The 72089-nt window shown below is 40.5% G+C and overlaps 2 long non-coding RNA genes across 2 annotated transcripts; both read right to left on the bottom strand.

Annotated features, from left to right (window-relative positions):
• Positions 1 to 27027: 27027 nt before the first annotated feature.
• On the bottom strand, positions 27028 to 40967 carry LOC123478170 (uncharacterized). The gene is made up of 3 exons (XR_006653307.3): positions 40871 to 40967; positions 40413 to 40576; positions 27028 to 27312 (listed from the first exon to the last, which is right to left on the bottom strand). It is a non-coding gene; the product is annotated as an uncharacterized lncRNA (long non-coding RNA).
• A 5178-nt stretch (positions 40968 to 46145) lies between these two features.
• On the bottom strand, positions 46146 to 48756 carry LOC123478177 (uncharacterized). The gene is made up of 3 exons (XR_006653312.2): positions 48660 to 48756; positions 47007 to 47212; positions 46146 to 46312 (listed from the first exon to the last, which is right to left on the bottom strand). It is a non-coding gene; the product is annotated as an uncharacterized lncRNA (long non-coding RNA).
• Between the last annotated feature and the right edge of the window lie 23333 nt (positions 48757 to 72089).

Below are 72089 nucleotides of genomic sequence, written 5' to 3'. Positions count from 1 at the left end.
TAACAAAATGCAAGATTTCTCTGTGGTAAACGAGAATGTGAGGAATAGATTTAGTGCTGTTTTCATAACAGGTAATTTCCCTTATGCCAATATGAGTAAATACACATACACAGGCAATATGCACATGCTTACATATATAGCATCTCCCATAGAAAATAAAGCCTATAAGATTTTAAGATACAAATTAGTGATTCTGTATGTTCACATCTTTTCAATACAATTACTTAATTCTGTAATACTTATCTACATATCAAATATCTTTGAAATTCATTTCAAATTAGAGAACATAAACTCACTTCAAAACTCAAGCCCAAAGACCAAACCATACAGCAAACTCAAAGCTTTTTCCTACATCCTCTAAAAGTGTTCCAAATATTATGAAAGCCCACCGAAATTTTCTTAAGTTAGTATGAAACTAATAAATGTGGAGCTTGGTTTAGCCAAGAGATGAGATATATATTACTATTTACTAAAGAGCAGCATAATTGACAAATGCACTTATTTGCAAAGAAATTTGCAAAAAGTCTGGAAGACAGAAGTGAAGCAGACACCATTACTTTCAATGAGCATGCCAGCCAGATACAGTGACAGAGGGAGAGACATCTAGAGATCTCCAGGTTCCTGCTGGTCTTCCTGACTCCTGGCCTGCCCATTGATGGGGGCCCCATGGCAACCACCAAATGCCTCACTGCAGTTTCATTGGAAGGGACAGCTTTCACAAACCTCTCCGTGAGCCACCCTTTTACAATTCCATTCCAGTGACCAGATACAGCTCTGGTCAATCAATCTACAAAATCAATCTTTGATATCTTCACCAAAGCCTCAGGTATGAAGTTCTACACTGTGTAAAAATTATTGAAGACCCCAGAGAGATTTAGTATACATGGATTATATCTATCAACATCATTCATTAAAACTGAGAAATTTTTTAAACAAAATACACACACACACTCTATCTCAATGTATGATTTCAAGTCATGTAACCTCTGAAATTCCCCCACTATACACTCATCAGAGATTAAAAAAGAAAAGGAAAATAAATCTTGATATTATTATTGAGACATTCTTGACCTTGTAGAATTCCTGTAAGGGCCTTTGAGATCTCTGAAAAGGTCCCAAGGACGCCGATGTGTGCCCAGACACTGCTTTAAGAACCCCTGTTCCCAGCTGTTGTAATCAGTGACTTTTTCTGATACTTTGACTCTTCTCTTCCATCCCCTCACTTCTGTGCCTACCTCACATATGTGTAAGTTCTAATTTCTGCAGAAAGCCTCTTGTTTCCTTGATACATTTATTAGTTTGCTATAGGCTTCCGTAACAAAATATCACAGACTGGGTGGCTTAAAAATGGAACATATTTGCTCCCAGTTCTGGAGTCTGGAAGTCCAAGATCAAGGGGCCAACAGGATTAGTTTCCTATGAGGCCTTTCTCCTTGACTGTAGATGACTATCTTGTTGTTGAGTCTTCACAAGGTATTTTCTCTGTGTGTGAGCATCTCTGGTGTATTGTCTGTGTGTCCAAATGTTCTCTTCTTACCAGGACATCAGTCATATTGGATTAGCACCCACCACAATGGCCTCATTTTAACCTAATCACCTCTTTAAAGGCCCCATCTCCAAATACAGTCACATTGCCAGGTACTAAGAATTAAGACTTTGACATATGAATTAGGGTGGGGCACAGTTCATCTCACAACACTACTTTTGGTCACTCCATTTCCTGACTACACCTGATTGTAGTCAGGAAAAATACTGTGAAAATAGTTGGCCATACTCCCAAACTATTTTATATAAACAGCTTAACAGTTTAGCCAGGCTGAATGAATGCCTCGAGTCAAGATCGGTGGCCTATAGTAAACATGTTATGGCTATAAAGGGGTTTTTCAATGAATGTGGAATGAATGTCGTAACTAGTCATTAGTAATGGTTCTTAATAAATCATATTTCCTCATATCTCTTTCCTTTTGTAATTCCCTTCCACATTAAAAATGGGCTGGCTCTGTGGCTCATTTTAACTTAAAAAAAAATAGTAGGATGTTATTGCCTTAAAAACATTAGGCAATTTCTACTTTTGTATTCTATAGGAGGCCTAAGCCACTAAGCCACATACAGAGCCCATATACAGAGACCACATGGAGCAGAAGAGATTCTGAGTCCATTTGGAGAAAGAGATGCCCAGTCATCCCGACATTCCAGCCGAGACCAGCCTTCCAGCCATCACCAGCAATCAAGGCCCCAGATGACTGCAGTTCCAGGCCAGATCACACAGAGCAGAAGAACCACTCATACATGCCCAGTAAATGTGCAGAGACAGTAAAATAGTTGTTGTTTTGTTTTACAGCAACACATAATCAAAGCAATAATGGACTCCTCCAAAAATCATCTCCAAATTTTAAAGGAATCTCTGACACTCATTGCAAAAATAACTGGTAACATTTTTATACCATTGACAGATGTAGCAATGCCAGGTGGCATTTTTGTGGACAGCTTTAAACAAAATCTATCAATCCACAAGTCTATAGTTGTACATTCATTCCATGTGGACATAGTGAACATATTCAGTAAAGGAAAGTAACTGAAGTATAGATATTTATCATTCCTTTTGATTTCACTATTTCACGGTATAAAAGAAGAATAGCTTTTTTTATTCTATTTGTTCAAATGTATTTCCATTATATAATGAGTCATTAGCTAGTGAAAGGGGTCATAACTTTCTGGTTAATTTCAGCTTATTCAGTTTCAATCTAACTACAGTATAATATTTAGTTTAGGGAAAAAAGGGAGTGATTTTAGTAAAATGTGGAAGCTAGCTTTATAGTATATTGAATTCCCATACCCAAGACCCAACACTCTCATTTGGTGAATCTCAGTTTTCTAAAAATTGCTCCCAAATTTACTTTTTATACCATGAATTCCCTTGTAAGATAGTGATTTCCAGACATAATAACTGAGGGAGAGTAACCAGGAGCCAACCCAGAACTCATTCTTTTCTCTCCACATACTAATTTCTTCTAAACCTTTTAAAATTCAAAAGGTGAAGTTATATGGAAACTATGATTGACTATCAAACCTGACACTTAAAAGAAATACTTTGATCATGTTATTAAATTGTGGGTTATTGTTTCTCTTCATATTTATTTACCAATAAACCAAAGGTTAATTCTCTCTGTCTGTAAATTAAATGGATTTGTAATTAGAGCCTCTGTTTAATTTACTTTAAAGATCATTCCTGTCTGTGTGTGGACCACAATTCCATTTTAAAATGTAATTGCTTCTAAATCCCAGAGGATGCTAATATAGATTTAGACCAATACATTTTAATACCATAATTATGATTGAGCATTAACAATGTAAATTTTTATAAAGAAAGCTAAGTGCAACTTTGTGGCTTCTTGGTTACATGTTGCTGAGAATTTAACCTCTAAGAAGCCTTAGGACACTGTATACACACCACAGCTTCTCCAGCCACAGCCATTGTGGAGAGTGGTATAGCATACACTTTTCAATAAATCAGTACTTCCCAAAGCAAACTCAGGAAGAGGAAAATAGACAATCCGTGCTGTACTAAATTTCACCTCTACATTAGAAACCTCCAAGAGGTCATCTCCAAAGTTGAGGTGGGACTTTAAATGCAGCCCACTTTATTTTATTTTATTAATTATATTTTACTGATTATGCTATTACAGTTGTCCCATTTTCTCTACCCCACTCCATCCAGTGTCCCACACTCCTCAAGCAATACCCGCACCATAGTTCATGTTCATGGTTCATGTCTATAAGTTCTTTGGCTACTCCATTTCGTACACTGTACTTTGCATCCACATGGCTATTCGGTAACTCCCTATTTGTACTTCTTAATCCCCTCACCTCTTCACCCATTCTCCAACAATCTCCTCCCATCTGGCAACCATCAAAATGCTCTCCCTATCCATGCTTCTGTCTCTGTTCTTCTTGTTTGCTTACTTTGTTTTTCAGATTCAATTGTTGATAAGTGTGTATTTATTGCCATGGTTTTCATCTTCTTTTTCTTTAATAAGTCCCTTTAACATTTCAGATAATAATGGTTTGGTGATGATGAACTCCTTCAGTTTTGTTTTCTGGGAAGCTCTTTTTCTGCCCTCTGATTCTAAATGATAGCTTTTCTGGGTAGAGCAATCTTGGCTATAGGTCCCTGCTTTTTATGACTTTGAATATTTCTTGCCAATACCTTTTATCCACAAAGTTTCTTTTGAGAAATCAGCTGACAGTCGAATGGGAACTCCCCTGTAGGTAACTAACTTCTTTTCTCTTGCTGCTTTTAAGATTCTCTCTTTATCTTTAACCTTTGACATTTTAATTATGATGTGTCTTGGAGTGGGCCTCTTTGCATCCATCTTGTTTGGGATTCTCTGTGCTTCCTGGACTTGCACATCTATTTCCTTCACCAAACTGAGGAATTTTTCTTTCATTGTTTTTCCCAATAGATTTCCAATTTCTTGCTCTCTCTGTTTTCCTTCTGGTAGCCCTATGATGTGAATGTTGGAATGCTTGCAGTTGTCCCAGAGGCTGCTTATACTGTCCTTACTTTTTTTGTATTCTTTGTTCTTCTTGTTGTTCTGCATGGTTGTTTTTGCTTCCTTATGTTCCAAATCATTGATGTGGTTCTGAGCTTCAGTCACTCTACTGTTTTTTCCATGCAAATTGTTCTTTATTTCAATTAATGTATCTGACTGAATCATTTTTATGCTGTTGAGGTCCTCACTAAGTTCCTTGAGCTTCTTTATTAACCAGTGTTTTGAACTCTGTATCTGATAGATCACTTATGTCCATTTTGTTTAGTTCTTTTACTGGAGTTTTGATCTGTTCTTTCATTTGGGCCATGTTTTTTTGTCTCATCATTTTGTCAGCCTTGCTGTGTTTGTTTCTATGTATTAGGTAGAGCTGCTATGACTCCCTGTCTTGCCAGCATTGCCTAGTATAGTAGATGTCTTGTAGGGTCCAGTGGCACAGCTTTCCTTATCAGCCAAGCTGGGTACCTAAGGTGTGCCCTTTGTGTGGACTGAGTACACCCTCCCCTTGTAGTGGAGACTTGACTGCTGTAGGCAGGTCAATAGGAGGTATCTACCCAGGCCAGTCAGCTGCCAGGACTGGCTGTGACCACTGACCACCAACATTCTTCCTTTGTGGAGGATCAGCTGCATGAAGGCAGGGTGATGGTTCTCTGAGGTGGTCTATAGCTGTCCACTGGGTGTACAGGCTCTAGGGTTTCCTGGTTGTTGCAGTCCATGGTCAGTCCCCACCTGTGTGTTGCCCAGGGCCATTATGCCTTAGCTATAAAGCACTCTGAGATGGCTACTACTTGTGCTGGGCTTGAAGATTCCCAGGCGAAGCCAAGCTGTGAATCTAGGCTGGCTGTTCCTAGTTCTGGGCCTGGGCTACTTAGCAATGGATATGGGTCTGGGCACTTACTGATACTGGCTGTTGCATGTTTGATAGGGTTTTGGAAGTTGTGAAACAGGAGCCAAGACCAGCCATTCATATGAAAAAGCAGCTTGGTAGATACGTAAGTTGTGTGGGATGTAGTCTCTGGGGATATTCAGGGAGGAGCAGTGTTAGCCAGGTTGATGGAGTCTCATATGACTACCACCTGCCAGCTCTTGGCTTTTTGCGGAGAGGGCTCAGAAAAGGGACAATGGCCTCTGTCTTTCTGTCTTGCAGAAAGTGGTCCCCTGCCCCTGCTTTTATGTCATACACTTTGTTCCTACCTATATGCCGCTGGTGCCTTTCAAGCAGCTACCTGGGTGCTGGAGGTCACAGGGAGTGAGTCTATGTAAGTTCATGTGTGAGGTCTTTAAGGGAAACTTCTTAGGACTCTAGATGTTTCTTCCATTGAGTCAATCCGTGCTGGTTTTTGCAGCCAGAATCTATGGGGGTTTATCTTCCTGGCACTGGAAACCTGGGCTAGGGGGCCTTGTGGTAGGATGGGACTCTTCCCTCCTGAGATATTCCTCTTGAATTTTTATCCACCATACACGGATGTGGGATCAGCCTGATCCACATCTCTGCTCCTCTTACAAGTCTGGATGGATGTGGTTTCTTTAATTCCATAGTTATCTGACTTCCATTCAACTCAATTTCTAACAGTCCTGAGTGTTGGTTGTTCTATAGTTCAGTTGTGATTTGATGTGGTTATGCGAGGAGGCGAGCGTATTACCTATGCTGACAGCTTGACTGGAAACCTGCTCCCAGGCCAGGATATTTTAATTATGTGGTAGCATTTGGGTCAGCCAGGTCCTGAAGCAAAACAGTTTATCCAAACTTCTCACATCACAAATTCTGCCCTAGACTAGATCACTGGGTGGCTGGCTAACTGTACATAGTGACCATTTCTAAAGAGTCACTATGTGTCATCACTGAACAGGAATAAGATAAAGAAATTTGTTTGTACTTGTACTCTTCTCAGCAAAAGCTGGTTATAGGTGTAAGAGATAAACTTGGAAAGTGAGAGGTCAGAGTAGGTCAGACATGGTATGGCCTCCTGATACTTCCTTCCTTCTAAGGAAGCTACATCTAATTCACCACAGGTGCTTTGTTGTTTGTTTGTTTGTTTGTTTGTCTTTTAAGAGGAGAGTGTAAGTTTTAGGCCAAAACTGACTTTCTAGTGATTATTCTAGAAAAGCTGAGACAAGCCACAACTGGTCCTTTTTTATTCTTCTTCTCACATCTTATTCAGTAACTTCTCAAAATAAATATTAAAGGAATATTCAAACAATAGCAATTTGAAGAATCATTACATTGTTAAAACAATCCAAGAAGCCCAATGTCTTCGTTTGGCTCTGTCTTTGCTCTCCTCAAGGCAGCGTGCAGACATTAGTATAAATGAAGTAGTAACCTATAAGACATGTGGTATAACAAAAGAGACCCCACAGAGCACCTGAGACCCTTTCACCATTAGAGGACATAGCAAGACATTGGCAATCTGCTAGCCAGAAGAGGGCTGTTAGCAGAACCCAACCATGCTGGCACCACCCTGACCTTGTCCTTCCAGCATCTAGAACTGTGGGAAATAAATTTCTGTTGTATGCAGACCACCCAGTGTGTGATATTTTGTTGTAGCAGCCCAGATGGACTAAGACAATGTGCCAGCATTCCTGCATCACCTTCATACCTGTTAGGCACTCTGCAAAACTCTCCTTAAAAGACTGAAACCACATTAAATAAGCACTAACCTGAGATTTCAATATCAGAAGTACTTTATTTAAAAAAACATCTATGTGACTAGTAACATGTGAGTGTTACGAAGATTAAAATGAGAAATGTATGGCATGGTTTTTCCCATCCAAAAGCATAGAGTCTGCTCAGCAAAACAAGATTAAATTAAGCTTCTACCAAACCCTGGTCCATCTTATAGAACCTCTGTTCTTCATTTGGCACTTGTAAAATATAGAATATATCAAAGCAGAATTACTGTGAGAATGGATCTCCACGTTAGGGGTTCGGGCATGCATGCGTTTGAGATACAGAACTTCTCAAAACCATATCTAGTGCCTTCATGGCCACATTGTAAAGGTACGGAATTCAAAGTATGTAGCAGGAGGCAAATTTTAGCTGCAGAGATGGTGGGAAGAGTCTGCACACACAGATGCAAAGTGGGGAGGAGGGAAGATTCCCTCAGAAACTTAATCATGCTGGACCCCCTACCGGGATAATTCATGGGGAAATGAGATCGCTGATTCTGCAATTTAGTCTTTTTTAGACAAATTAGCAGGATGATTATCCTGACTCCCCATTTCCCCCAGTGGGTGGAGACACAGCTGGGTTACATGTAGAGTCCAAGCCAATCTCAATGCAAAGAAAGGGTGAACTGCAGTAGGGTTGCAAAAATAAACCTCTACCCTCCCTGCCTCTGCTCTTCTTGTAATCTGAATTTGTAGAATAACCTTTTCTCTAGAACTTTATCTAGAAGAACTCATCAAATTATCCCGCCCACTTCCCTATACACATATGCTCTCTGTATTGTGTTTATTAATTTGTCCAGTCGCCTTTAAAATTTTCTCAAGAACTACTTTTGAATAATTCCTGAACAGATCCATATCCTTCACAAACAAAGCTTTATTTCCGGCTGTGCACAGCATTTCCCTTCATATCCATGACTCTGTTATAATCTAAAGAGTTTACTTTCCTCATTTATTCATTCATTCAATCACACTTGTTGAGTAAACTATTTTGTAAATGTGCGGTGAGTGAGAGAGCGAATCTCTCCCCTTAGTTCTGGAACCAACATGGATACAAGGTTTACCAGTCAGGACCAGCATCATGGAAATCAGTAACTCTTGGAAACATACTTCTGCAAAGTGTCTTATTAGAATGCATTAGTCCCACATAGTTGAAGGAGGTATTCAAAAAATATGATTCTGGAGACTCACTTTATAATATCAACACAGTTTCAATTTTAAGTAACCTTAACTTATATTCTGGGGTTGAACTCCACGTGATTCACTTAAATGACAAAATGCTGTAGACATGTATACAGGAATCTGAATGAATTTGTACTTGGTCACTGATGTTAATTTTCCTGGCGATGGTGATGTTAATATTTGTCATTTGTTTCTAAATCACTTCCACCATATGTATATATTTAAAAAATACAGGGTTAATTACTCAAAACTGGACATGAAATAATTCTGAAATTCCAAAAGTGAGAAGAATCTCTGTGGTTTATATACAATGTGTGTACAGTTACTAACGGCCCAATTTTTATGTAATTGACTAGCCACAGTCTCTGTTGTTTTCTATCTTTTCCTGATGTAATACTTCCCCCATATGTGTTTTGAGCTTTGTAAGTCTTGAATGTTATTTCTGAGTGAGCTTAAAGCAGATAGGTTTTCTCTGTACTTATTAGTGTTTGCAATGTCTTCTGAGTTAATATCATCTGTCAATCTGGCATGTTTCTCTAACACTTAAAATTCACTGAAAATTTAAAAGGAAAAAATTACTGTCTCTAATTCTAACTACAGCATATGTTCTAGCTTGTGCTAAACAATTTATCCAGAAAGCTTCAAAATATTTTTAAATCAATCATCTTCAAGGTCATAATTAATGACTTTGCATCTATATATAATGGTAAAAATTAACACTTTGCAACTCAAGCTAGTAACTAGACTTTTCACTAAAACTTATGAAAGCAAAAATTTATATTTAAATTCATTAAAATGCACTAACATTTTCACAACTTTAGTATTTTATAAATATTTCCATTTACCTTTATTTCCATGTATTTAAGGACATACTACCAAATATATTTATGTTTATGGTCAAATACTAAGTTTTTTAAAAACTAGAAACACTAAAATGTTAGTAGTTATCTCAAAGATTAGGGTCATTGATGATTTTTATTTTCTACTTCTACACATACTTTTGGGGATTTTTTAACTTTGTAAATGAACATATATTATTTTAAAAATATGTTTTATGGCATTCCAAACAACCAAATATCTGTCTTCTTATTTAAAGGAACCAAATTAATTTCATATTTTCACATTCCCAAATCCATACCATCAGGAATTTTAGGAAAATCTAATTTTTCTGGTAATGGTCAACAGACAAACATTTTGCTTAATGTAAGTCAACAATGTCATGAAATTTATCAATATAAGCTGGAAAAGATTACAACAAATGTTGAAACAGATGTTAAAAATTATTTATCAACTCAGTAATCATTGTAGATATACCTTAATACATTAAAACCTAAATATATTACAGAACTATGGGTTTATCTTCTTTAAATTTCTCTTTTTAAGGCAACTTTTTTTGTAAATCTAAGACATTTCTCTACTTGTAATAAATTATATCAGTGCTCTTAACCAGCACTGTTAAAGTAGTCATGGAAATCACCTATATGCTGAAAAATATGTTATTATTATTATTTTATTAAATGATGTGATTTTACATATGTGCAATGACTACGCAGGAAATTGGTGACCTAGAAAACTTAGAATTTATTCTCTATGCAAATAGGAGACTTATGGTCTAGTTAGAAGACAAGGAGAGACATCATTTCAGAAGATGGAAATTGAATGAATGAAACCGATACGGCATTGCTTTAAATTCGATGGGGGAATGAAAGGCACAAAGAGGAGAAAAATGAGAACACTTGATGGGCAGAAGCAATGGAGTGAAAGGCTATAAAATAAAGGTAAGAGTGTAGGAACTATAGACATGTCTTCACTCTGCCAGGCCCCACCTCCCTGGAGTTCCTTGGAGGAAGTTATCACCAATTCCGAATATCAAATATCAGGCTCAGTATAAAGTGAACACAGGCTGATGGCTTGGGTCCTGTGATAAAAGCAGGTCTTCATGTCAAGACCCTCCTCCGAAGAGTTGTTTTGTTTCAAGTTTGGCTCCTCTGGGATTCTATTTTATTCCTCAACTCCCCTGATCCTTTCTTGGGCTCTCACGCGTGGCTCTCAGGACCATCAAGGAGCACAGCTCCTCTGGCTCTGTCTTTGCTGTGGGGATTAGCGCTGACCTTTCTCCTAGTTATGTTCTACCAAAGCTACATAATCTGTCATTTGAAAGACTATTAATAGATGTGATATGTGCATACTATACTTTTCAACTATGTTTAGAAAGTTTGGCGTTTAGGGCTTGTGAAAATGTACTGAATTAAAACTATGTAATTTATGAGACAAAACTTTAATTTTTTCTGCTTCAGACTTTGAAAGGAATGAAGGGGAAATTACTGGAATGAAAATGGATTTGTTTTGTACAATGGAAACTCATATGTGGAAATGATCTATAGGGCATTCAATTCAGCTTCCTGCCAATGCGGAATTGCTTCCTACCATAAAAGTTCAGAGGCTAAGTCCAGAGTATTTTAAAATATGACTCAGCTCTGACCAAATGTCAAGGAACACTTGTATGAGTCCTGGGCAATATACTTTTTTTTCAATTTTTATTGTTATTCAATTACAGTTGTATGCCTTTTCTCCCCTTCCCTCCCCCCCCACCCCAGCCGAACCCACCTCCCTCCCCCACCCCCACCATCCCCCCCGATTTTGTCCATGTGTCCTTCATAATAGTTCCTGCAATCCCCTCTTCCCACTGTCCCCACCCCAATCCCCCCTGGCCACTGCTAGACTGTTCCCAACCTCAATGTCTCTGGTTGTATTTTGTTTGCTTTTTTCTTTTGTTGATTATGTTCCAGTTAAAGGTGAGATCATATGGTATTTGTCCCTCACCACCTGGCTTATTTCACTTAGCATAATGCTCTCCAGTTTCATCCATGCTGTTGCAAAGGGTATAAGCTCCTTCTTTCTCTCTGCTGCGTAGAATTCCATTGTGTAAATATACCATAGTTTTTGGATCCACTCGTTTGCTGATGGGCACTTCGGTTGCTTCCAGTACTTGGCTATTGTAAATTGTGCTGCTATGAACATTGGGGTGCACAGGTTCTTTTGGATGGGGGTTTCAGGGTTCTTAGGGTATAATCCCAGCAGCAGAATTGCTGGATCAAAGGGCAGTTCCATTTTTAGTTTTCTGAGGAAATTCCATACTGTTTTCCACAATGGCCTCACCAGTCTGCATTCCCACCAACAGTGCACTAGGGTTCCCTTTTCTCCACATCCTCTCCAACATTTGTTTGTGGATTTGTTTATGCTGGCCACTCTGACTGGTGTGAGATGGTACCTCATTGTGGTTTTAATTTGCATCTCTCTGATGGCTAGTGAGGCTGGGCATCTTTTCATATGTCTCTGGGCCCTCCGTATGTCTTCCTTGGAGAAGTGTCTGCTCAAGTCCTTTGGGCAACATACTTTAATATAAACTGGTGGCCTGATTGTACTTAACAACACTGTATTGTATATTTGAAACTTACTATGAGAATAGATCTTAAAAGCCCTCATCATAGGAGATTATATATACATATATAGATGATAGATAGATGATACTTAGATAGATAGATAAATAGACAGATATAACCTACTTTAGGTGATGAATAGTAACTGTATTTATTGTGGTAATCATTTCACAATCATATAAAATCATTAAGTTGTATACCTTAAAGTCTACAAAGTTGTGTGTTGATTATATCTCAATAAAATAGGAATAACTAAATGAACTGGTGGCCTTCATCTGTTAACAGTGCCACCTATCCACATCTAAACATATTTTCTGCTTGAAATTGGCCTAAGCCTAGTAACAACTTGGAATAGATATGTATACATTTATAAATTATAAATCCCTGCCTCATCCTGGCGTTTGGAATCTGCGCTTCAGGATGTACACTGTCCTTGGGAGAATATCATTAAAACCTCCTACTGTCTGTCCTGGCTTTAGTCCGATAAATTCAGACAGCCCCTACCCTACCCCACGCCCTTCAGTTTGGCTGCCATATCAAAGCAAGCTACAGACAATTAAGTTTGTTTTAGATAATTTCCCTGCCTTTGACTTTTGTAAGTGTAACTCCCACTAATGCAATACCCTATTATGTAATTCCCATGTGAACACTGAATGAAAGAATGAACCTAAATCTAGTCATGAACTCAAATCCGTCGTGTCAATAGGCAGGCTAAAATATCCATCTTTCAATGGATTTCCATAACCTTTAAAATACTAACCAAATCTTAACTTGGCCTGCAAAGCCCTGTTAAGTCTGGCCCTGGCTATTTGTTCAGTTCATCATATACCATCTACGAACTTCTGTGTTTCAGCTTACCATCAGTCAAGATCCTCCTGAAAATCCCAGTGACTAAACACAGCACACATCTACTTCTTATTCCCTCTGCGTGTTCAATTTAAACTGACACTGGAATTCACCCACTGTGATCACTCCAGGACTAAAACTCAAGGGAGGTCCCTCTTGACACAGGCTTCAGGTGGGGCAGCACCAATCATGCACTAGCTGGTAAAGTTACCTCTAGAAGTGACACACATCACTTCAACTCACATTCCATTGGCCAAAGCAAGTCACATGGCCATACCAAACTACAAAGTTGTTAAGGAAGTGTAATCCCACCACGTGCTGGCTTTGGGATAAAACTAATGATTGTCACAGGAACCTTAAGAATTGATAGCAGCTATTCCATTACAGAACAAAAGTTATCATGACCTTGATGTCTCTGTGTGCCAGCAGAGCTGAGACTATTGCAGGATGGAAGAGACCTGGGGGAGAAAAAACTCTCAGAAACCCAAATAAGACTAACTCCAGCAGAAAGAAGTAAAATGGTCGCTAATGCCCACACCCTCTTCCGGACTCCATATATGTTTATGACCAACTAATGCCACGTTTTTTCCTTTCTAATACTCAATTGCATGCACACACACATAACAGAGCAGGTAAGAATATTGTAGTGCATTTATGATTATTCAAAAACAGTATTTAGTGGAAGAAATGACAATGGTCTTTTTAGTGGAAATCTGAAGCAGATTTCAAATGATGTATGACGATCTGTGAAAAATACTGAAGGTCAGGAAACCCATAGATAAAAAATTTTAGAAGAGAAAGTAGGACTCACTAAGAATCCTACTTCTTTCAATGATAATGAGGCAAGATCATTTATCAATATTTAATATGTCTTCCCCTCCATTTTCTTTCCACATTAGGACTCAGGTAGCCAGATCCTTTGGATTTTTTTATTGCAGATTTTGTGCAGAAAGCAGAAAAGTAACTCCACTGAGATATCATGCCAGTGTCTTGGAGGACAGGGAGAAAAAGACCCATGCATTAAGAAGAGAGTTATGGGACGTATATGGATAACAGAGGCATGACTGTCCCAAGAATAGCCCTGCTCTGTAACCAGTACCTGAGAAGGTAGCTAAGCTCAAGTGATTGCTATGTAGTCACTCAGGGAAACAGAGCCCTAGTTAAAAGTAATGATTTCCATGTTCCCATGTTTGAAACAAAAGCAGTACAGCTGCTGGACTTGGAAGGATCAAGAACAATAAGCATCAGAGAGGTAATCAAGTAGAACAGGATAAGCCTCCTTGATATTTTGGTGCAACCTAAAATGCCTCGGAATTTTGTACAGTGTGGTGGAGTAGAGGACAGATGACACAGAAGATTAAATGTGCTGCCAATCCCAACAGGATGGGAACTCAAAGACAGAGTTGAGTTGATTTAAGGGGGGGAAAATGTGTCAATTCTTAAATACTAGAGTTTTTTGTTAAAAACGTATGTTCATGAGTAAAAGGAAAGATCATGGGCTTTGACCACATTTATGAAGGGTGTTAGTAAAGGAGAGCTCATTCTACTTCTCACCATACGTTTTTGTCTGACTTGAGGTGGAAGGATAAAAAGAGGTCAACAGGGAGATCCTGCAGCTATGATGGTGTTAGCTCTGATCTTGCAGTAAGTGTTACCGCAATACTGATGGGTGAAGGCCACCTACTCCAAAAGCTTCCAGGGGCTGTATCGGGAAGAGTCAGAGAACCAGGGCTTACCACCTCTAAGAGAAGGAAGACAGGAAACCAAATGAGCATTTGAGAAATAGAAGATGCCCCAGGTTGCGTTGTGGAATTTGTATGTCACCTGCCAGGTTCTATCTAGAAGTTTAACATTTATGTTGCCTTTTTCGTAAAGATTTTATTTTGCCTATGGGATGGCCATCTCTGAAATTTTTAGTAACTACTAAATGCTAAGTATTAGTCCTAAAAGTCATAGTTCAGTGTTGTTTTTATATACTTTCTGTGGTCACAATCACTTCTTCTAGGTCCCATTCAGGTGAAATAATGTGACATAATTATAACTACTTTGAGTTTGTTGGAGATTTTCAGATGTGAATCAAAGGGTACAAGGGAAAAGCACTTAAAATTTAGGGACAAGGACATGGCTGATGTTTGAGTTGTCAGTCTGTGAAGCTGTTCATTGTAAGTTTTAGAGTGCTTTCATCACTAATTAATACATAATAATATGTCAGACAAGCAAAATTAATACTGAGACAACTAACAGACACACATACCAAAGGCTATTTAACACTGACTTTATCTTATTTGAGTGCCATTATTTCAGTGTTTTGTGAAATGAAAACTGACACTTGGTATATTAGATCAATTATCAAACAGAATATAGCGTGCAAAATAATTAGTCAAGCCCTCACAGACAAGCCTCACCTTCCTTTTCCGAATTTCCTCTTCCCAAAACAAATCATTTCCTCCAGCACTCTTCTCTGAGCATTTTACAAATCCTCACCCCCTCCCCCATACCTTGCTCATGTAATTTCTCCTGAAACTGTCCCTCTTCTCATTTAATTGCTTTGAGGGCCGAAACCAGCACTTGGTCAGCCTCGAATCCCCTGCCAGCCCTAGCATCTGTGTATAATGCTTACTCGGTAGAAGTGAATTTTGATTACTGATTTCAGTCATTATTATCAGGATCCTCACATCCCATGGCAAAGCAGGTTTACCAACCTATACAGTTACCATTGCTTCTGACAAGAAAAACCAACCCTTCAGAAGGAGAAAATAAGAAGAGTAAAAGCCAGTGGGCAGCGTGAGACAATTAAAAAACTGGACCATAAAATTCCAAAGAAGAACAATTTCCTTACCCTCCTTAACTGAGTGTGTTGGTCAAAGGTACAGATGAAGAAACATTCCTATTTAGTTACTAGTGCATGGCACACCTCATCGGAATTCGTCTTTATTCTTTTAAGGACTTTGTAGAATTTTTTTTTTTTTTTTTTTTTAGCTTTCAGAAAGTTTGGGCTGCTTTCTGTGGAGATTGCCTCCTCTTTTGGATTTCACAGATCTCCAAGGCATTCTAGAAGAGCGAATTAATTCTCCTTAGAGTGAAAGGACTTGGGTAATTAGGTGAACCATTCCATTTATTTGGAGGCATTCCTTAAATGTGTGAAATCATCTCAATAAAACCCATGTTCATGCAAAGATTTAGAGGGGCGTTAAGCTCTTATGTTAGTGATGGCAAGTATAGTCGAAGTATTTCATGTATAGTCTCCACAGTCTCAGCACTTCTAAAAGATGTGAATGCTTTATGTTTAAAAAGTGATGATGATAATGTTGATTAAATGCCTGCTCTGCCTAACCCCTGTGTAGGTACTTACCACACATTAATCAATAACCATTAATAATAACAGATATTAATATCCCCTTTTGACAGATGAAAACACTGAAGCACAAAGAGGTTAAAAAGCTAAAGCCACACGTGCAACTAGCAGAACTGAAACTGGACCCAAAAGAAATCCCATACACCCCACTCTTTACTCTATCATATTATATCCCAAGTAAACGAACTCTCCTACCAAATTAGTTGTTACCTAAAATGGGTTCAAAATTTTAAAAGTTAGCCAATTTACTGTTTAAAAATCCTCACCAATAGGATTTTAAATGAAAGTGAGAGAAAAAATGGACAGTTTAGGCAAATTTTTCTACAAATGGGAAATTTGACAATGAGGAGTCATCACTCCAGCAGGTCCCACTATAACAGCGAGGTAAGGAGGGGCTCACACCAGACTGCCACAACCAAAAATATCCAGCTGAGGCAGAATGAACAGTCTTGTGAGGAAGTCTGCAGCCCTCAAAAATCTCACAATCAGCTACTCAAGTGTGTGCAAATAGCTGCCTGCCTGGCATCATACTGAAAAGGCTTTGTTCTGCTTTGCAGCTCTGTGCTGATTTGGGCGAAGTCTACATAGAAAGAAAAAAAAATGGAGAGTTGATGATTATCCCACTATTCTGTGCAGGGTAAACATCCAACTATTCAACATTTTTAGCAATGATTGGAAAACATAAACAACACGATTATCACATTTTCAGATGCCCCAAAACTGAAGGAGAGAGCTAATATAATTAAGACATTACATTGAGATATAAAATTATCTTAACAAACCAGAACACTAGGGAAAATAGTACAATTTAACAAGGATAATTAGAAAGTCATATATTTGAGTTCAAAGCTTACAAAAATTGAACGGAGCGTGAGGGAGAATTGAACTTTGTGTGTGAAAAAGCACAGCACAGGAGGTAGGTTGCAGTCCGTCAGCAGCCAGAATGTGCTCACAGACTGCAGCGATGTTGTTACTGGCCTAAGGTCTGTTTCGAGGGAGGTGATGGTGATGGAAGATTGTGTTCAGTTTATATGCCACTGTTAAGACCAAGCCTATCCAGAGGAGAGTGGCCAGTATAATGAGAGCGTTGAAAACCTGTGTATGTAAAGAACAGGTATAGAGGAATAGGAGAAATTTAGCCTGAAGATGAAAGCCCTACAAGTGAATTTGCTCAAGCTCTTCATGGTGTAACAGAGAGCAAGCACATGGCCTGGAGACCAAAGCAGAGTTCAGTCCCAACCACAGGACTCTGACAGGCAATCACTTAACCTGTCAAACTCTCAGCATCCTCAGCCCAAATGGCTTGTTTATTCCTAAATTATTCAGGCTTCACATGGTGGACACTAAAAACGTACACGAAAAAGCAAGGGTCTGACTTTAGCAGGCTAGCTTGTGCACAAGATTGACAAATTTCAGTCCATTAATGCACAGAGTAATGATATCCTGGGACTTCGGAGGACAGGTAACTCACCTCAAAACAAGACATTTTTTTTTTTCATCCAAAATCAAGACTGTATTTATCTTCATCGACTGACATGAGAATAGAATGTTTAAAATAGTGGGACTCCACAGGGGAAACATGGGTTGAAATACAGAACTGAACAAAGTAGATGGCTTAGATGGTCAGACAGGGCACAGAAGCCTGGTGGACACAGGTATGGACATCAGAAACCAAAACGGACATTGAAACACGACATTTTACCAGGCCCTCTTGATACAATTGTTTTACATGGTGTATTAGTTTGCTGGGGCTGCTATAACAAAGCACCACAAACAGGGAGCTTAAACAACAGGAACTTATTGTCTCACAGCTCTAGAGGTTAGAAGTCCGAGAGCAGGTGTCCACAGGGTTGGTTCTCTCCGAGGGCTGTGAGGGAGCATCTGTTCCATGCCTCTCCCCTAGCATCTGGGGGTTGCTGAAAAGCTCTGGTGTTCCTTGGCTCCCAGATACATCACCTTGATCCCTGTCTTCATCTTCACATGGTCTTCACCTGCACATGATGTTCTCCCTGAGTCTCTTCACAAAGTCTTTCTTCTTTGTATTAGTGTCTCTGTGGCCAAATTTCCCTTTTTCATAAGGACACAGTCAGACTGGATTGGGGCCCACCCTCTTACCTCATCTTACCTTGATCATCTGCAAAGACTCTATCTAAACAAAGTCACATTCACAGGTCCTAGGGGTTAGGACTTCAAAATCTTTTGTGGGAGGTGCAGAGGGAGGAGACACAGTTCAGCCTGTAAGATGACTAACGTGAAATGTAGGCACGTCAAAATAAACTATTCTTTGTGTAAACATCTAAACAGCAGTGTGACGAAAGTTAAACTCCCGTACCAGCAGAAGTCTCTGAGTCTCCCTCCTTCCTGACCCTAACCCTCACTCCATCCCGGGCCTTCCTTCATCTCTGACTCTGCTCCAGCCCCATGCTCATCTTCACCCCATCCCTAAATCATACCCCCTCCTGGGCCACCCCCAGGAGGGAGGGTCAGATGTGCTGTAAAGGTCAGGAATGGAGTAAGAATAAATGTTTTACTAACTCCTTGGGATTTTTTCAAGTTGAAAATTTAATGGTTCACTTTTCTAGCCTCCATCAAAGTAAAATTCAAATCAAATGATGGTGCATCAAGATGTTCCTACAATCAAAGTGTCCTCAGGGTAAAAATTACCAAAATAACCAAGTTAAAATATCACATAACAAATTATGTGGCACAGGAGAGTCTTATACGGCCTCTGTAAAGGCCATACTAAAGCTGAGTGTAGAAGGACTAACAGGAAATGCATCAGGCAAGAAGAGGAACATACTTGGTTGAAGGAAAAGCAAACACAAAGGTCTGATGCTGAGAAAGTAGGAAGCATCAGAGACTTTCAAGCAATGTGGCATGGTCAGGGCACAGGGAGTGAAGCAGGTAGGCAGGGGCTACCTGCCAAAGGCCTAGGACACCATTGATTATCTGTTCATTCTATTATTGTTTCATTTGTCATTGCATTGGGGAGTAAGCAGAGGATTTGAAGCGAGGCATGCCATGCTCATATGTGCAGTTTTGAAAGATCACTTTGGCAATCGTGAGAAGGAAGGACTAATAAAAGACCAGAGATGGGAAGACCAGAGAGAAGTCTTCATAATTGTGCAAGGAAACAATGATGAAAGCTTACACTAAGACGGTAAGCACGGTGAGGAGGGGCAACCCTTCCCAGCTATTTGTGGAAATATTCAGCAGGCAAAATCAACAGGATTTTAATGAAGGAAATTAAATGAGTGGTTTCCAACCCTAGCTGCGCACTGGAGACACCTCAGGAGTTTTTCTAAATGCAATTCCTCTGGTCCTGTCTCAGACTTGGTGAATCAGAATTTCTGCTGTTTAAACCGTGAGAATTTGCCAATTTCCCCAGCCAGTCTCTGTAACTAAACATTTAAGGGCCGAGACTCTAGAGAGAGGAAAAAGCACTCTGTTTACTCAGGACCAGGTTTTAGCACCACACAAGGAAAAAACAGTATCACAGTTAAACTTTTTAAAGATAGAACGATAGAACCATTACCCGGGAAACTTATCACTGAATATATTGAAGCAGAGGCTAGTAAACTAGTTAAAGAGAGTTTGTGGAAGGTTTTTCACTTGTCAGAAGAATGCGAATGCATTTGAAGCAGTCCAGGACCAGGAAGCTCTCATGTGCAGTGAGCAGGAACAAAAGCAGCCAGAGCAGCAGCCAGACATTCAAAAGAATCTGCATACCCAGGCCCCTGCGGGCACCCCTCTGTTCCAGCTGTGCATTCAGACACCGTCTTGCTCTGACCTGGTTTGGATCCCAGGTTCTGGCCTTTGGAGTTGTCTCTGTTTCCATGACAACCCAGTCCTGTTTGAGCCATGCTTGCTATCTGGATGCTACATCTAGATTCAGCACTGATGCCCCACCCCATGGTTCCAGTTTGCCATATCTCTGAGGCCCAGTTTCAGTCTGGCTCACCCCACACCCGGTTTCGAGCTCCATTCAGCCTTTCCTGGTTTCCAGCTTCCTCACGCCCACATCCAGACTCCTGCTTCTCCTCGGGGTACAGACCACCCCCTCCCAGCCAATTTCAACATGGGTCTGCTGCACACATCTTCTATGTGGTGTGATGAAGACCCAATCGCTTCCCAATGGGTCTAGGAAGAAAAAAGTAGAGCCATTAAAGAGCAGGCTTTGAATTCAGGCCTGAATTCAAATCTAGACTATGTGACAGTAAGCAAATTGCCTAATCTCTCCAAGCCGCAGATTCCAAACTTATTTGGAGATGATAAATACATCTAACCTACCCCATAAGTTATACAGGTATAAGCAGCATAGCTGGCTTCACCAACTCAAGATTAACCCATGACCAAGTCTCCTTTCATTTATAATTAATAACTAGAGCATCCAGTTGCTCTAAGTAACAGCGCGTTCAACAGCTCCCTCTTCAGGTACAATCCATCCTCAATGCCAAATAGTCCGAGAGTCCAAGGAGTTATTCAGTCCAAAGAGGTCAAATCTAGATTAGTCAGAGAGAGAGCTGAACTGCTGGTCAGTCCACGGTCCCAGTTTCCACCTCCAAATGTGGCTCAAAGGCAGCTCTTCTGCTTGCTGATGGGTGCTGTTCCCTGTCTCAGTAATGGCCTTGCTGGCTCCAAGTTCTGCTCGGGACAAATGATGTCTCACTGTTAGGCTCCCAGGTTACTCTGCTACAACTAATCCTTCCTCAGGCTCTTGCACTGGGTGCTGGGCACTAACCCAGCTACCATGTTTCCCCTGAAGCTCCTTTTCAAGGCCTTGGGGCTTGTGTTAGTTTCTTAGGTTGTCATAACAAATTACTACAAACTGAGTTGCTTAAAACAACAGAAATCTGTTCCCTCACAGTTCAGGAGGCCAGACGTGTAAAATCATCATGTCAGCAGGGTTGGTTCCTTCTTGAGGCTGTGAGGGAGAAACTGTCTCTTGCCTCCCAGCTTTTGGTAGTTCCCAACAACCTTTGGCATTCTTTGGCTTATAGCTGAACTACTCCACCTCCGCCTACATTTTCACATGTTCTTTTCATTCTGTGTATCACTGAGTTCTCTTCTTATAAGGACACCAGTCATTGGATGTAAAGACTCACCCATGAGATGAGTATGACTTCATCTTAATTAATTACACCTGCAAAGATCCTGTTTCCAAATAAGGTCACATTTCTGAGGTTCCACTGGACAGGAATTTTGAGGGACACTGTCCAACCCACCACAAGTCTTCTTGATAACAAAGCTTGCAGACTCATTTCCCTAATTTCAAGTCTCTGAAAAAAGAATTCTCAAACCCCTTCCTTCAAAAAGGCCCACTGGGTTCTCTATGTAAATTTTCCTTTTACCCTCTTTCCCAGAGCAAGAGACAGCAAACAGGACTTCTTGTAACTCCAAATGTTTCATTCAATAAGAAAAATCTTCCCGAGTCATCCTAGCCCAACTCTATAATTAAGAACAAACTGCAATAATTTTTATCTCACTTCAGGTGTAAATGTCTGGCATAGACAGTCCTCAGTTATGGGTATTTTTTGATTTTCTCTGAAGGTAACCAAAAATCCCCCAAGAATATGGAGCATCAGAATAAACCTTATTTTGCTGTAGGCAAAATATCTTCTCTCTTTAATTTCCAGCACAATTTGAGCAGAACTCTCAATGCAGCCTGGCAAGCTCTGTATCTCGCATATAACATCCAAATATATGTTATATGTCATTGGCTTATAGATCAGACTAACGATTATGTGTTGCAGAGCTCTCTGATAACCTAAACATTTCAGGGCTCTTACTAGTTCCAAACTAGGATAGACAGGGCACCTTCAGACTGAAGAGAAGTGAGACAGTGATACATAGCCGGGACCTTTGCCTTGTAAAGACTGTATCTTCACATCCAAAGGTTCTGTAGAACCATGGGCAGCACCTTGGCTTTTCTGTTGTTACAAAACAGGGTCTCACCTAGGGCTCCAATCTAAACCTAGACCTACACCATAGATCTTCCATTTCCCTTTCCCGTTTACTTTTCCCCCTCCCACTCCACTCCCTGCTGCAAAAAACTAACTGGTGGGGATATGTTCTCAAGTTCTTCTGCCCTCGAGTTTCTGGTTGGCTTTAGAAGAACAGCTGAAAGTCCCAGCAGGTGTTCAGAAGGAAGACTATGAGATTGGTTGATTTATTCTCCTGGCTCTTTCTATGTGAGATCTCCTAGGGCTAGCTGTATCCTTGACCCAAGGTCGCAGCTCCTCTCAAAGAGGCCTCCACAAGACTCTTTCTGTATCTCCAACTCTGCCAACTTTCAGGCTTAAGGATGGTAATTGCCTCAGTTTTTATAATATTAACACTGCACCATTGTAAATAGTCCCTTTTGTAAATAAAACTTTCTCAAACTCATTCCTGACTGTCACAAGGTCACAATTTAGATTTGGATGAAATGTATTAAGTTGGTTCTCAGTTAATGTCATCTTAAACATGCCATCAAGAATTTTAGAACTGTAAAAGATCATATAAATGAAATCTTTCTTTAACAAATGGTGGAACAGAGACTCAATGAGGTTCAGTGGTTTTTCCAAGGCCATACTACTCAGTGGAGGACCTGAGCCTCGAACCTCAGTCTCCTAAACCTCAATCCAGTGGCTCTTCTACCCATTCACTTGCAAGCCTGGAAAAAAACATAATTATTTTTCTAGAAAATATCATGTTTCTGTAGTTAACAGATACTCAAATTCAGCACCACTTCCAGCCACATTATGGATTTCATTTTCCATTCTTTCCCCTCTTAATATTTCCATTGTCCTTTTCCTTTCCAGTGCTCACCCTCTGCCCTAGAGGAGGTCTTAACATTCATTGAGTACTCCTGTTGCACCAGACACCATAAAGTCATAAGTAACCCTTGCTAAATTATTCTTTGTCTCATTCAACACTCTCAACAACACTGAGGTATTAAACCAATTGTACATACTAGAAAACTGAGGCCTAAAGCACTTATGTGTCCAAGGTAGCACAACTAACTAGCTTCAAGTCCAGACTGTCTGACCCTGGAATCTGTATTCTCCCCATGATGCCACAGTACGTCCCATAGGCAACCGAAGCCCTCAGCTGCCCTATGCCCGTCAGCCCTCCTCCGTCCCCCATCCTCACTGTGACAACGTCCCTCTGGCTTTCACATCAACGTTTAACCATCATATGTCTGATTCCATAACTAGTTACAGAAAATTAGCTGAATCCTCTCCAATGAACTAATTTAGAGAAATCAGTTACCCATGTCTACCTCGAATTTTATGTTTTTCCAAGGATTTCTAAAACCAAAACCTAATGTGGTCTCCACAACTATAGATGAGTCAAATTGTAACTGATGCAATGCATTCACGACATAAATTCTTATTAAAGGAGACAGTGCTACTAGCTTTTGCTGAAAAGAATTGCTTAAGTGGGAAGACATGAAAAAGATCCTTTCTCACACATTCATTTAATTAGAAGTCCACTCATTTGCTCTCAAAGCAATGCTGGACACTGGGAAAAACAGCAACTTATTACTTAGAATCCAGATATGGCAAATGGAAGACTACAAAATAAAGTAATGTATATTCACAGTGTGAGAGGGGAAAGTGGGGAGACAGGTTTGTGACCGGCTTTCAAGTCTGAAAAGAGGAAGGAGCTGAATTCATAAAGAAGATTTCACCCACTGCATTCATTTGTATGACTTATTTTTTATTTTGAGTAATTATTTTTACGGTTTTCTCCCTTTTGTCTTCTGTAAGCTTCACAAGGGCATGAACTATGCTTTGTTTACCGTTGCATCTTCCACAGCCCAGAGACAATGTTGTATATATAAAAGACGCTCAATAAGCGTTTGCATTGAATAAGTGCTCTTCCTTTTCAAGTAATAGACCTCCTTTAAAGAATCCACTCATAATTTTATCTCCTAAATTGTGCACATATCAGGACCTTATTTTTAAAGGTAGGGGTGAAAGAAGACTTCACAATAAAATCAAAGGCATCATGGGAGGATTTTGTCAAAAATAATGAAAAGGTGTCCAAGTTCATCAGCTCCTAGGTTCTCTTATGAATTACTTTTTCCTCTTTTGTCCATGGAAGAACCTTGGACCCTTACCTATCATTTTGTTCTATTTTTTCAAATATCTTCCGTATAAAAAATATTTTTGAGGTACAATGCTACCCTTTATGCATTCAGATGACTTTGTATATTAGACACAAAAGGGCTCCTTGAACTCCTATGAGGCTATTGTATGTACCCATATATTGTAAGTAGATTTGCAACACAATAGATATTAACAGCTGTTCTCAGAAGCACTAATGTTTCGGGTGTACTTATTCCTGCTCCTTTACAGGATTTCGTTTTCTTCTTTTGACATTGTGTCAACAAAAGTACCTCTAGTAGTTGACAAAGTAGGGAGGAAATTTAGCATTAAAATTGTTTATAGTTTGTTTTCCAGAAAAAGCAAAGCAAGAGAGAAAGAGGCAAATTTCAAAGCACAAAGGGTTTATGATATCATTTTTTAAACAATACAAGTACATCCTAAATTATTACCTAGATCTTTAGAGATAAAAGTCTGTAAGTGATTCAGTTATTTTGCATTTTTATCTTTTTACATATATATTTTTACTCTCAATTTGAATAAAAATAGGCCGGTCCCTTTTGAGCACCATATTCCCACTAATCGAGTGTGAAAGCAGTCTGTACCATGTCTTACTTTGTTGAGCCCATTGTATCAAAACCAAGACTCCTTTGTGGACTTCATAAAGTGTAGTGAAACAGGGTGCAGCGAGATTAGCGAATTACGCTGAACAAAGCAAGGTTCTCATGTGTCTCTTTGGCCCCTTTGAAGTTAGGAATCAGAGCCAGTTTTCTACAAAAAGTAGGCTCCACTCAATAATGTTCAAACATTCGTGTCATGTAGGAGTTCCAATTCATAATGGCCATTGAAATTTCAGCCCAGGCAAATAGAAGGACTGGCCACCCACTCCCTCAGAGCTGGTAGGTCACTCTCACCCATTATGATGACACAGCTGGGTTCCAGATGTCATTTCTTCTCTCACTGGTTAGAATCATGGCTCCCAATTTTTTTTCCCTGTAACTCTAAATTGGACAGCAAGCAGGCTTTGTCAGCCTTATGTCCTAAAGTTAAACTAAATTACGAGCTAGTATACTTCAAAAATGGTTGAATAAAAGCTGGATATTCCTGTCATCACTATGGAGTGAACGCAATCTCTTAATATTTAAGCTCAGCATGTGAAATGCCTCAGGTTGGCCTCTCCTGGCACTCTCTGATTATCAAAAAGGAAGAAAAAGAAGCAGGAGAAGCCAATATGCCAGTGACCAGCTAGAATTATTCTCAACGTGAGAGACAAATAGTGCTACAAACTGCTGTTGTCACCCTGCCTGCTTGGGGTGGGGGTGGAGGAAGAAGGGCTGGAAGGAGCCCGGGAAATAGACTCTCCTCTCAACCTCCACTCTCCATCCAGAAAGCTTTCCAAACCCGCCCAACCTTTGGACACACTTGCACAGACTCTAAACAGGACTCATTTTCAGTTCTTGGGCCAGACAACCCCAAAACATATGTTATATGTAATATGATCATATTTTCTAAATCAAAATGGAAACATACTGGTCTGACACATTGTTCTAGCTGCACACAGTCTAACAAGGGCATGGGATAGAGTATTTCAATCAATTCTGATACACACTGTTTTATTATTTTAACATCACGGAAATAAGGATGAGTCATGCGTTCTACCAATGGCATGTCAATCTAACTGATGGCAGTTTTTTTTACTAGTGGTAGAAAAAGTAATGGTGCGTCTTACAATCAATAGCATCCTAGGTTTGATCAGAGATATTTAACTCCAGATTGCTCCAGAAAAAGCCATCTGTTTTCCTGTCATGTTCTATATATATATATATATATATATATATATATATATATATATATATATATATATGTTCAGACTTTGTCCTGTCTTTAATCCCATACTGGATTTCAGGGGAAAAGTGTGGTGGTCAGCTGTGTGTGTCAGCTGGCTCAGCTCTAGTCCTCGGTGGTTCAATGGAACACTAATCTCGCTATTGCTGTGAAGGTATTTTGTAGATAGGTTAACATCTACAATCTGCTGACTTTAAATAAAGGAGATTATCCCCCATAATCTGGGTTGGCCGGTCCAGTAAATTGAAAGATTATGAGTAGCACCGAGTTCTCCCTGAGAAAGAAGAAATTCTGCAGCATCAGCTCCTGCCAGAGAGTTTCCAGCCTGGCAGCCTGATGTGCGGATTGCAAACTTGCCCAGCCAGCTCCCGCAGTCACGCAAGCCAATTCCCTGCATTCAAATACTTTATATATAGGCTACAGCTTTGCTTCTCCATTGGACCCCTAACTGACACAGAGGTCTGCGGGACTTTTCTTCTCTTTTTGACATGAAACTATTTGAAAAGGTAATACATTTCTCTGTTCCTTATAACTTTACAAAAGTACACAATGAAAAAAGATTTCTTCCTCTTCTCCCATCCTCCCAGTTCCTAATCCACTACCGCCTGTCACATGTAACCATTATAATCACTTCCTTGTGAGTTATTCTAAAGTTGTTGTTATTCTGAAGCAAATAAATACAGATATATATTCTCCTGCACCTCCCACCAATTTACAAAAAGAAAGGTAGCTTACTATTCATGATGTTCTGCACTCTGCTTTTTTCTTAACAATATTTCTTAAAGGTTGTTCCTTTTCAGTATACAGAGTTTCTTCATACTTTTGTCACAGCTGTGTTATATTCTATTTAATGTCTATTCTGTGGTTTATTGAATCAGTCTTCCTGCTGAATATTCAACTTATTTCAACACTCTTACTATTGTCCACAAAGGAATATTCTTTTAAAATTTTGTAAATGTTAGGTCGGAGTCGCTCAAGAAACTGGACGGATGCAGCGAGCTAAGGAGAGCATGGTTTATTAGTGGGAATAAGAGGGAAAGTGGAGCCAAGCAAGGGAGGTTGGGACTTCTGGGGGAAAATGGAGCCAACCAAGGGAGGTTGGGACTCGATCAGTTGTTCTTAAATCAAAGTTTTTAAGCACAAAAACCTGCAGTTGGGGTATCAGAGTCTGATTGGCTAGAGCTGGTTGCTGGGTGAAAGCTGCATCCTGTTTTGTCAAATAGGCCGGCCCCAGACCCTAATCTTCATCTGTTTCTCCTGGGTAGGGTCTGCAGGCAGCTTCCCATGGTGCCATTTTCTCACCTGGTGATTTTCATTCCTCTTAGGCCTGCCCAGATCTAACAGTAAATATATAAATAGATAGATACAGTTATATATAATGACAAGTATATATAGTCATTGTGAATTTTGAGTGAGGCTATATATAGGACACACAAGTAGAATTACTCAAAAAAGCACAATATATATGCATTTGCAATTTTGAGAAACCTTCCTAAATTGTCCTTAATCTCCCACTATCAAATGAAGTATTTGCTTGAAAAGTGCCTGTTTTCCCTAAGCCTCACTAATACCAATGTGTCATTGAACTTCGGAATTTTTGCCGATTGAATCAATTATTTTAAAAGTATGTTTCAGTAAATATATAATTTATATTTTAACTAATTTTAGTGACAGAGAATAACCTTTTGATATATTTAGATCACTTTTATTTCTTTAGCTATATGATCTCTGTTCATGTCTTTTGACTATTTTTCTACTGAGTTGGGTTCTTTATATTATCTAGAAGTTCTAATATAGTAGGCAGATAACTCTTTAAATGTGATAATATTTTCACCAATTTCTCTTTTGTCTTTTGACCCTCTAAATGGTCTGCCCATAAAACAAAGTGTTCATTTTTATTTACTTTGATTTTTCAATCTTTTCTTTTATGGTCTCCAGATTTGTGTCATACTTACAAAGGCTTTCTCCACACCAAGATTCTAGAGGTATTCAGTATTTTTTTTTGTAGAATGTTTAAGGTTTCTCTTTAAACATTCAATTCTTTATTATTTTTCAGATGGCTGACCAGTTGTCCCCACATCACTTATTAAATAGGCCCCTTTTTCCTTATGTACATGAAATGCCATGTCATATACTAAACTACTATATGTATTTGGGTCTAGTGTGTTCCATTGGTTTATATGTCTGGTTCACTACGTGAACCAGTGCCATATGTTTTAATTAGTAAAACTTTACACTATATCTTAACATCTAGTAGGATTAGTTCTTCCCCACCTCCCCCCACTCCCACAATTGCTCTTCTTTAGAAGGCTTCCTTGGCTAGTTTATTTAGTGCTGCACAAGTACTTTAGAAAGAGGGTACCTGTCTTCATCCTCTCTTACCATCCAAAACATTTCCATCCTGGCTTGTCTTATCACAGCCCTGAAATCCCTCCACTAGATAAAATGAATCAGAACCCCAGGAGCATCAGACAATGGTCTGTCGCCTTGTCCTGTGAACAGGGACAGCCAGTACATCTAAGGTCTCCGTTTTCTCCTCCACAGAACACGGACAAAGATAAGAAGGTTTGCATAGATGTTCCCTACGATTCCTCCCAGTTTTAAAGTTTTCTGGTTTAATGTCAGATCTCATGTTGGGAGTCTTAATTACCAGTGTGCCTATTTCTCATTAAAGCATCAGTGAAAATTTTAGCTGTTTTGTGGGCTTTTTGTTAGAAACAACTGGAATTTTTTGAATCATATTTTCAGAGAAGATGAAAAAACAACTCGTTTCTTTAATGAATCAACATTAAAATAATAGAACTTCTTGTAAGTCACATTTTCTAAACAATCTACCTTTTCTAGGTGCAATCTACCAGCAAAAAATTGGCATACAGAAAGTGTCAATAAAAACTAAAAACTTCAGAAGGTCTGCTTCTATTTTTGTTTTTGCTTTTTTCTCCTTTTCATCATTTCTGTGAATTGCTAGCTGACCAAACATTGTAAGATCAAAGACTTTCAATGTAATTTTCTCACACCTGACTGAGTGGCTGTTGAGCACATTGATTACACATCACCGCTGAGTAACTGGGACAATACTCCGCTCTAAATTGCATGTCATGGATGTGGGTGAAAAAAAGGAACCGATAAAAATTTTAGTTGGCTGCATTTCTCTGGAAAGTACATTGTTTTTTAAAAATCTTGCCAATGATTTGGCATAATTCCCATTCGTGCCAACAGAGTACCATGGCAATTAAATGTTTGATGGCTTCTGATCAACCACCTGATCTATGAACCACCTAGATCCATGAACTAAGAAGCTGAAAAAAGCCCCTCTCTGGCATCTTCAATTTTATTCATGACTGTTTAATTTACAGACGTACCCTCTCCCTTTTCCTCAATGGCTGTATGTTAGATGGACTCTGTTAGAATGTGGAATATAAAGCACAAAACCATAGAGAACCGTTTATTTTCAGCATAGCATTTTTATGCTTTCTGCAGACTGGTGTCTTATATATATAATATGCCTCCTGCACAAAACTGAAGCATTCTTAGCCTGACTTTACCTACATGAAAATCTCATCTCAGCTTTTACAAAATTCGTGTGGAAAATCATAGAGCTAAGATGGAAGGATCTGCATTTATTTCAGTAAGTCAGAAGTTACTTAGGCATTAATCCTAATGAGAGCTGCATACAAATCCCTGGACATCAAAATATTCTTGACTGGCTTGACTTTTAATTTAGGAGTTTACTAGAGCCTGCAGCTATCCCGCTGGAGTCTGTGATAGTGTCAGATCCCATAAACGAAGCATGGAGGACGTGATTAGCCGCCCGGGGAGAATGCCAGAGGATGCTCTGGGGACACGGTATTCTGTACGCAAGGTAGCCTTCATTTCTGTGAGCCAGCACTACATCAGTGCCTGTAATCGTGCTAGATGCACTGCAGTGCAGTCTCGAGTTCTTGCTATCAGCTCCCTGCACTTCCTTACAAAGTTCTTTTCTCTATCACGTACAGGATAACTGCAAGGACAACAAGCTATAGCTGCCAAATCAAATTTCCCAGCAAGCAGAGATGGCCTGGTACCCTGCCACAAGCCAGGCTTTCCTTGAACCTCCTTCCCGGTTGGTAAGAGAGGCTAAAGAGAGAATGGGCGACACGCAGAGGAGACAGCAGAGCTGACCCCTCCAACACTTCAGGTCCAATGGTCACATGACAGGAATAACTGGAGAAAAGAATATTAGAATACGACCATCTTCTACTTCCTTTCATCTCTTCACAAGATTCTATTGTGGGATGAAGATGTTTAGGAGTGCCACCCTGCCATTACCCAGGCACTTCCACCACTCTGGGTGAGTTATTGTAGGCAGGACATCTAATCAATGGCGACTGCTTTCTCTTGCTAGTCGGTGGAGGTGGGATTATACTCAGGAGCCTAAGAGACACTAGCTGCGATCATCATCATTTTCATCATCTTATAAGCCCCCATATATCAAGCCCATGCACAACGAATTCTTCACAGCAAACCCATGTCTGAGAAGTGTTAGTTTGCCCTTTTTACAGAAGTAAGCACTGAAGCTGAAAGATGTTTTGTGCAAGGTTGCTCAATTGCAAGCAGGAGAGCCCACAGGCAAACCTATGCCCAAATGACTCCCAGCACAGAAAGTGGGGTGGTAACATTAGACATGCCTCTGTCGCAGCTGAGTTCTCAGAGGCAATAGAAGTGCCAAGTACTGTGCAAATTCCCACCTAAAATTCTAGAGCACCAATAAATGCAGGGAATGCTAAGAAAGTATAAAACCAGTTCTGTCAGCATTAGTCTACCTCACGCCTCAAGGGCTTAAAGAGTGAAGACAGGAGAGAAAATACTTCCTTTAGAGAGAATTGTTGGGCTACCACGGCATCTCTCCTCCCCTTTCCTTGGGAATGAGGGTTAAGATGTGCCTCCATTACCTGAAGTCCAATGAGAGGAACTTCATGGGGACACCAGAAATCTTGGCATGTGTCCCCTCCACTTTGAACAGTAAAAACTTGCCCTGGCCAGGTGGCTCAGTTCATCGCAGCATCATCCCATACACCAAAAGGTTAGGTTCCTGGTCAGAGCGCATACAAGAGGCAACCTATCAGTGTTTCTCTCTCTCACTTCCTCTCCCTCTAAATTCAATAAAACATATCCGCAAGTGAGGATCTAAAAAAATAGAAAAGAAAGCAAAAGAAAAACTTATCTCTACCAGATAAAACTAAAGGAGAAAGATGGCAGTTTGAAGAGAGGGTGCTGTATAGGGCATGAACCGCAGGAAAAAGGTTGGTTTTTCTGGAGCCTAGGTGTGGGCTTTACTACAGGGAACAAACCTGTGACATTTTTGAAAGAAAATTGATGCTACGTTACTTGAAAGGACAAAGGGCTCAATAGGTAGAGGGGGTCTGTGTAGTGCAACACTCCGAGGGCCCCCGCGTGCAAGGGATGTGTTCCTTCCACCTACGAGCCCACATGCTGGGAGCCACAGGGAAGAGCCGCAGCTGGAGGGCAGAAAGAACAGCAGCCCCACACGCATGGAATCCAGAGGGACCCATCTCCAGATTGCAACTACACGGGTCGCATACAGCAGCCCCTGTCCTTCTAACGCGCCACCTGGCTGGGCCAGCTGGGGGGGAAGTCAGAGGCAGCTGCTTTAGAGGGGGAAAGAAATACATCAACAGCAGCATGAGGCTGACCACAGCCATCTCTCCCACTGCAGGCTGACAAGGTTGATGCAGGCTTACGCTCGGTAAATGAATTTGAAATAAATTGCACTTATTTTGTATTTCTACACAACAATCGACTACATGGGAATTATGTGATTTTTAGACCAAACTGGACTTTTAGTGTTAAAATAAGGGAATTATTGATTTACCTAAAAATAACTTAAAAACTGTAAAACCTGCTTGAAATGTCCTGCAGGCACCAGGGAGGGGGAAGAGACACAGAGGCTGTACAACAGGCATGTCGAAAACAAGGAAAAGTGATGTATGCCTTTCAGACCCTCTGAGTCCAGCCCCTTCGGTGTGGCGCTTACACACACACAAGGCTGCCTTGTGGGCGGTAGGAGCCGCCTTCTTCTCTGGCCTCCTCTTTTGGGGGAGTTAACTTTCTAAAGGTCTGCCGCTTCCCACAGGCCGTGCACTGTTTGCCCTGCAGTCCTCCCTCACCCTGTCTGTGCATATTTGGCAGTCCTCCCCCACCCCACCTCTCCCTACTAGAAAATAGAGACTCCCCGGCTTACACACCCAGGGAGCTTACAACCTGGTACGTTGTGATCGATGTCACAACCCTCCTTTTGCATTTCTCGGTCCTGCCCTAGTTCTACATTTTCACTTCTACCTTTTAAACCCACCTTTTGGTGCCTTATCCTGTGACTACTTCAGAACATGCCAGAGAACTCATTAGGTCTGAGTACTTGGAGATCCCCCGAAGCAATTATTTCTGGAGCACTACTCCTTACAAGCGGCGGAGGCCCGGGGTAGGAAGCAATTTGTCTATCAGGAGCATTTACACAGATGGGCTTCTGCCGCAGCAAGGGAACAAGCAGGGAGCAGCAGCAGGCTGGGAAAGTGAACACTCCTCGTGATGAAGTGCATACGGATTCAATCTGGACTTCAGTGTGCATTTTGCATTTTTAAAAATATGGAATGCAGTAGAAGCTTATAGGTTCAAAATTGTGTGTGTAGGCATAAAAAATGTTTGTCAACATTTTGTAATGCTTTTTAATTTCCAAAAATTGTCATAACAAAGTATAATTTGCATTCTCATTGGAAAATGAAATCCTGTTGCTACCTTAAACCATGTTTTTAATAATATTTCATGTACTATGCCCATACTCATTACATGATGTTAAGTGGGAAGAAAAAGAGTACAAAACTGTACACGCAGTGCGCATGTGTGGTGCATCTAGCCATGTCCAGCTGAAGGACTTCAAACTTGAGTCAGACACCCTCAGCGTATACTTGTGACTCACAAACCCACGAGGCGCCCAGGGTCCTCCCCTGAGCTACTAGGTCCCAGAGCGCACTGCCAGTGCCCCACCCCCGCCATATTTCCTCAGGTGTCGCCTGGGAGGGTACATCACTGGGCTTCCAACTGTGTTGGGGCTTTCTCTGCCATCCAGCGCCCAGCCTGTCTGCACCTAGGACAGGCTGAAAGTGCCTATTAGTTACCACCTTCCATCCTATCAATTTGCACAACTACTCTAGTAGCTGTGTGAATAATCCAGCTCTCTCGCCCCTCCAGTGAGACAACTCCGACACACACGTTCCTGAGTCTGAACTCCTGTGTTATCGCATCACCACCCAGCGCGTTACCCACAAAGCTGACAGGCTTGATAATGTGGCCACCACTGGGGTGTCACAAGATTACCCCAAAGGTTGTACCTAATCATCTCCGGACATACGACTGTGCAAACCCACACTCAGACAGTTGTTAACAGAAACGGTTCTAGAAGCAGATCCTTATAGGATTCTGGAATTGGAGAGTGGGAAACTGTGGGGTTAGCTGTGGCATCTTCATTGTGAAGACTCTCAACTCCGGTGAATCGGGATGGCAGTAAGTAGAAGAGGACGCACTAGTTTATGCGCTAGTCATCAAATCTGAGAGACTGTGAGGTTTAAGCAATCCCACTTCTAACAGTCTACCCTGAAGACACAGCTTCCCCAGTAGGAAAATACATACACACCAGTTTTGCAGCATTGTTTGTAATTGCAAAATATTGGAAACAACCTAAATGCCCATTCCTAAGAAAGTAATTACATAATCTGTGTGTGGGAGGTAGAATAATGCCTGTATAGATGTTGACGTGAACAAAACTGACTCCATCTTTGTGTCCTTGTTTTTGGTTTTCCATGAAGAGAACTCTGACCTACTGCTCTCAGCCAGCACCGGAGCCTCAGAGTTAATGATTAGCTGTGTCCTGTAAGAGGACACAGTGTAACCATAAAGATTCCTATCCATAAACGACCAGAAGAGCACAGCAGTCAAGATAAAAATCAAACTAGGTATTGGTGTCAATTCTAAGCAGTTATCCATCACAAGACCACCACGAGGTATGGTTCCTGGCTCATACCGCATTCTTTGTCCCTCTTCTTGTCAGTCATTAGTAGCCCAGCTGTACTGTAAAAGATTCACTGTAACAACTGTCTGGCAGCAGAGTACATTCTACAGGGAGTGCTGGGTGGTCTGTCCGCTCCAACCAAATCTTCCTGTAAATAAATTACCCTACAATAAATTCTGTTATGATTTTTTTTTAAAGAAAAAGAAAAGAAAAGAACTGTGAGGCTTGTTGATTAGATGGTTATTGTTAAATTTCATTGATACACTAAAGGAAAAATATTGAGCAGCTCAAGTCAGCCAATCAGAGCTCACTGTGAAAACATAAGGATGGCCTCCATGATAAGCTTTAGAGACACTTAAATCTCTCCCCTGAAAGATCAACTCCTGCATATCAAGCCCAGACCCTGAATGTGAGCTTATCCATTACCAAGAAAGACTTAACTCAGAATCCCAGCAAGTCTAGAGAAGGCTCTAGATACAGAAAGAGTGGGGTTCAGAAAACTGGGACAAGTGCATCTGCTTAGATGCACTTGAGAAACTTGAACCCCAGGTTCCCTTAACCCCTCTGGTATGGCAGAAACTGTCCTATGCCCCTGCTAAGAGAGCAGCCTTCTCTTGTCTACAGATCATGCAAATCTTCACCTATGGCAGATGTCTCACAACATATTTCTTGCCTCCTCAAGATTGGCCTCCACCTCCTCTGATTGCTCCAAGCAAATAGCTGGGGTCAAGTTTCAGCATGATCAGATGCAGGTCCCTGCTGTTGGAGGAAAGGGATTATTCGTGAAAAGAATTGCAGGACCCAGCTACTATGTATTGGCAGGAATAAGACAACATGCGGGGAATGGATCTTGATGGTAAGGAACCAAAGAAGGTGAAATATAGTATTGGGTAAAGGAAATTTTGGGGCGGGTACTCTCCTGGGACCCAGGATTGAACAGCTGGAAAAGACACCTGTAAATGGTTCTAATGCCTCGCTGGAATAGCTACTTAAAGCCAGGGGGTAGAAATGATGATGATAGAATGCCAGACATCCTTGGCAGAATATTGAGGAAGGAGTCCAAGGTTCACAAAAGTGGATGAGCTAGAATGTGTATATTATATATAACATCAGAGGACCCCCAGTCCGTTTATGCTCCCCAGGAGGCCATAGAATACTCCTTTCACTAAAGAAATAAGAATGTGCTACTGAGGAGTACAAGCATTATTTAAAATGTCAGCGCTCGCTGTTCTCTTTGAACCAAGATTTATGATAGGGATTATGCCACACGACTGAGCTCCCTCATATCAATGGAGATAATTGGATTCTGGAATTACAGAAGCCAGGTAGAAACACTTAACTAGCCAAGGCAAGGTAGACATAATAGCTGATAGGGAACTCAAGAGTTGGAAAATTTTAGTTTCAAGGAATAGTTAATAAGCCTAGTAGTTACTGCATGTAAAAAGCTATTGTTTCGAGAACTGCAGGTACAGCGCACCCTGACTCCAGGAGACCACAAGCGATTGACCTTTGTGCTCCAGAAGAGACCATAGGCAATCAAGGTGGTATCGGAGCCTTTGTGTTCCAGGGAGAAACGGTCCACCGCCCAGGATACAGATAAAGGAAATCACCCAGAACACAGGACACAGAACGCACATAAAGAAAATGACCGGTCAGCAGTTGAAAGGATGTTAAGGAAATTGCTGGAATGCAGCTTTTATCTGATTAACCTCTTTCCTGAATTCCAAATGCCTTACCTACAGTTTTTTTCCCTTGAATTCCAAAACCTTTCCTTACACTTTTGCCCTCTTATAAAAAGGCTGGCTTGAAAGGTAATGTAAGATGGTCTGTTAGGGTACAAAGCCACCATCTTCACAGATCACCAGCCATCTGAATAAAGTGCCCACAAAGATTCAATCCCTGTCTCTGCTTATTGGGTGTGGCAGATGACAGGCAGCATGCACACCGGCTTTTCCGGTTTCATAACCGTGACAGTAACAAGGTTAAAATGATTCCAGGGAACCCCAATCCACAAAGATCTGTGGCAATAGCAAATGGGTTACAGTGTTCCTTGAAGTGAGGGAGTTTTCAGATCTGAGCTAATTTTCAGATCCAAAGCCCGCTGCTTGAAGAAGAGTCTGTAGAAGGATGCTGTGACACCATAGCAAGGATAAACAGTAGCAAACTCCCCCATCTTTCTCTAAAGGGACTTATGGCTATTTATTAGAATGAATAAATTCTAATTCCAGACTACTAATAAATCCAGACTGTGAGTAAATTCCAGACTGTTTGAGGACAGTTGACTACAGGGTCTCAGCTGACACTGTGAGGCTATGAGGAAACTTAAAACACCATTCATTATGGTGCCCCTGTCAGAAGGGGAGTCTACAGAGGCAGAGCATTAAATGAAGGTCTGAACCAAGCCCTCCTTATAGGACATGAACCCTCTTGCGGTCATTTTCCTAGTTCCTGAGTGCATCAATATGGTAGATACAATTGGCAGCTGCCCTGACACTGACCTTGGTTCTTTCTATGGATTGAGGACCCCAGTGTCAAGACAGGCAACATGTAAGTCTCTGAATCTGCCCCTTCCCCCATCCAAGACAGTAAATCAAGGGAACTCTACATCCTGGAAGGAATGGCAGATCAGTGTCACCCTCAAAGGCTTAAAGGATGCATGATTGTGATCGCCAACAAATCCCCCTTTAATTTACCCGTCTAGTTCCTAAAAATCCCACTTGGGTCCTAGAAAATGATAGTGTGCCACAGTAAACTCAACTAAATGATAGCCTTAGTCACTGCAGCAGTGCTGAATGAGGTATCTTGACGAGAAGAAATTAACTCAGCCTCTGGAAGACAGCCATAGATTTGGAGAAAGAGTTCTATTTAATTTGCTACAAGAGAGAATTTCAAAAGTAGTTTGCATCTACTGGAATTGGACAACAGCACATGTTCATGGTCTTGCCCCCAAACTATGTTAATTCTCTTGCTTCCTGTAACAATACAGTCCAAAAGGACCTTGATCACCTGCGCATTTTCCAGAATGTCGTCTTAATCCACTATATGGTTGACATTGTGTTAATCACACCTGGGGGAGCAGGAAGTGCTCTGAATGCCCTGACAGAACAGGTGCAGCAGGAGGCAGATTCAGTGGCCTGAACATTGGAAATACTTTTAGGGCCCCAAAGTCTGAGGCATGCCAGGATATGCTGTCCAAGGTGAAAGACAAGTTAGCAGTACTTTCATTTCTATCACTAAGAAAAGGCACAGCACTTGATTACCTTATTTGGCTTTTGGAAACAATATACACCATACTTGGGAATACTGCACCAACCCTTTTATTATATGACTCAGAAGACTGTCATTTTCAAGTGAAGCCCAGGGCAAGAGAAGGTTCTGCACCGGGTCCGTGCTATAGTACTGGCACCCCTGCCACTTGGGATATATTACCAGGCAGATCCCACGGGGCTATGTCCCATGGTAGAGTCTCTGGCAAGCCCCATAAAGATTCACAGTGCTGACCACTTGGATCCTGAAACAAGACGAAAGAACTTCACAGCAGATAACTACTCGCTCTTCAAAAACTAGCTTCTAGCATGTTTCTGGGCCTTCAGAGAAACTGGATTCCTAACCGTGGTGTGTCGAGTATGAATGTAACCCACACTACCTGTCTGAAGCTGGGTGTTGTCTAAGTCTCCAAATCATAAGTTCAGGTGGGTAAAGTCACTGTCCATCATATGAAGAAAACAGTATCTTAAGGATTGGACTCCGGCAGGTCCTTATCAGCTGAACTAGACATCCTGGCTCCTGGGTGGATGGAAATATAGTGAAGGACAAAGAGACCATAACCTAAAGCTATGACGGCCTCCCAGTATTTTTACTGTTAACGCTAAGAGACCAACAGACAAAAGAGTTGTTACACCAGCAGGAGTAATTGATTCTCATGAGGAGCTAGAAGTTCTTCTACATAATAAGGACAAGGTTATATTTGGAAATCAACAGGGTATCTGTTGATTTTTTTTTCTTTTTTAGAATTAGTAACCCTGGACAGGTAGCTCAGTTGGTTAGAGCATCATCCCAATACACCAAGGTTGCAGGTTTGGTCCCCAGTCACAGCTGATGCAAGAAGCAGCCAATGAATGCATAAATAAATGGAACAAATTGATGTCAAATTGATCTCTCTCTCTCTCTCTCTCTCTCTCTCTCTCTTCAATAAATAAGATTTATTTTTTAAAAGTGTGTGGCTGCCCACCACTTTGAAGAATCAATGAGAGGATGGAATGAACTTCAGGGAGTGCCGCATGAGTAGGGTCTCATGCGGGTCTGAGTAGGAGAGGGGTGGACTGTAGCGGCTGTTGCCAGGGCCCTCCCACACAACCTCTACTTCACCAGTGCAGTGCCTAAAGCTGCCTTCCCACTGTTCAATGGCTGTCTCCGGTGGCCACAGTCTGTTTCGCTGTCTGCACAGATGGCAGGTCAGAGGTGTCCGAGAATTCACCACCACCACCACCCCTCCCAGAGCAGCATTCAGCCAGTGACTGAAGGGAATTTGGGTATAAATGCCACAGCTCCTTTCACCTGAAGAGGATTAACTGAGGTACATGTTCTACACAGCTCCCTGGAGCTCATCAGTGAGTTCCAGTTATCCCCAACCTCAAGAAAATGCAACTGTGTATATCATTTTAGGGTCCATAGATTGTGGACTCTAAACATATGTTTTTTTCAAATGTTTTGCCTATATTAAGAGCAAGGAACTACTAGGTCCTTGCTAACTTCAATTTCAATTTATTTCTCAATACGAGTTTTTCAAATTTAAAACATGTTCACACAAGTAGAAATAACTCAAACTTTGTGGATTAGAATACCACTTATTTACAGCAGTAACAAAACTAAATTATTTTTGTGTATACATACATAAATACACACATACATACATAAAATCGATATCTGAACTTAATAAGTATTAAATCTATTCACAATTGTTAAAAATTACTAACCTGGAGGTCAAAAAAGCAATTCCAGCTTCAATTAAGTTCAACTACATGAGAGCTGATTCTGGTCAAGAATGAAGACCATATTATAGTAGACCACCACTGGGCACTGGGAATTTGCTCTCTTGTGGAATTCCTCATAAATAAATACATAATATGGCCTGAGAAGAGTAATAAAAGGGTAGCTGGGATAGCCACTGCCCTTCAAGACAGCCAAGGAAATGTTTCTTAGCTGCTTATTTCATTTCTCCAGAACATACCAGGAAATAGCTCCAAGGCACAGGATGAGCTTCTTTGAAATCCTGCCTGTTTACATCCTAAGATAAGGAAAAGACTAGAAAAGAACAAGTAAACCTTTAAAACTTTTCACTATATTCCAGGTTAAGTTCCTTCCTTAGAGCTGTCTGAAACCATTTAACAAAGAAGTAGGTAAGGAGAGAAAAATTGAAAATATTATGTTCAGCACTACAAAGTAAAATTAAATTTAGTGCAGCTTAACTTACCACAGTTCACAGTAACCACGACAGATGTTGCTGTGTTGTTACTGTAACAACAAAAAGGTGTTTCTGAAATAAACTGCTGGTCACATATCAAGTATTAGTTTGAAGCATATGAAATTGCCCACGTTTGGCCATTTTTTTTAACCAAACAAATGAAAGTTTCATATGATTCAATCGAATATTTTCTCTCCCACTTGTAGAACTACAAAGCACGTGTAACTATAATCTTTTGTCATAATACTGATCTGAAAAACCACGTGCAAAAAAACAGTCAGTACTTTATAATCCCATCTTGATGCGTATAGTAAACTAACAGGAGGAAGAAGGGCTCAACAGAAGGCTACGCTCAGTTCTCAACTATGTTTATTTTTTTGTGGTCAAAGACCCAAGTACTCATTGGAGTGAGTCACATAGTATAAACAGTCAGAAAACTTGAGTTAAAAATGAACTTTTTCCCCCCCAAACTACTTCTCGACCTGGTCCAAAGCATCATAGTTGAACAGGAGTGGAAGGAGAAATTATACTCTGGGAAATTCCTCGAATGGCATTGCCTTCACAATTTTTCAAGTAATACGTTAGAATAATAGTTGTTGAGATTATGATGCAAAGTTGGGGGTGGAAGGAAGGCACCTGGATAAGCCCAATCCTTGAGGCCTGTTTTCTTCGCTTGCTCTCCCACTAACCAGTCACCACACACCAACCAAACCTGCTAGCTCAGCTCCAGCCCCGGAGTCTCTCTAACTGCAGTTAAAATGTGGCTTCACCTCTGTCTGAAAACTTTTTAGAAAGAAGGTAATGTGGATCCTTGATCTTAGAAGATCTTTTAGGAGTATTTTAAGGGGTTTACCACTTATTTCTTCCTTCTTGAAACATTTTCTTCTCTTGGAAACCTGACATCAACTCACCTGATACTCCTTCTACCTCTCTTGCTCTTTTTAAATTCTCAGAGCAGCTTCTCCGTCACTATCCAGCTTCTGAATGTTGAGTTTCTTCAGGGCTTGGTCTGGGGACTTCCTCTTTTTCTCTTCTCTGTCCTTGATACCCTCCACTTTCGTGGCATAAATAATATCTGTATGACGACAATTTCCAGATTTATATCTCTTCTGAGATCCAGATCCGTACATCAACTAACTGCCTTCTTGACATTTCCTCTTGGCTATGTCTTCCCTCCCAAGTAAAAATCAGAAGCCGAACTCAATTTTTCTCCCAAAATTCATCTTTATTCTATATCCTTCATCTCAATAAACAGCACTTCAATCTCACAGTTGCCAAAATCACCCATGATTACTCCTCTATTAAACCCACCCAACCACCAGTAAGTCTTGTCAATTCAACGCACAATATGTGTCTCAAATTCACCTACCTCTTCCAATGTCCATTCCCGTTTTCTGACCATGCCACCATCACCTCTCACCTCTTCTACTGCAACAGCACTACCTCACGAATTTGTTCTCCACAAAGCTGAGAAAAGCGAAGTGTCAAAGCTACAAACCAGAGAAATCAATGCCGATGTTGAAAACACTTAAGAGCTCTTAGGCTATAACCCATGACTTGCAGGATTTTGACTTGGTCTCTGTCGTTCTTTCCAGCCTTATCTTGGGGCGCTCTCCTCCACTCTTGGTCCACCCCTGCCACACTGGGCATCTGACCTGCTGTTTGTCACCTCCAACACTTCCCCCACTATTCTGCCCAGCTAATATCTTAGGCTTCTGCCTCAATGTCGCTTCCAGGAAGGATTTTTCCTCATCTCCTCTTTTATTCTTCCTCATAGTAACCTATATTTTCCTTTAAAACACTTAACACAATTTTATTTATACTTCTAGGTATTTAGTGTCTTTCTCTCCCACTAGTCTATAGTGCCTGAGGGCAGGCATCTATTTTGCTCAGCCATACACCCCAAATCTAACAGAGTGCATAAAATGTAACTATTGTTTGATAGATATTTGGAATAACTGAAACAACTCAACATTAGTAACACAACAGCTGTGTTAGAAAATAAAAATATCCAATTCTTGTCCTTGCCTGAAACCGTATCAATTCAGTTCGATGTCACAGTTTCCTTTTGCTGATCAGATGCTCTGTTTGGTCCTTAGAAATAATGAATTTTGTTTCAAGGATTTGAAAGATTTCTAGGAAAGAGAAAGTTAGTAGAATTGTGCAGCTGGGAGAAGGGAGTACTGGGGGGGGGGGGGCAGACTGCAGTCAAGAATGTGCACAGGACAAGGCTGCAGTGGAAGCAGAAGCCCTTCTTTCCAGCAGCTCCAGAGAAGCTCCAAACTTGGAATTAGAGTGGGAAGGAGGCAGAAATCAGTTGATCAATCAAGAGACTGTCTAAGAGCAGCTGCACCAACCAGCCCCACCCCCAAACACTTGCCTCCACTCCCACGTTGCACAGTGACTGGCAGCAGGAGCATTTTCCCCCAGACTGAAATCAAAGAACCACTCTCTAAACAAATTGGACAGTATGCCTGGAAAGGACGGGGCTCCTAGCCAGGATGTGATGCCACAGAATTAGCTGCTTCTTATTTAATCAGCCAGGAGAGAGGCCAGCTTGACTACAGACTTCCTGCTCACACACTCCAGCTGACACACACACACACCCACATACTGTACAGTCACAGTCAGCCTTCCAGTTGAGGAGAGAGCTCTGTGGGGTAAACTACCCTGCACAGCACGCCCGCTACCTGGATTCCTCCATTGAATCCTTTATTCAGTGTTTATCATGTGCAAAGCACAAGTTATAATGTTTTATACCAGGCATTGTATAAATATTCCTGGAATCAGTAAACAGATTAATAAAAGATAAAATAAATGCCTCAAGAAACTGTTGCCTAGTAAAAGGCTTATAATTATCATGCTCCTAAAACTTCCTGTTGCAGTTGACAAAACAAAAATTTTCTTTAGCATTGCATGTTCACTACCTGCTCCTCCCCATGGTTTCAGAAATATCTCTCCCTCCTCATTTGTCTGCTTCTTTTTCATTTCATTCTCTGATCCTGCTTCCTCTTTCTCTACATCAACTATTAAAATTCCTCCAAAGCAGAGAATCTCTCTCTCCCCTTCCCCTCCCCCCTCTCCTTCTCCCTCTCTCTCTCTCTCCACCCTCCTCATCCATTCTTTAGCAGTTTGTTCTTTATTTCATTTGCCTGAGCTCCCCTCTGCTGTCCCGTTTGGGGGTATTTCACTCAGAGGTCCCTTGTTTGTTTGAAAACCATCACTGGCCATGAGTTATCTGACGATCTTTCACAATGATGCCACACTCGTATGGTCACTTATATAAAATTTTGAATCACTTCTAGTTAATGTGCTTCCTTCATTTTCTATATCCAGCCTGTGTCTCCAGCCGTCAATATTTCATGAAGTATTGTATATTCAAGTTGGCTTATTTCCCCAGAAACATATGAAGCATCATATAGAAAGTACATATACAAAATAGTTCATTAGAAATTTCATAACAGAATTACAGAAAATATGAATTAGAATACAAGCACAATGTCAGGAGGGAATAAAACACAGATATGTAAACTGTAATGCATATACAATTGTTTTAACTTAGTTGAAATTTGGTTTTTGACAATTTGATAAAGAAAATAAAATGGGAGACACACATTTCATAGTTCTTAATGTGCAAAATATGACTATTGATTTTTTTTGTGATGACGGAATATTGAAAATGTTCAGTAAATAGCAACCCTCTTTCTTTTCCAAGTTTGTCTCAATTAAGAAATTAGAGGAAGGGAGGAAAGGAGTAAGCCAGTGAAGCTAAAATAAGATCACTACTGATGTCTGAGAATGGGACTTTCCTCCGTAAACAAGTGGGCTCATACATAACCCCAGAATTAGGTGGACTCCCTCAGTGAGCCACTGCCCAGGTCCCCACAGGGAGCAGGGCCTGCGCCTTTACCACTCAGCTCCCAGAATAGCAGAGGGCAGTCGAGCACACACTGTGGGCAGACTCACCCTCAAAAAGAAGAGAGGAAGGGAAGGAGCTGCCATTTTACCATTGCCCAGTTCGTCCTTCCAAAATTACCAATCCGATTAATTCATTCCTCCCCAAGGAAGGAGCAAGTGAGGGGCAAAGAGAGGTGAGGAGTGTTATAGTTTGCAGCCTCCTTTACACGGAATCAAGACCATGGGAGAAAAGTTCCTTTTTCCCAACATAAGGGTCCCTGAGGTATGTGGCAGTTTGACAACGTCCCCTCAGTGGATGGAGTAACAAATTTGCTAAGACTGATTTGTGTAAGAGATTTCTTACTGAAAGCTGTGATTGTAACATTAAAAACCCACTCAGTGAAAGTAGTTCTGACTGAGGACCCAACAGCAAAAGTCAGGAATTCAGATTCTCAAAAAGAAAGCTTTACCGTGCATACCTCCAATAAATATAACCTTCAATCTTATTTATCCTGTGATAAAAGGAATAAACTACTCACCTTAGAATTAATATCTTCCCTTCCAACTCATCTCACCATTGTATACCCTTTTTGCATACACCCTTTTATCTGGCTGCTTCCCTGTTCAGTCTGCTTCACTGTTCTGTGAACACAAACTTCTCATGTGTCATTGCTTATATTGTTCCCAGCTGGAATGTTCTTTTCAACACCCGAATCTTAATCATCTTTCAAAGAAATTCTAAGATTTTGTTCTTTATGGAGCATGCCCTGGTTACTCCAGACAGCACTGATTTCTGTCTTTTGACTTCACAGAGCACTAGGAGTTTTTATGAAAATTCTGCTCGTGTATTTGTGTTGGTGTCGCTCATTCTCGTTTTACCTGCATTATCAGGGCTACTTAACCAGACTCTAAACTCTTTAAAAGGTAGAGAGGTATTTTTAACTTAACTTTCTATATTCGCTACATCTACCACAGGGCTGAGTATGTAGTCAGAAAGTAATAAATACTGTTGAAAAATCAGTCAAATTGAGCACATATCAGAAAACAGACACAAAACCAGATTGACAAGTCAGCTGTCCCAAAGGTCCAAACTGAGTATAATCTTTAACACTAGAGAATTGAAGCTACAAGGGAATCAGGGCTTTTCTGTAGGTCTACATAATACTCATCCATATATGTTGCTCCTATTTCCTTGTGTAAAACAATATATATGCCTGGAGAATGGGGAGATTACATTTAGTAAGATGATTATAGCCCAGCGTCTAAGTATATAAATTTCAGTGTTGGATTTTAATTCCAGCTCTTTCCTTTCTTCAATTTTGAAACAATTTAAGTCTTCAATTTGTTTTTTTTTAAGTACATTGAGCACAGTTAATAAGACATTTCTTATATAGAAATGTTACCTTCTGCTTAAAAAAAAAAAATGGAAGAAAGATCCCCTCCCTGACCCAGCAACAACGCAGCCAACAAAAAACCACCACAACCTTGACGTCCCATGAACTTCTATTCAAAGCAACTCTCCCCAAATTCCTCTTGAAACCTAAGAAAGCTAAGCTCCCCTTTGTCTCTTTGAACTTGCCCACAATTCACCAGAGCTTACTTGTCCTAAATTGCAATTCTCTATTCTCAAATAAACTCATTTTGCTAATAGAATAACTGGCTTTTTTTTTTGAGGTTGACACCCCAAATTGCAAAGTTAGCAGAAAGAACATTATCTATTAACATTTTGAGTAGTGTGATTTTTTTAATGGTCATTATGAAAATACTGTTTCTACATGAATATTCAAAGCTAACCATACAATGTCAGTGGTCGGTAAAAGCAAAAGAAAATTTCTAGTTTCTATATTATTCTAAAACTTCCTCTTCATCAATCTTTTCCCAAAGCTCCCAAAATATAATATTAGCTTGCCTTCATTTTGCCACCTATATGTTCCTGAAATCCCACTCTGCTGAAACTCTAATGAAATGCGAGAACTGGAAAGATCAGGCAGAAGGGAAGAGGAGGGGCAGCAGCTGCAGTATTGACTTGAAGTAACAGAAACATCAATAACTGAGCTACCTCTTATTAACAGATAGGATATCTATCACTATTGACTTTGCATATTTAGAAGATTCTGAGGAGAGATTAGGGCTATATTTTTTATTTTTTTAATTATTTTTATTTTTAGAAGGAGGAGAAAGGAGAAAGAGATAGAGTGAAACATCAATGTGTGGTTGCATCTTGTGTGCCCACTACTGGGGACCTGGCCTGCAACCCAGGCATGTGCCCTGACTGGGAATCAAACCATCAACCCTTTGGTTCTCAGGCCAGCACTCAGTCCACTGAGCCACACCAGCCAGGGTGAGATTAGGACTATATTGATGTGGAAGCAATTAATTTTGAACTCTAAGGCTCATGAGTGAATCTGACAGATACTTTGCATGTGATGTGGTATGCATCAGACAATAGGTTGCTATCTGAAATTGGGTGATAAATTGTTTTTAAATAAAAGAGAGAAGGATGAGTTTACATTGAAATGTCAAGCACATCACTGGCCAAAATAGCTGGTTTCAATAAATGGGACTTGATATAGGATCAACTTCATTTGTTTCCATCTGTTTCAAAGGCTACAGTCCCACTAAATAGTATTATATCTCACCACAAACACCAATGTTAATGTGATCCTTCCCTTCTGGGATGACCTGATCCAAGTACCATACGAAAAACACACCAGTGAGTACTAAAAATAAATCCAGCATGAGGCAGAGTTCTTCTCTTTCATCTTCCACATTGGGACATTATTACAATTTTAATGATCTGCTTAGGATTTTTCATACACTCTGCTTCTTTTAAAGGAAGGACAGGAAACCCATTGAAACACACCAATCTCCTTGAAATGTCTATGGCAACAGAGCAGTGGGAATATATGTTTTGCTGTAAAGAAAGAAAAAAAGAGTAAAGCAATCACAAATGTATCACTTGGGTCTGTTATGATATACTGCTTTTTCTTCAGAGAGAACAGGTGCTTGTATTCTCATATTGTATTTTCAGTTACTACATTAATCCTTTATGGTATTAAGAACATTGACAATCGCCAGCAAAAAAAATATATTCTCTCTAAATATTATTTATCCTTTGGAACTTTGTAGTCAACCAATGCAATCATTTTATTATATGTCTGGCCAAACTGCATTCATTTCTTCCTGATGGGAAATTTAACATTTTTTTAAATGATTGAAATCTCATTTATACACCTGCAAAGTGTTGCATGCTTATTTAAAGCATGCTCCTAGAAGTGCTAGGAGCTGAGGCAGGGATAATGAGGAAGGAACTCATGTTTGAGCGGTTACTATATAGTAGGTATCATGTTGGGTACCTTCATATACTATCACATATAAACTTCCCAGCAAATCCCAAATTTCAACTCATCTTGTGTGGAAGCAAATTGTTCCAAACACCAAGCCCCAACAAATACACTTTTCTTATAATTCATCAGTTACCTAAAACTATGTCACCTTTTAGCTAGATCAACATTTAAATTATGATTTTTTCTACAAAAAAGTTTCTTTTTCCAGAGCTTCTAATTGACCTTCTTTCTTGTGATTGGTAAAATAAATCATGATCTTACCAATAAGATAACACACCTTCTTGATGATAAAATTTTGTAATATTATTCATTTTCTTTTTTGAAGATATTCTTTCTGGAATCTTGGGCTTCATGTTGTAATTTTGGTGATCCTAGGATTTTTATCATATTATTAGATTAGTTTTGAGGTTGCTTGGATTCCATATCCACTTTTCTCTTGAATTCATTTTCACTTCTCTTGATATATCCTAAACAAAATTATTTAGAAAAAGTTAGTGAGACACAAAATTTTGGAGCTTCTTGCTTTTCTGAAAATGTCTTTTTGGACAGATATAAAGTTCTAGAATAAAACTTCTTCCTTTAGAACTTGAAATTCTTGAGCCATTATCTTTTTGGATCTAATGCTATTAATGAAAAGTCTTAAATAAATGTTAATTCCTTCACCTTTGTAGGTAAGTTTTTCCTCTAAAATATTTTTGTCATTTTTTTAATTCACTATGTTCTGAAATTTACCAGAGATGAAGCTGGTGTAAGGTGTTAAAAACTAGTATTCAGCAGCTATGTCTCAATAAAATTGGGGGGAAAGTTTAAAAAGAAACTATTATTCAGCATGCCCTTTCAATGTAATCATTCGTGTATTTTGACCATTCTGGAAAAAAAATACATTCTTTTTTACTCCATCTCTTCTTTTTCTCAATTCTCCATTTTTGGAAATGCTATTAAATGCATGTTGGAGTGCATGAATGGATTCTCCATTGGTCTTAATTGCTCCCAACTTCAGCAATCACATTTGTAACTACCAGGAACTCTTACTTGTACTCCAATAGCTCTTGTCCCACGGTAAGCTCTACTTACTTTCAGCCTCCTCTTGGCTCTGGGAAAGTCACTGGATTAAAAGGGATTAATAAGGATACTAATGGTAAGCAAATTAAGGCTATTGGTATAGATCTTTAATTTGAGAAGTTTGGCTGTGAACAATGGTAGAAAAAATAAGAGGTATCTAAAGATTGTAACACAGTCAAGTGAATTTGCTTTGTTTTGATTTTTTTCCTCCACAACAGAAGATCTCTGCATTTTATTAAGAGTCCTTAGAGACTGGGAACTCTGTTCCCCACCACACACGCACACCCAGAGCTGGTACTTGGGCCCTGCACACCAGTACAGGTGTAGCAACATTGAGAACCAAATTACTCCCTTAATCACTGGGAAAGGCCACTGCCACAGCTCCTCGGAGTGCTACTCAGTGTGTCAGCATCCCTGACGCTGCCTTAGCACTTCCCCAGGGAGCATCAGAAATGCCTCAGTTCAGAAGCTAAAGGTTCACTTCTGGAACAGTGGAAGGGCTCCAGAACTCTGCTCTAGTGCTAAGGGAGAACTTCTTTTTGATAACCGAGCACCTATGTATACCGGCTCCCCAAATTTCCACCTCCTGCACACAGATTCCCTTCAAAGACTACAGAAGGCTGGCTTGACCCCACCATGCCCTCTGCTTAGTCCCAAGGAATTCAAGATTGTCATCACAAAGAAGCCACCCTGGCATTAATCAGCATGCTAATCTGCCTGCCACTTACCATGGTGCCACTCCCATCCCTACCTATGCCCTAACCAGAGCAGGCTTGGACCCCCAACACAGAATAGAGGGAGACAGCTCCAGCAGCCATACTGGCACCCCTCAAGTAAATGACAAGTGCCTACCTGGGCTCCCAAGGTCATGGCCAACTGCCTCCAGCCAGGTGTTACCCTTAGAAGAAGATTGCAGTGGGGCCTATACTTTTGTAGGACTTGGGTTCTGATAGCACAGGGGGGAGCAAAGATGTGGGTAATGAGCCTGTGGCTCTGGTGGCCTGGCTTCAAGAGAGGAAAATGGAAAGAGCCCGAGGGCAACTGGGGTCAGGAAACACCTGGAATGCATGAAGGTCCCCCTTTCACTGCCCTAGTTGAATTTCACCTTCATTTAGTGGGATAAATTCATTAAAAGTGACCAAATACCTGCTTGTCTCAACAGCTACAAGCATTGATTTTTTTTAGCAAAATGATAGCATGTCTGAAGCACACAACAGTAATATTGAAAAAAGCCAGACATATACATATTGTATGATTTCAGTGATATAAAATTCCAAATTAGAAATAAATCATGATGTAAAATTATATAAAAAGAAGTGGTGAAACTATAAAGATGAATAAAAATTAAATGAGGAAAGTGGTTTCCTCCCTGGGAAAAGGCATTAGGGGGTTCAGAAGTGCTGATCACATTCCATTTGGTGACCTGGGGAATGGTTTCGTGGATATTTACGACAGATTAGTTATTGAACTATACATTCATGCCATATATATTACATATGCATGTACTGTGTGTGGATGTTGCATTAAATAATGTTTTAAAAGAAAAAGATTTCATGAGAATTGGTTGGAAGACAATTTCTAGTGTAGAGTGATGTGTAAAACAGCCCGCGGCTTCCCTTCCGCCCACTGACAGGAGCAACCGCAGCCACGCGCTGTCCCAGGCTCTAACTTCCCACAGGCAGATACAGCACACGTGAGCAACCTCAACACACAGGTAATAACCAGACGATGATAATCATTGGGAAGTGATGAGTTTTGAGTATTTATTACCTCTTTTTTAAAATGAATTACCTTTAAGTTCATATGAGTTCATGTTTAATTATGGCTGTGTTTAACAGCCAGCTCACCAAACTTCTGGAAATTTAACAAGAAACTATAAGCCGGAGTGAGCCAGCTCCAACACACCACTGCCTATGACCTTAATAAGGGTACAAAAGAAGGATAAGCAAACCATAGCCCATTCCAGGGCGCTGAGGACATATAGGGCGCAATTTAGTTATTTATGTATTTAACAACTGCACGGCATTTACTACATAACAGGCACTGCTCTCAGCCCTAAACAAATATTCACTCTGACATGTGGCTTTGCCTGAATGGGAGGCACGCATTGAAACTCACTACTGAAGATCTTCAGAGATGAAGAGAGTCTCAAGTTCATCTAGAAATGGGTCAAGACTCATACTGGCCAAGGGGTGAGGGAGTTTAGCAATTCAGTGGTGGGAAATTGCTGTGACTAAGAAAGATCCACTCCTAAGCATGGCCGTTAATGAAGCATTTACAAAAGAGTTCAGGAATGGCTCCAGTGGGACAGAAGAGGAAAAGGGTCGAGCAAAAGAGAAAAAAGTGCCTAAGGAAAATGAAGGAGGAGTGGTTAACTGTCTGTATGGAAGACTCGGGACACTGAGACAATCAAATATGACAAGTAAAGAGTGATTAAGGACCAGCACCACTATCTCGATTACTTTGCAGCCCAACAGACGGCCCTGACGCCAGTGAGTTTCAAACACAACCCGAAAGGCAAGCAGGAAGGAAACAACGGCCACTACTGTGATTAACAGTACCATGTCCTTTGAAAGACTCTATGTTACCATGTGATGTAGAGTCAAAACCAGCTTCATACAGAAATTTAAAAATACATGCCTGGTACAAACAGTTGTAAGCTCTCTTCAATATAATATTAAAATTACTATGAAATTTTAAATAATGTTTATAAACTCTTGTGTGTGCCAGATTCTAGAATTCTAGAACAAGGTGACTATGATTGGTTATGTTTTAAATAGGAAACAGTAGATATGAGCCTACTACGTAGGAACCTATAGGTTTTGAAAACCAGTTGGATACAGATGCCAAATGACAGGTGTTGGTCCAATTCTAGAAGCCAATGCCACATAACAACAAGCTAAGCAGTATTCTTCTGGAATGTCACACTCATTTAAAATGAGGGGTCCACAGGAGTTGTTTTATTTTTCTGTTTCAATCTTCATTTCACTTCCAAATTTCACTAGGACTTTCCTTAAATTTTCCCTTATTTTTAATATATAGTTGTTGAGATAGCACTTATATTAAATCATATTCATTTTACTTATGTTTGTGATTTCTCAAGGGCCAATCTTGAATTGAATCCAGTATAAAACAGAAGCGAAGAACTGGCCCACGCCCTGGAGGTTTTTAATCTCAGCCTGAGAGACAACTGTAATGGTCTGACTAATGCAGTTCAGGGATGACTGAGTTACCACCACAGCTTCAGTTGGCTCTAGGAACTCTTTCAATTACACAAAGAATCGTGGGGCCGAGAGGAAACTGGCATTTTAAAAAGATGGATCTCAGTGCCTTTACCCCTACCCAGCCCTCCACAGCACCAGGGGAACTGGGGGGGGGGGTGGAGAATGCAGAAAAGCAGTTATCTGACTGTTGGGGAGGGGCATTTTCTGCTCTCCAGGGTATGCCCGCCAGGCACACCTATAGGATGGAGGGCACTAATGCAAATTGAAATTGAAGCTCAGAAAGCTTCCTTTTGTTCTGTTCTGAATTTAAAGCTCTGAGTCTAGTGGAGAGCTTCTTGTTTGGATTACACCTAGCCTCAGGACAGTACCCTGAGTGGAGGCACTATAAAAGTGTACCCGACTCCTACAGAGACCCTCAGGGGCCTGACACACTGACACAAACACCGCCCTCCCCCCCTCCCCACCATCAGCTCTCAGTCCTGTTCCTCAGCCCCACTTTAGGTAGAAGGGCTGCCCCTGTAGCATTACGTCGACATCGATGCAAAAATATTCAATCTTATTTTTTGAAACCTTAAAAGTCATAGCCTCCATGAATCTCAGGCTTTTCACCTGCAACAAAAGCTCTTAAGGATGCCTTCCCCCATATCCTTCCAACCCTATGATTTTATAATCCCGTGAGCTGACCTCACCTGGCTCTCTCCATCCCTCACCATGCCACATTGGTCTCCTTCTAAGTTCCACCACCCTCCTCCCCTCTTTAAAATAGTTACTATTGCTGGCTTACTGAGAGGCAACTCCATTAACTGCTGCTCCAAAGCCTCTCAGGTTTTTTTGCATTCTGGTATCAAGGGATGACTTCGAGTGTCACTGTGGTCCCTCTCCTTTCTCCCAGCACTCTCAGAAGGCAGAGGGCCAGGAGAGAGCAAGGCCTGTGGGTCTTGGAAATCATGGGCCAAACATTTGAATGTTAACAAGTAAGGTATTAGCACAGCCACCGCTGCCCCCTTGTCTGCCTGGGCACACAGCAGGGAGAGGCAGAGAAGGGGCCACCAGAAATGAGTTTTCAAGTGTGTCAGCCCTCCAAACTGTCCCAGCCTGCCCAGCCACATCCCAGAGGAGGGGACAGAGCCTTCCGGCTCTGCTTTCACTGCCTGCATTCAACTGTGTTAAACAGTCTTCCACCCACCCACCCTGCCACCAGGGAAAGGGAAAAGCTAATAGAATCAAATCCTTTTCTATTTTTTAAACAGAATCAGAAATTAGAGTTGAAGTAATTTGGCGTGCACCTTCCCAATGCAGTGCTGTTTCCTACAGAGAGTTCCCGAATTTAAAACCTCCTTACCTCCCGGCCGTCTTTATCACGTCAGCTCCCCAGTGTTTAGCTTCTCCCCCCACCCCCACTTTGGGAGGGGTAAAAACTAATGAATAAAATTACAAGCTGCTGTGTCAGGAGGCTGAAAATAAAGCATGGTAGAAAAAAAGGCCGTAACTGTTTGACGCCGAAAATAATTACAACAATTACACTGGCTATGATACATGTTTTATGTGGCACCTCTGTGATGTGGACTATTATGCTGTTCCTCATAGTTCCTTTCCTTAGACTGACGAACTCTAACCCGTGAGCATGGCAGGCCTAAGGGACCTTGTGAGTAAAGGCTTCTTATTAGAAATACTTATTTCTGCAGCAGGGCTTAAGGAAACATGCAGTGTCGTATAGATCAGCCCCGAAATTTTCAACCTTTCATTGACTTCTTATGGGTCTGTACACTGAATATTAAACTCATGGATTTCTCTTTCCAAACTTTTGCAAACTTAATTTCGCATTCTCTCTTGTTCGGTAACTGTATCTTTTTGTTTTTCAATTTTAGCTACCTGATTTTATCACACTGTTGCAGACCAAGCTAGCAGCATCTTCCAAATCTGCCGCGTCACGCTGTGCCGTCTTGCTGCGTGCTGACATGGCTTTGCATAAATGGCACATTTCCAGGTATCGGGGGGCTGCGGGACTGGACGCACGTAGATAGAAGCAAAGCCCATGGATAATCCGAACCGTTCTTTGTAGCCAGTACATTTTCAGGACATTTTTCTTTGCCAAACATTCCACAAAATTTGCTCATTAAATCAACTAGATTTCCAATTTCTCCTCCTGAACAGGGTAACACATTGGTGAAAGTGATCATGATAACTAGCAGATAATTGATTAAATGATAATAATAGGAGAATCATAATCAACATACAAATGAGCCTACATCCACTGCAGCAATGAGAGTTGGCTAAATCCCAATAGGCTTTTTTATTATTTGTTTATTAATAATGCTCTGTGGGGCCGGGGCGGGGGTGGGGGAGGGGTGCCCTAACTTGAGTTCAAACTGTGTGTTTGGTGAGGGCTCAAATATTTGGGCCTGACTCAGGCCCGGAAGGGGGTGGCGGAGTGATTTTGGTAGCATTAGTTCTCCGAATGCCAGGCCTGACGGCTGCCAGCAAAGACCAGCGCATCTCATTTGGGTTGGTGGCCGGCCAAGACCTCAGCATCAGACATTACTGGGAGCAGCCAATGTAAAACGTAAGGAAGAGAATTAACGTCGCGTGAAAGCAGAGAGCGCGTGCATCTGAGTATGCATGAGCTACATCAGGAGTGGATCTGAATAGATTAAAACCACGGAAATAGCATTACTCTTAATATAACCCTGTGGCTGCCTTTCTGACCAGGCTGGGAAAACCTGGGGAAAGTGGAATTACAGATATGTCTGGTAACCACACATTGTTTAAAGGAGCTGTAGGAGGTATGTGTGTTTGATTTTTTATTTTTGTGGTTAAACAGATTTCCTCTTTCCCAGCCTCTAGGGTCACTTATCTTTCCCAGGCTGTAGGCGATCTGTCTTCATTTCTGTGACAGTAGTCAGGTGGACTATCGCACTTCCTCTGATGAAAGGCCCGGATGATCTCTCTATACTAAGTCAACCCAGAGTCTAAAAGTACTCAAAGAGTGGTCTTACAAACACCAAAATTTGCCCAGGAAAAAAAGGCTTAACGTGTTTCTAAACCACAAGGCAGTGTATTCATATGAGAGGATAATCAACAGGAAATGTATCCCTTTTCTCATCTTGCCATCTCCCCTGGAGGGCACCATACAGACTGTGTTTTACCGGCAGGAGGGGCAGTAGAGCATGGCGTGGGCCCTCTTTGAAACACTGCCTGGTGGTCGGGCACAGTGGGCTTTACTCGTTCTGCTCTGTAGACACGGTCCACTCCTGTCAGAAGTAGCTCAAACCGTGTTTGGTGATCTTTAAGCATCCAGGCTGTGAGACTGGAGACAGAAAACAAAAATCTGACCTTTTATTCCCAATGCAACAAGAAGCTGGATGCTGCAAAATGCAGAGCAGGGAGGATATTGGTTAGGCCAATTTTAGCTACCAATAACAGAGAGTAGCATGAGTTTCTTCAACAAATAATGGGAAATTCATTGTGAGGTTGACCTAAAATCAAACCCCAACATAAACGTATTCAAGTCTCGGTTTTGTACCTTCCTAACTTTGCCGATTTAGGCCAATTACTTCCCCTCTCTAAGCCTCCGGGTTTTAATTATGACGCAAAGACCGTACCGGCCCCTAACATGCAGGCTGATTATGGAGGTGAAATGAGATAACGCGCTTACCAGAGCACCTGGCATATGCTAAGTGGCAGCCAGCATTATTATTATTGAAAGACTCCTGTGGGATCATGAAAGTTGCCAGCAAATACGTGAAGAGTGGCCATATGGAAGAGAAAAAGCTGTGTTCTGTATGGTCCTAACAGCTAGCACTCAAAAAACTGAGTTTACAACTCCATTTGGGAAAAAGCTATTAAACAATCTGAGTCATACAGGATGAGAATGATTCGCCTCGAGATGGAAAGCAGCTTCCAGACCCTGGAGCAAGATACTGGTAACTATCAGCCGTGCAGCGTGGTGGCATGTAAAAGCTCCCCCAGCATTAAGAAGATGACTGGACTACTAGACAAGCATTCAAATTCTTTTGAGCCTACGATCCTATGAGTCTATTATTCCTTCCCCTTTGATTTACAATAGAAATGGGAAGAACATCAAGCTTTGAGAATGGCAAAGAGGAGACAAAACACCAAGAAGAAAGGCTGCTGCTCCCTACTTATTAAATGGTCACTGTTTCTCCAGGAGAAAAGTGTTGTCATCATTACCAAGATTGACGGTAATCTTCAGTGCTCCGCAAGGCGGGTCAATACAGGGATTTCAACACAGGACCCTTTCGGCACCTCTTTAAGGACAATCTTTATGTACAAACATCTAGTATAAGAATGCATATTCATTTATTTCTTGATTTATGCAAGAAATATTTATTGAGCATCAATTATGCACCAGGAGCTACGGATACAACTATGCACAAGATGGGTTCAGGCCCTGCAAACCAGACACATAGCTGTTGATTTTTCAGTTTGTAAAAACATACTTGCTGTTTCCAGTATGTTACTACACATGAGTGTTTTCTTAGGAGTTCCAAGAAAGGAACTGCAAGAAAGGACCTCCTAAAGGGGTTCCAAGATTACTCCTGTGCCTTCTGATGTTTAGTGAGCTATTACATAATGTCAGATTGGTACTTACCCCACACTGAACATAAACTGCCCCAGTTGGGATGCCCCGAGCAGGTGTTCTTAGAGGTGTGCTTTTAAAGGCATTTATTATCCCACATCAGAAAAAAATTCTCATGCCTACTAACTCTTCAAGGCAATGACAGACCATTGCTAAAGGACATGTTTTCTTAATTTCTCACTATTGACTCAATGTATTACTTCATGCCACAGTTACACAATTCCACTTGGAATTAATGAGGAAGCGTATGGCTAGCCCGCTCTGTGGAACTGTACCCAAAACCAAACAGAACACAGACGCACTGGAACTTGGAGAGTGAAGGTAACGATCCTTATGTAATAACCCCTGTGTAGAATCAGATTCTAAGTAGTGCTTCATTTTGGTGATCAAAGAAACAGAATCTTAGAATAAAAAGAGTTTTTCAGTTCAGATGTCTAATAAGAAAAAGTCTGTTTATCAAAGGCTGTGGCTATTTTTATCCTGTTATAGGCTTTAACTTTAGCTTGAACTATTCCCAGCCCAGAGAAAGGCTAGAGAATCTCATTACACAGACTGTGACTTTCCCTTCTTTCATGAGTGAAAATGAAAGAAAAGGAAAATACCGTGCATACCAAGAATCTAGAGAATAAAGGATTACAAAAAATAAAATGCCATCACTGGTAGACTGGTTAATCCATGACCTTCAGGTCGTCGCTACTGCTAACTACTGTCAATTCCAGTACTTGGGGACTGGAGTGCAGGGAAGGGCTGCTAGGGCTGTGTCCATGCTCACGAAGCTATTTCCTCTTGGGTGAGAGTAGCTGCCATCTGAGAGTGAGTCTGGGACCATGGAGAAAACATATGCCGTCTTGTGACTCACCGTCAGAGAACAAAGGTATGCCCTCAGTGCATACAGCAGACAGGTGCTGTGGTCATCTCAGCTCTGCCATGGCAACGGAAGAGCCTAAAAGAGCACTGGGTTGTGATGGGCAGCCCACCCCGGAACGAGGATGCTTTGACCTTTAGCACAGTGGATGAAGTCTATCTAGCACTGTGCCATGTTTGCCGAACTTCCCTGATGAAAAGAATCATCTAGGGAACTTATTAAACACAAAAATTCCCCACACCCCACCTAAAACCACTGAATCAGAATCTCCAGATAAGGGCCTGGAAAGTTAAATATTTAACAAGTGCCCAGGAGATTCTTATATTCAAAGAGGGTAGGGAAAAGCACAGAAGTATGACGCCATGTTTATAATTCTTCTCGAAACTCCTGGGCTCTAACAAATGGGGCGGCAGGCACTGTTTCCTGGCCTGAGTAGCAGCTTGTCATCAAGCTTCCAGAGGTACAAGAACCCTTCCTAATAGCCACCACACTCCTGTCACCAAGTAAATGAATGTCTAGGATACAAACCAAACTACACAGTTAAGCAGTATAGAAAGAAAGAGCGTGGTTCGTTGAGTTGTGTCCATCAAGTCTCTCAAAGTGTTTTTAGAGTAGAAAGTCAAAACAACTGTTCTAGTTAGCATAATATTTGAAAAGGCTTTCAGTCTTCCAAAAAAAAGTTCTTAATTAAATTGTAACAATAGAAACATAAGCATGTAAAACCTCCCTTTGGGATTAAACCCAGATATTAACTTGTTTTCCATACAAGGTGACAATTAGACTTTTCTAACCACGTCCTACATGGAGATCATAATTATTACTAAAACATCCTGATGAACAGACACTATTTATAATGTTACATAATAAGATATATTGAGTTTGTTATCTTAAATGAAAGCAAATCAAATTATAGCTATTTTATCTGGAAGTAAAAGACATTTTAAAAACAGATTTTTGCTTAAAGAATCTCATTGCTTATTTTGTCAACACCATTAAGTAATTTAAAAAATAGCATTTTGAGAGGGTCCCAGATATTTCCCAGGGCCCCGCAGAGCTAGTTGTAACCATTTGATTAAGTTCTGTTTGGTGAATGTCAGCAATAATAACATTTCGCTTCTGGGTCTCACTCTCTGCACATTTGAACGTGAGTCCCTTGGTTCCTCTGTCCCTTCCCGCTGGCTGGGAGAAGCAGCCAGCTTGGACCAAAACACAGAGGCTACAGGTTGCAGAAAGGAAGGCTGCCAGGACACACGTTTAGATGTGCATGAGTGTGTGCATACGTGTGTGACTATTTGTGAGAGAGAAGGAGAGAGAGAGAGGGAAAGAGACTTCTACTTTGTATAAGCCCCTCAGAGTTTCTCTGTTAGATCAGCCAAGCCCATAACACAAACCAAAGAGCAGCAAGCTTAAATAAAAGAAGATACTACCAAACTGGTGGACTTTCAACATAGAAAAGACATAAACAAAAACAATCTCTCGTCAATACATACTAACCCTGATTAAACTTCTATTTTTTACTTCCAATTTAAAAAATAAATCAGTGGGCCTTTTGAAAGGTAATTGTCAACTCTTCTGACTTCGAATACCTACTCAATATCTGTTCTCTTTGAATGCTACTGTAGAACACTGAATGACCTTTTAGGTTATTTATGATGTAGAATGAACTATCCTTAAAATTGTAATCTTTTAACTGTCAGCAAATCCTTGCAAAGTTCAACAGATTCATAAATAATGAAAGTTAATGTTCTGCTACAATATTTATGAAAATTTTAAGGCAGAAACATATAGATTTAAAAATAAAAACACAATATTTTGGCATTAGCAATTCAGATCAATAAAGACTACATTTCTAAGGCTAACGTTTTAAAGGAACTATTTCTACATTTATATCTCTCTAAGGGAAAAGTATTGTCTGTCATTTTTTAAAATAAATTCACAGTCTTATTTCAGAATTTTTCAACAGAGAACAAAGACTCAGGAGATATGACTGTTAACAGCACAGTGGCTGGGGCACTCAGCTCACAGGTTCCCTGGGTCCCCCCTGCCTGGAGCAATGACCAAGGACATGAGCGATGTCACAGGGGTCTCTGACTCCCAGAACTCTGTTGCAAAGTGTCAGAGATCTCCACGGTCCTCAGGGCACCTCCCTTCTCCTGTGGGAAGCCAGTCCTCCCAGACTACAGTTGCCAGATTTAGCAAATAAAGATATGGAATACCTACTTCAATTTGAATTTCAGACAAACAACAAATAAATTCTTAGTATAAGTATATCCCATGCAAAATTTGGGACATACTTTTAAGTTCAAAATTATTCAATGAAATTCAAGTTTAACATATATATATTATGTTTATGTTTATATATGTTTATGTTTATATGTCATAAATATATATGTGTGTTTAACATATATATTATGAAATTCAAGTTTAACATGTATATTCATATATATATATATATATGAAAAGGGACAGGCAGCCAGCAAGCATCTATTTGCAAAAATTGATTTACATGGGGGGAAAGGCACATACAGAAAGAGAGGAGGAGACAGGGGAGAGAGGGAAAGGTGAAGGAGGAGAGGAAGAGGAAAGGAGAAGAGAACAGCATCTGTCACTTGTCACCTGTCTAATCCCCAGGCCTAGTCCCAGGGACTCACCCTGAGCCATTTTATGGAGGTAGAATGTCAGCCCCAGGCTGAATGATAGATTCTACCAATCACAGGGTCGAAGTCCCACAGTGCACTTGGTGTCCACTTAACATGTAACATTGGGTAACAACGTGACCCAGAGGTGGGGACAGAAGCCTCCCCCCACTTCTAACCTTGGTGCTTAGAAACTTCAGAGGTGGCTCTTTGGGAACACTGATGACCCTCACTGACCTCACTTGGAGCACCCCCAGTGATTCTAGCCACAGCAGCCTTGCAGCAGGGACCCCCAGGGTGGTCACTATGACCAAAAGGGCAAGAGAAGGAAAGAAGAACATGGGAGATTTGGCATCATCTTTAGCCAATAGAATCGCTCGTAAAGCACAGAGGGGCCACATGCAAGAAAGATATTGCCAGAAATAAGTGGACAGAAGTAATGGAGTGCCAGAAGGTAGCTGCCCACGATCAGGCGAAGGTAAGCACCGGAGAAACGTGGGCATGTCCACCGGTATAATAACCCCATGAGCACGCACATGTGGGGAGGCCCGGGAAGCGTGACTTCAGTGCATTAGTAACGACAGGGTGGTCCTTCTCAGCTCCGTTACCAACCCTTTGCTTGTTAAAAACTAATCAGGATTTCTCTATGCTAGACTTTACTCTTAGGGATAACTTTTTTCTTCCGTAACTTTCCTTTCTCCTAATATTAAATGATTTTATGGGCAGAGGTTCTCAATTCTCCATGCCCCCAACAAATTCAAGTTATCAAGAAGATATTCAGAAATGGATTTATTCATTCTAGAATTTTATACCACGTGACTTTCATTTGGGAAAGAACTGAAGTCTACTCTCCTTCATTTGTTTGTTTCTTACCTCCTGAGAAAACCATCCTCAAAACCTTTGCAACTGGAACCACAGGCTGAATGGGCACTTTGGCCCTTCCTTGCAGTTCTCACCATGGGAGGCACTGCTCTCAGACACTAATGGGGGGGGGGCACGGTCTGCTCATTCCTTTTTTTTAGTTTCAGGTGTACAGCTTAGTGGTTAGGCAATCACATACCCCAACTGGCACCACATATAGAAGTTATCATAATATTATTGACTATATTCCCTATGCTTCACTTACACCCCCATGACTACTTTGTAACTACCAATTTGTTGGAATGTATCCATCCTCTTGTCCCAAGGGCATGCCAGCAGACTTACGACCTCTTTGCATCTGTTCTCCCAGGAGGGCTGGAGACTTCCATGCAAGCCAGTCTCCCGGGGTGACCTGTCACAGAACAGATGAAACAGATGAAGCCTCCACCTTTATTTTCACTCTCTTCTAGGTAAATACATTTTTAAAAAGAAAAGGAGGGGAAAAGAAAGAAATCATTACATTTAGGGGTCCTCAAAATCCTAAATAAGAGGTTTAGGATTTTGAGGATGACAGAAGTGTCAAGAGCTTCTCTTGCCTTAAGAAAAGCATCTGAATGAAAAAAATAAGCATGTAAGTAATGTCCTTAGATTACAGAGGAGGCAACTGAGGTTTAGCAAGTTTGGGTGAATTGCGCAAAGTTGCTGCAAGTAGCAGAAGGGGAACTAGAGTGTATTCCTCACCTTCCAGTTTCATCCTCTCTGTACTATATAACCTGGCGCCTTAGTTAAGCGTGTCACATGAGTGCCTGTGAAGAACACTTCAGAAGTGGGGTCTAATGCAAAAATATCATTTTGTGCAGAGCATAAGAAAAAGCTAGTGCAGAACAATTCGTGGTTATTAGGAGAAACTCATTGTTCAAAACCATCCCCAAAATGTGCTCTTAGAGAGGAGACAAATCTTAGAGACACATTCAAGGATTTGCTGTCCCACAAGGCAGCCAGGCCAGGGCCTCCTGGAAGAGTAGGCACACTGGCATTTCTCTTGCCTGCTGTTTTTCTCTGGTTCCATCCGCTCAGAACCAGTGGGTGTGTTAAATAGGCCTTTTATCATAGAGCAGTAAGATCCAAGGTTCTAGTTTAGGTTTAAGGAAGAGAAAGCTCCTTGATCCTAGCCTAAGCCACCAAGTCCAGCCTTGTTTACCAGGTTCTCTCCTAGCACTGTGGGCAAAGCACTTCCTTGCCTTATTTTATGATGCTGGCATACCCCTTGGAAGCTTGGAGAGAAGGGATGCCAGAGAGCCTGGCAGGAGTCGAATATTAATGTGGTCCTAATCATAATACCATCTTCACATCAACCAAAACTCATCATAACAGTATAAAGGGGTAATTCTGGAAGATAGCACACTGTCAGAGAGCAGAGCTGGATGGGGAGACAGTTGAAGCCCCAGAGGGACAGCACTCGGGGCAGGGGGCGTGCAAAGATTTGACCAGAGGGAGCAGGGACAGAGGCGAGGAGGTAAGGCAAAAGGGAACTGAGCAGGTACCAACACCCAGCTTAGCCTGTCCATGTCTCTGGACATAGCAACAACCCCATGAGTCTATACAAATTTTACTGAGCAAAAGCTGTTATGCAACAGATTGCTAACAGACTTTAAGAACTAACATTCTAGAAACACTAGAATTACCCCGGATAATGAACAACGCACACCCGTACTCCTGCAGTACTATTTGCAATGTGCCACATAGTAGGCTTTTTTACGTAAGGGTTTTTGAGTGAATGCATGGTTTCACTTTCACTGTTTCTTTTGGTCTTAAAGGACATTTGGCCTTAAAAACCTACCAACATAGCAAATATTTTTCAGTCTGCTAAAAATATGTTAAAATCTTTGTAACTTTTTAGTAAAAGGTGTTCAAATATCATTTCATTATTTTATCATTGCAACTACTGAAAATAAGACCTTTTGAGGGAGGACATTCATGCATAAGCAAGGAAGTCTCAAAAATTTATATTGGAAACATCTCTGGAAACTGTTAACAAAATTGATGCTTTTAATTTGGGGGGGGAATCAATATCCAAAAATAATTTATCACTTCAAAGAGGTCCTTTAGGGAAGTGTTGAATGTAAAAGGAAATGAAATAATGAGGTACCCATTAACTAGGAGCTGGGGATGCCCTGGAAAGGCTTGTTAGTTTTCCTGTAAGTCAGACCCTTTCTCTGGTCAGCTGCAATGGAAAAATGAGCAGCATGGTCAATTCAAGCTTGGATTTTAGGGTATCGTTTATAGGAAATCTATGGGAAAATGCCCCCTCGGGGTTATGTATGCATTTTTAGTTACAATACTTAATTTTATTTACTATACTTTAAGCAGTTAATATTACAGTTTATGCAAATTTTTAATATGGCACAATGTAAAGGGAAAGTAATGAGGACAGTGTGTGAGGGTGACTGACACACTTAAATCCCTTCCACCCGCAATCCTAGATCTCTTTCCTCATCCTTTCTCTTATATCTCCTTGCTTTAAAAAATAATAATAATAATAATTATCGATTTTAGAGAGAGAGGAAAGGAGAGAGAGTGAGAAGCATGGATTGGTTGCCTCCCATACATGCCCCAACCCCCAACCTTTTGGTGTACTGAGTAGGCCTCAACCAACTGAAGCCACACTGGCCAGGGCTTGCCTTCCTTTTCTTTGAATAACCCTGCTCCTCTCCATGTGCTGCACATGACTCTCAAGCACTATCCATGTGACTGCCCATAACCCCCCACCAGGTGGGCAGGTGACTCATGCAGGCCAATCACAGCCTTCCCAGAGAATGAAACAACAATTAGGGAAGTGGAACCCTTATTTAGGCCCTGTGACTTTTGCAATATTTGTGAGCCAATAAATTCCACCCAACAAACTGCTCCTTTTGTTTAAACCATGCTAAACGCATCTCCTGCAACCTGCATCTGAAAAGGTCCTGAATAATATGTGAACCATATTTTGTTTTACTTAAACCTCATTTACCCCAATTTTTTCTCACACAGTCTACTGTTCACAGCTACTTTTAAACAAAATCTCCTTGACTTTTTTTTGTTATATTCTTCTTCTAACATCTATTTTAAATACACATCTCTCCTAGATTCTGAAAGTTCAGAATCCATACTTTTAGTAATAATCCACACTTTTTAGTAATGTTTTCTAAACTTGCTTGAGAATTAAACAACCTTGCGGGAGCAGCCCTCGTTAAAGTGCAGATTCCGGGGTCCCACCTCACAAAGCCGACTGAATCGGGTTCTCTGAGGCAGAGGGATAACAGTCTGTGTTTTTTAACAAGCATCACACAGTGAGCCTGATGAGGTAAATTTAGAAAATGCTGCCCACAGCAACATTTGTCCTAAACTTGAATCCTTCCTTTTGAAAGAAAGCCTCCTTCCTCTGGGTCTTTGAACTTTTGAACCCTTTGAACTTTCCTCTGGAGTAAATCTGTTTTCTTCTGAACATCTCTGATGAAGCGGGTCTCTTTGACTACTTTTCTTTTTATAAGCGCTCTGTGGTGAAAGTCATTCTACTTAGCTGATTCCAATATAATCAATCAAGCTAAAGCTGTGTGAGCTCATTATTTAGGAAATTCATGGAAAGAGTGCCAGCCTTGGAATTAGGTCAACCTGGGTTTAAAATCCCAATTTAGATAAACCTGGGTATGAATTCCTGCAATATATTTAATAACCACATAACCTTGAGCAAATTTCTTAAATCCACTTATCCTCAGTTTTGTCAGTCTGTAAAGTAGGAACATGGCTCATGGTGGAATGCCCACCCTGCTGATAACAGAATAGAATCGAATAAGCGTTCTGGCTTAGTACTTTCTTTTGACACAGTACAGTTTCTTTTTCACATTTTTCTTAGTTTTTATGAATGGTGAAAAGCAAATCAAGGTAACATAGAAAACTTTGCTCAAGTAAAACTTCAAGATAATTTATGATGCTGCCCTTGTTAAAAAGATATAGCAATGCTCAATAATTAGTAGCTTTATTTATTTTTAAAATATAATTCAGCTTTAAAGAGCTCTTATTTACTTCCATACAAAGCCAATAGGCAAAAACAAAGTTAAACAACAAGCTGTCAAAGGATGGAAAAATCAAATTGAGTCATTAATCTTCCTAATTGAGTTTCCTATTTAAATAGGGCTTTTTTGTTTTCAATTTTACTCTTTTCTTATTTACTTCTTGAACCACAAACTAATACGAGGATCAATAAGTTCCAAAAACTGGACAGAGGAAAGCAGATTGGTTTTCAACTGTTATATGGGTTTTTATCTATCACTCAGTCAGAGTCGCCTACAGAACCGTTCTGTTTATCTTATTAAGTACTTTGACTCTCTACGTTCTCTGGCCTCCTGGGGCTCTCCTCCAATAGCCCTGGCTTATAAGAATTAGTAAGGGCTTGTCCGTGAGGCTGTGTTTGGCTCCTGGAAGCCAAGCTCACCAACTCTGTGAGTGTCCGTCTTGCCCACTCTGACAGCCCTCAATGGATATTTAATGCCCAGTCAAGCACTCTGGAAAATATCTAACCTGCTTACTCAGGTGAGATTTATGACAACCATTTGATTTATACTATCATTCTAAGAAAGCAGACAAAATGTTTCTGAGAAGTAGAAAATAATTTGCTTTTATTGCTATAAACTTTAATATTCAAGGCAGCAAATGAGAAATCTGGAAATGTAAACTGTTTTCAACCTTGCTGCCAATTTTAAAATCCCTCTTTGTGTGCAGATTCCTATATGTCCCAGAGCACATCTGTATGAGAGCTTTGCAATCTCTCTCGGAGAGGTAATCTGAACTACGGCCCACTATATTGTGTTATTATATAATTACACAGATTTAGAGAGAATATTTTTACATAGAGTGTTTATGTAATTATCTTGGTTGCTATGCTTCTTGCTGGTGAATGCTAAAAAGCATGTCAAGATAACACAGAAAAACTTACTTAAGAAGAGAGATTTTTGTGCTGGCCCTCCAATTAAAAACACAAATATTATTCTATCTGGAACAAAAAAGCTTCCATGCCCTATGAAGGAGGTTGATTGGTGTGTATTGGGAAAACTATAGGAAAGTATAAGGAAAAATGCACTGAACAACAAAGATGTTTACTATATACAGAATAGATTATCTCTACCCGCAGCAATAAAAATCTGAAACCAGCAGAAACTTTTTATATTAACGTAGCCCATCTTAAAGCTCTGAGTCACCATCTGTCCATTTCCAACTTAAGCAGGACACTGACAAAGACAAATGCCTACATATTTTTTCCACTATTTGTTGGTTCTTCTTTTTCTAAAGTGTTCTATTCTGACTGATATTGGCAGCAGTGGTTTCTTTAACACTGTGTTTAGAGGCATGTTGGGGTTTTTTTGCTGTTGCTGCAATTTCCATCTTTAGGTGGGAGTTTCAAATCATGTTGACAGCTAGTATCTAAACGCCATTTTTAGTCACAGTTGACTAACATAATGTCTTATAGTCAAAGTGGTAATTTTTATGCAGTTCCTGAGAGGACTGTGTGATGCATGACATGTTCAAAACATACAGCACAAGCACAAATAATAATGGCGCAAGAGTGCCCTAAAGTTCTAAGGTTGAATTTAAAAGTTTGTAATCAATGTGGTGAGCACAATCTATTAGAAATCAAAAGCCACCACCAGCCAGAACAAAGGCCTCATCTCCTGTTAACTGCCTCATGCTGTCAAAGGGCCATAGTCCTGCCTGTCCCCAGGCCCAGGGGGTCTTCCCGTCTGCTAAAGGAAGAACAGTACAGAAGGAGAAGGGAATCTTTATGCTGTTACAGGGTCTTTGCACTGGATACTCTCTTAGCATGGAGCACTCGTCTTCCAACTATCCATATGGCTGATTCTCTCACCCCGTTCAAGTCTTCTCTCAGGGCTCACCTTCTCAATGAGGCCAACCTTGACTACCCTGTTTAAACTGGCCACAATCAACAACTCTTCACCCCTCTGTTCCTGATTCTCTTTACTATCTCCTTACTTTACCTGCTCTAACTTTTCCTCACAGCACTCATCACTTTCAACAGTCTATGTAACAACTTATCTGTCTGTCTCCTCACCCTAGAAAGTACACTCAGTGAGGTCAGCTGTTTTTGTCTGTTTTGTTCCTGGATATACATCTCAAACACATAAAATAGTACCTGGCACATATCAGGAGTTCAAGAAACGCTTTTTTGAAGAAGTAAATATGTCACAGACCTTATAAACCTAGAACACCAAGAGAAGGTCATACTTTCTAATATCAAAAAATAATAGCTCATGCTCTTACCAGTCTCAGTTTCAGAAATTAACTCCTCATCACATCCTGTTCAACTGTCGGTACCAATCCCTTCATGAGAAGTCTTCCCTGCCAGGCACATCTGTTCCCCATTGTGACTGCCACAATACTTCCAACCTTCCTTCCTGAGCACAGGAGGGTCCTGTCCCCTATTCTCCATAGTTCAAAACCAGACCAGGATTTTAAACTGCGACATAGGGGCAAACCAAAGAGTGGCTTTAACTGCTACTGGAAGAGACCACTCTTCTTAGAACCTAAAAACACAAGCTCAAGTTGAGAATCTCGTGCCTGGTTCTCATAATTCCTCCAGGTAACAGAGTCGGACTCACATTTCCCACCACAGGGGAGGTTCAGAGACTCTGCCTTCACCCCACGGTCCAAGAAAAACTGTTGCTTGACTCAGAAAAAGTAGGAAATCTAAAATTTGCCTCCAAAAATTTGTATTTCACTACCCTGAAACTGACTCCTTCCCACAGTGACTCATAAGGGACATATCATTTCCCAATCACTGGAGTTCAGTCTTGCCCTAAGGCTTGTAATAGAACAATCCGTTATAATTAAATAATTGCACATTTTCTAAAGTCTAAAGTGATTCAATTTTTAATAACATCCTTTATAAGGTTTCAACTGAACAGTCCAGAAAAATAAGCTTCAACAACCTCAATTAAATCATTTAGGGTCTCCTCTCCCAGTTTGAGGTGTCCATTTGCATCCTTTCTACGGTAATGGTGTCTGCCCTCTAATCCTTGGCAAATGTTTGGACAGGAGGGTGAGTGAGAGTACACACTCAGTCCCCACAAAAACAAACAATAATTTCCAGGGGTCTACATTTAGAGGGGAAAAAATTCTCTAGAGAAAACGTAAAGGACACTCAATTTCCATGACTCTTCAGAACTCCCACCATCTCCACCGAGTCTCTGCTTTCAGTCTCCGCACCACCTTCAGGCCTTCCCCAGCTCTACTTGGGGAGGAAAAAGGACAGCTTCCGAGAGAAGGTTTTCATTTGCATATCTAAAGCTGTAGTCGAGACTTTTCCCAAAACAAAGGAGCAGTTTACCCTCAAAGCTGAGTTCCAATTGCCCTCAGAAGGCTCTGAGGCTTTTAGATTGACAGGTTTTTTAGCTTAAAGGAGAAAGAAACAATGTTGAGGTCCAAGCTACCATCATCTAGTTTTATTAAAAGATAAGTAATACCTGTTCAAGAGATATCAAAATAATGTTTCAAAATGTAAAAGGAATTTTGAAATAGCAAAATCTTTCTAAAAGATTTTGAAGTGATTTTCTGCAGAACTCTGAGCACCTTATTTGACGAAATGGGCACCCACAGAACAGCTGTCTCCAAAGGGACATGTGCCACAAGCAGAAGTGACAAATAGAATTGGAAGGTCCAGAAGTGGAATGACTGCTAATGGGTAAAGTACTCCTTTCTGAGGGATGATGAATGTGTTCTAAAATTAGGTAGTAGAAGTAGTTGCACAGCTTTGTGAATATACTGAAAACCAGTGAACAATGTAATTTAAAAAGATGAATTGTATAGTATGTGAATGATATTTCAATAAAGCTGTTATTGAGTTGGAGACAACTCAAAATGAAACTCACTTCAATCTTTTCTTGTAGATTTATGCATCTCTGAACTCGAAAGAACCTTGGAATTTTATTTTCATTTGTGTTTCAGAAGGCAATCAGTAAAATGTCTTGTTTTGACTAATGAAATGCATTGTATGAACTGTCCTTACCTTCTTGTGAAGATCAGACAATAGAAGGCAAAGTGCTTTGTAAAGAACTGGCCGCGTAAATACAAGATGTCATACAGCTGTCATTTTCTACAGTGTTAGAGGGCATAAAGAAAAGAAGTCTGTGCCTTGTGGCCTATTCTACTAGCTTTCCATGCAACTTTAACAGAATGTCAAGTCATCTCTTCCTTCCCCTCTAAGAGAGAGTATTCAAATAGAATATGAGCAGACTTAAAAGCATGGAAAAGCCTGGCTCCCTGAAAGTCTTTACTGACTCAATGTGTTTCAGAAGTCCACTTGCTCCCTCTCTCCCTCATCCATCAAGGGTGCGGGGGAGTGAAAATCAATATTTTGGGTTTTAGTGTTGTCAAAGCTTATAGCTAAATAGCTAAAAGCAGATGAGAGTGCTACGGATGTATATTTACCTCCTGAACTATTGAATGAATATTAAAGCAGTAATCCAGATATCTTTTCTTACATGGGCTTTATTGGTAAAATAGGAGCAGCATAAAGCAACAGACTCTCCTATTTTGAGGGTTGAAGAAGAATTCCACAATATTAGAAAAATGCTTTAACATTACAATTGAGAAGAACATTTATGGAAACAGGCCTACATGATCCCAAAAGAAATGGAACAAAATGAGATCTCAAAGTTAAATATTCAGTGCCGGGGGAAAACACAAAGCCTAATAGTTCCTCACCCCACTGGTCAAGTTTTCATTAAGTGCTGGTGAGATGACTAATGGAAAAAGCTGGATGGATGAGGTTTCCTTTTTTTTTAATAATATATTTTATTGATTATGCTATTAGTTGTCCCATTTTTCCCCCTTTATTCCCCTCCGCCCTGCATACCCCCTCCCACCCACATTTCCCCCCTCCTTTAGTTCATGTCCATGGGTCATACTTACAAGTTCTTTGGCTTCTACATTTCCTATACTATTCTTAACCTCCCCCTGTCTATTTTCTACTTACCATTTATGGTACTTATTCTCTGTACCTTTTCCCTCTCTTTCCCCCTCCCACTCCCCTACTGATAACCCCCCATGTGATCTCCATTTCTGTGGTTCTGTTCCTGTTCTAGTTGTTTGCTTAGTTTGTTTTTGTTTTTATTTTTGTTTTAGATGTGGTTATTAATAACTGTGAGTTTGTTGTCATTTTACAGTTCATATTTTTTATCTTCTTTTTCTTAAATAAATCCCTTTAACATTTCATATAATAAGAGCTTTGTGATGATGAACTCCTTTGACTTGACCTTATCTGAGAAGCACTTTATCTGCCCTTCCATTCTAAATGATAGCTTTGCTGGGTAGAGTAATCTTGAATGTAGGTCCTTGCCTTTCAGGACTTTGAATACTTCTTTCCAGCCCCTTCTTGCCTGCAAGGTCTCCTTTGAGAAATCAGCTGACAGTCTTATGGGAACTCCTTTGTAGATAACTGTCTCCTTTTCTCTTGCTGCTTGTAAGATTCTCTCCTTATCTTTAATCTTGGGTAATATAATTATGATGTGCCTTGGTGTGTTCCTCCTTGGGTCCACCTTCTTTGGGAGTCTCTGAGCTTCCTGGACTTCCAGGAAGTCTATTTCCTTTGCCAGATTAGGGAAGTTCTCCTTCATTATTTGTTCAAATACGTTTTCAATTTCTTGCTCTTCCTCTTCTCCTTCTGGTTCCCCAATGATTCAGATGTTGGGACATTTAAAGATGTCCTGGAGGTTCTTAAGCCTCTCCTCATTTTTTTGAATTCTTGTTTCTTCATTCTTTTCTGGTTAAATGTTTCTTTCTTCCTTCTGGTCCACACCTTTGATTTGAGCCCCAGTTTCCTTCCTGTAACTGTTGGTTCCCTGTACATTTTCCTTTATTTCACTCAGCATAGCCTTCATTTTTTCATCTAATTTGTGACCATATTCAACCAATTGTGTGAGCATCCTGATTACCAGTGTTTTGAACTGTGCATCTGATAGGTTGACTACCTCTTCGTTGATTAGTTGTATTTTTTCTGGAGCTTTGATCTGTTCTTTCATTTGGGCCATTTTTTTTGCCTTGGCATGTCTGAGCCACGAGAGGTTAAGTGCCTAAGGCAGGTTCTGCTGAAAGGACTGATGCACCCACCAGACTGTCTCTGAATGTTCAGGTAAAAATGCTGGAATAACTTGTCCCCGTGTAAAAAGTCTACCCGCATCTACACAACTGCAGTTCCTTGGAAAAAGTACGTTATCAGTGGAAGGGATCACAGCTCTTTTCTTTCCAAGTTTTCCACCTGCCACATTCCTAGGATGAGGTTTCTAATATACCACCCTAAAAGAAACTTTAAAATGAGGTTAGTTGCCTTATTTTGCCCAAAATCTACTTCTCTGAGCTCAGTACCTAGCACGAGTTCTTCAGAGCTACTGCATTCACTTATCCTTTTTCCAGTGCCTTCACTCTGAGAATGATATACCAGAAAACGATGTGCATAAAGTCATAACCTTAACTCATTCACTGACTTGCACGCTCTGGAAGGAATAATCAAGCAGTTTATGAGCCCAACATAATGTAGCTACTGTACAGACATTTTAGTAATAACCTCTATGGCTGAGTACCACCATGTCTGCGAAAGACAAGAGAACATTTCCCAGCAGGGGTTCCTGAAATGATTAAGGAAAATGTAGGATTTCACTAAGATAAAAAAAACAAGTGTGAAGGAAGCTTATTGAAAAAGAGGAGGCCAGAATCTCAAGGCAGAGGCCAAATCATAGAGAGCTTTTTTGACTATGCCAAGTAATTTGGACTTCATTTTACAGAGTAGACCTTGCAGGGCCACTGAAGAGTTTACCAGCAGTGTAGATAATGTGATAATTGCATAGTATCACCTTTTCTGAAATGTGTATCAGCCAGACTTTATAAGCTATTGTAAAGTGAGATGTTTTTCACTAGAAACTTGGAAAACATGACTACCAGATAATTACACTGTAAACTATTGCTCTGTGGCTTATTACGCTCAGACCAACTTGCCCTCTGTTTTATAGGGACTTGTTTTTGTCTTTGTTGTTTATGTGCCTGTTTATGTTTAACAGTCTAAAGTGACTCTCTATTACTCCACTTATAAAAATTTATTTGGGAGCTAATCATCAGACACCAATTATCTTGTTTGTTGCACAACAGATTATTTATTATGTACGCACATTGTTTTTCATCCAAATAAACTTCAGGGAGATACCAGTCATGGCTTTAAAAACTGGCTTTCTGTAAACAGGAAGCCAGCTACTTAGGTAAACAAACAAACAAAAAGCTTCTTCCTTAATTCAAAGAGCAGGAAATTGATTGCAATCTGGATATATGCTGGGAATTTGTCCAATCTGAGTTCCCAGGTCAAGTGATAATATGTGCCCAACATTTATTTAGAAGAAGGTAAATCATCAGCCACACCTGGTTCAGCCCTTTAAGGTATATTCAACAGGTATATATGACATTTAAACTATAGCAGGGCCTGAGCTCTAATTTAAGATTTTCTGATTATGTAAAAGTCTTACTAATAGGATTATCCCAGAACCACCATTTCACCTAGTAAATTGTTCCCTCCATCACATCTTCCAAATACTTACAAAAGCCTCCTTCAGGAAAAGGGAAAATGTTCCGAAGCTCCTCTCACTTACCAGATGAAGCGAGGTCTAATTCCGCACTATATTGCACCTGCACATTTTGGTTTTGCTTTGATCAGAAAACAAAGAAGTCATAGTTTCACTACTTCAAAGCACCTCAAAGATGAGTTACCATTAAAGTCACAGAAATGATCCACTCCAGACATTCTCTGAAACAACATTCATTAGGTAATTGTTCATTTGCACTTGTTACCCACACAACTACTATTCCTATTTTATCTTACTCTTCTGACACCGACTTATGACATCTCACTGCAAATACAGGTATGTTAGCAGTATTTCACTGCAGTTTAGAAGGGCTCGCAAAGGAAAAACAAAGACCCCACTATTTTCAGTGAAAAATATTGTTCCAGGAAAGCCTTTTATTTAAAACCCTTTTATGACTGAAAATCGTTTTAGCCTCAATTAA

The sequence above is a fragment of the Desmodus rotundus genome, chromosome 3 (assembly GCF_022682495.2).
Source record: "Desmodus rotundus isolate HL8 chromosome 3, HLdesRot8A.1, whole genome shotgun sequence".
NCBI lineage: Eukaryota > Metazoa > Chordata > Mammalia > Chiroptera > Phyllostomidae > Desmodus > Desmodus rotundus.
Note: the sequence above shows the minus strand (reverse complement) of the source record. Positions and strands in the feature narration are given on the sequence as shown.